Below are 72,089 nucleotides of genomic sequence, written 5' to 3'. Positions count from 1 at the left end.
TCAGACTGATTAGTATTATTCTCAACATTACTCAAATTTAGTTGCAAAGGGTTGGGGGTGTTAATGAAAACTATGTGAAATTATTTTTTTTTGTCAGAAATTGAACTTGTCTAGAGCGGGACCATTAGTCTTTGGACATTTACGTTTAGAACACCCTTGTGTTTGTTGTTTTTGTTATAGAGATACTGGAAACTGGACCATACGTTTTCAATTGCTGTGATATATTTCATTTTTCCAGAGCGGGACCATTCGTTTCGAGACATGTGAAATACATTTTTGTGTTTTTTCACTACGAGTGCTTGTAACGGGACCATATGGTTTTATTATACTTTCATGTAAAATACTCGAACCTGATTGGTCGAGAAGCATTTGAAAAAACATATTGTTACCCTCTGAGAACAAAAAACACGCGCCCCAGGGTGATAGTATCTAGCAACGGGTAACAGTACTTGACAACGGGTGATATTATAAAAAATTATCACATGCGTCAAATTTATGCGCGTACGGTTCGCCGTAGATTGCTAGACGACGTCGTTTGAGCGTTTGTAATAAACGCGAGTACCCGCATCGAAATACGAAATATCGCATGACAGTGATTGATCAAATGTCAACAGACGTAAGTTTTTCTGCTTTCCAGTTTACATAACATTTAGTATAATAAAACAAATATTGCATGTAGATGAGGGTAACATTGAAATTTTCACCCCTCGAGAAACCATTGTCAACCTCGGCTACGCCTCGGTTGACAATGGTTTTCTCGGGGTGAAAATTTTCAATGTTACCCTCAACTACATGCAATATTTATATATTGGCAGTGTGACATCTTTGTGTTGTCCTGAGCAGGACTTACCGTCTCTGGACGTTTATGTAGGACTCATGTATGGGGTTGTCCCTGTATGTTGCTTGAAACAAGTTGATTTATCTTCGGGCCACTGACATTATATTATTTGCTCGGTGCTACTTTAATTTGTTTATCGCATTGCATGGCTCTTAATGACACTCAATTGATATACCGTGTCCTATTTTGTTTGTCCAGAGCGGGACCATACGTATCTAGACATTCATATATGGCACCAGGCCTGGGGCCAATTACATAGCAATGCAATGCATTACATTTCCATTACTTAGAAAATTTGAAATTACTATAACCATTACTCCTATTTTGAAATGTTATGCATTACATTACACATTACCCGAGAGTTCATTACATTACACATTACATAACATTCTGATATTTAAAAAAAAAAAAATTAGATAAAAAGAATTTCTTTTTAATGATTGATGTATTTTTAGATATACAGACACTCTAGCACACAAAATATTCATCAATTTTAGGAAACGCATCTAAGTTTTTCATTGCACTTGATTGTCATCAATGTTTCAAAAGACAATATACATGAAGTTTATCTTTTTGTTCATAAGGTCTAAAAGTCAATCACTTTTATAATGAATTAATTAATCTAAACAGAAATGAAAGTAAAATGTATATATAAGAACGCACGTCATGGAATATGCTGATGTAAAGCATCGCAGTACATGCCCTCACATATTTTCGAAACTGAATGTTTCATAAAATAATCCTTGTATTCATACACATAATACATGTTTGAATAATTTCTTAATTTCTATTGACGATAGTACAGCAAACTCCCCGTCGAGGCCTCATTACGTCACCTACGTACATACCTCTCCTCAAACTCCCCGTCGAGGCCTCATTACGTCACCTACGAATAGACCTCTCCTATGTGACGCACCACAATATACAGATTTGTATATTGTGAGTCCGCGATTATCACGTAGACAAATTACACTAAAGAAGTAGTTCGCAGTTAAAAGTTTGAAGATATTAATATTAAGAGCATTAATATAAAAGTATGGATTTTATTTTAAACATAAAATGATCAAAAGATCATTAAAAAGTAGGGATACTGTTCAACTTATTGTGTAAAATAATGAACTTGATGTTTACGTTCTTGTTTTGAAAGTTGTTTACGTTTGACGTTATGTTTTTTCGTTATTCTACAGTGACGTCACAGTATACGCGGCCTAAGAAATCGCTATCCCATAATGCCTAAGTGGAAGAGTTTGGTTTGTGAGCAAACGAACTCTGGTGGAAGTTTGTACCTCTCCTATGTGACGCAGCACAATATACAGATTTGTATATTGTGAGTCCGCGATTATCACGCGGACAAATAACAATAAAGAAGTAGTTTGTAGTTAAAAGCTTGAAAATATTGACATTAAGAGCATTAATATAAAAGTATGGATTTTATTTTAAACATAAAATTATCAAAAGATCATTAAAAGGTATGGATACTCTGTTCAAATTATAGTGTTTAATGTTTACGTTCTTGTTTTGAACTGTTTACGTTTGACGTTATGGTTTTTTCGTCATTCTACAGTGACGTCACACAGTATACGCAGTATAAGAATTCGCTATCCCATAATGCCTAACTGGATGAGATTGGTTTGTGAGCAAACGAACTCTGGCTGAAGTTTGGATAGTACAGAAAACGTCTAGCCAATGAAAAGCAGTATTTGTGCTGTGGAATTCTTGCTCGGTCAACATCACGATAACATGGAATTGCAATATCATAAGGGTATTTATTCTGAAGTAAAGATTACAAACAATAATCACTATCATTGACTGTCCATGCGCATCATCAAATAATCAAATTGTTAGAAGATTATAATCTATAATTTTGTTCAAAAATAAAAAACATATTCCATGTATCAATGTGATTTAGAATTTTCTCTTTATTTCATTTTTGTGAACATGTTGACATTTATAACATGAAACCAGCAAATGAACTATATAATTTGTATATATAGGAGGTTGCAGACCAACTGTAAACCCAGGCTCTTTGTCCTGCTTCCATTCTTACAATGGGCATTTTAGTGCATAACATGACAAGTCCATGACTGTTATTATGACAATGATTTAAAGCATTCCGTTTGCCGTTCACCTTCAGAGCGGTGTATGCAGGTTTGCTTGCATGTGTCGCTATTGTCCACTCAAAGACATAGACCCCAGATTTCGGTGCAGTGAAGACCCCCTTTGCTGCGTTGTAGCCACCTCCTATGTTTAGATCTACACTGTTGAACATGGCCCTGGTCTCACCACTAATAGAGTGTGCAGAACTTGTTTTTGCATTGAATGCTACAATGGCGTTTCCTGGAAACAAATTCAATACCAATTGAACGTTCTTGAATTACATTTAATTCTTAGTAGGTGCATGTATATGTAAAACTTATACGGTACCAATTTTGATGCACCAGATGCGCATTTCGACAAATAATGTCTCTTCAGTGATGCTCAACCGAAATGTTTGAAATCCGAAATAACTATGAAGCTTTAGAGCTAAATATAGCCAAAAACAGCGTGCCAAAAAAGTGGAGCCAAATTCGTCCAAGGATAAGAGCTATGCATGAGGGAGATAATCCTTAATTTTGAAATGAGTACTTATCTACTGGGCTGTAGAGACCCTCGGGAACTAACAGTCCACCAGCAGAGGCCTCGACCCAGGGGTCATAATGTAAAACTTATACGGTACCAATTTTGATGCACCAGATGCGCATTTCGACAAATAATGTCTCTTCAGTGATGCTCAACCGAAATGTTTGAAATCCGAAATAATTATGAAGCTTTAGAGCTAAATATAGCCAAAAACAGCGTGCCAAACAAGTGGAGCCAAATTCGTCCAAGGATAAGAGCTATGCATGAGGGAGATGATCCTTAATTTTGAATATCTTAATGAAAGATCAGAATTATACCTTGAATTGCTTATAAAGATTTACCTCTGATGGCTTTACATCTATCTTTCACATAACCAACAGCCTCGCATGTTTTAACTACAGTGGCATAATCATCTCTGAATGTTTTCAGACTGGGTCGTGGTGACTTTTTATCAGCAGCAGTGATGCAGGAAATGGCACACACAATCACAAAATTAGTAGCGAAACGCATTTAAAGATAATTACATGTATCAGAATATTCATGCCTCACATTTACACTTATGTAGTATACATACTGTATCGATAAAACACACACACCTTCAAAAAAAAAAACATCCAAAAAATTTCTCAGTATTGGAGACATTTAATCCATTACCTGAATATCAGTAAATATAATTTTCCTAGCAGATTGAATAATGAAAAACGTCATTTTTCCTGAAATGCACTAATTAAATCTGTGTATAATTCTATTAGAATTTACCCTTCGTGTTAAAGTATGAAATAAAAAGACGTATCTTTATAGGGTTTAAAAGTGTAATTTTTTGTACAATTACACACACACACAACATGAAAATAAAATGTGATAATATATTTACATTTATACCATATTGGGGGCGAGCTGTCTCAAGAGAAAGGGTGACTTGTCCTGAGAGAGGGCGAGTTGTCCTGGGAGGGGGCGAGTTGTCTTGGGGGTGAGTTGTCCAGCACCATGTATCAAATATGGAGCTAGCTTAGTAAAGTTCTAGGGACTCAACGGTGCCTGTTTATTCTAAATCTTTCTCGGAAATCACCCAATCTATACAAGGGTAGTATTGCCTCAACATTTTCTTCTTTTGTCGCCGTTTTAATGAGTATTGGAAGAATTGAGCATGGGCATATTTACACTCTCATGCAAATGATGATACGTTGAAATATCTTCTTCTGACGGTAAGAATAAATCAAATAGATACGTAAGAGTTATGTCTGCTATTTTTGATTTTTTTAAAACCGAAACTTTTCATTTAGTACCAAACTATCAAACCGGTTTCGAACTTAATGTAAACTATTTTCAAACCATGAACCTAAACTCAAACTAGTTTTTGATCAAGAAATTCGCCCAGCGTTGTATTTCCTGTCAATATACAACATAGATCGTCAGGAGCTAAAGGTGAACGTCTAATTTTGTTCAGGTGTGAACTCCCCTCATACCTGAGAACAAAAGCACAGATAGAAAAAAGAAAACGTTCACTTTCTTCAGAAAATATAGATGTATTCTGAACAAATGTACTGGTTGAATTTCATGTCCCAGAAATTTCAACCCCGATGCAAACAATGCGAGAAATGAGCTAAAACTGTCAAGCAAAATTGGAATGCTGTGTTATGTATTTCCTCAAGATTTTTAAATATACTTCTATAATTTAAAAAAATGTAGTTAATTGCATCCGTCAGAGTAATTGAGAGCAATTAATTACATTGGTTAAAATCAACGTAATTGTATCTGCAAGTATATCACAAAATTATTAATGTAATTGATAGAATATATATTCAATGTAATTGATCCCATCACTTGTGGTGGGTTTTCAAAATACAATGTATATTTCAACCAAATTTACATTACTTGCAATAGTTCATGTTTATTCATATATGCATAGCAGTTCCATAAATTCAGATATCAGAGACACTGAAATGACATTATTTCTTTGGTGTCACCTTTGTTTCTGTGTCATTCAGTAGTTCGTAAACGGAACTCATATCAGTAATAATCTCCTACTTTGTTGTCCAGAACGGAACCCTACATTTCCTGACAATAAGATATGGCACATTTATGTGTTTTTACACTGCAAGTTGATTAAAACGGGACCATATGGTTTATAATGGTGATATTTTTGTTTGTCCAGAATGCCCCATTCTGGTCGATGTTGTATGACAGATTTTTGTCACTGTGATTTGGTTGTGATAGTACCATATATTTTTAAGGATATGGTGATATTTTTTGTATATCCAGAGTGGGACCTTACATCTTTGCACATTAACGTTTAGAGCGTCTTTGTGTTTGTTTGTTGTTTTGTCACTGAGTCTCTGGAAACTGGACGATATGTTTTCAAGTGATATGATATATTTCATTTCTGCAGAGCGGGGCCATTTGTCTGGGATATATTGATACATTTTTGTGTGTTCACTGCGAGTTGCTTGTAACGGGACCATACGTTTCTGGCACTGTGACATATTTGTGTTGTCCTGATCAGGACTTACCGTCTCTGGACGTTTATGTATGACTCATGTATGGGTTTCTCCCTGTGTATTGCTCGAATTAATGTTAATATATCTTCGAGCCACTGACATCATATTATTTGCTTGGCGCAACTTTTATTTATCTATCGCATTGAGTGGCTCGTAATGACACTCAATTGACATATCGAGTCCTAATTTGTTTTTCCAGAGCCGGACCATATGTATCTAGACATTTATGTATGACATATATATATATATATATATATATATATATATACTGTAAACGTACTTTTTTTCCACACGTTCATAAGTCCGCGGAATCACAATTTCTGTTTATTCCGAGGGTAGAAAATTGGGCGAATTTCTTAGATTGCCACTTAGTGTCTTTCATTTACTTAAAGTACGCTGGGATAAATTTCCGCGGAAAATTTGCGACCGCATACATAGCGTAAATTAATACCGCGCGGAATATATATATATATATATATATATATATATATATATATATATATATATATATGTGTGTGTGTGTGTGTGTGTGTGTGTGTGTGTGTGTGTGTGTGTGTGTGTGTTTTCTTTGTGACTTGTTTGTAACAGGATCATACGTTTTCAAGTATTGTAATATATTTTGTTTGTCCAGAGCGGGGTCGTTCCGTGGGGATCGGGGTTAGAATAGGTCCTCAGTATCCCTTACTTGTCGTAAGAGGCGACTAAATGTGGTGGTCATTCGGATAAGACCGCAAAAACCGAGGTCCTGTGTCAAAGCAGGTGTGGCATGATAAAGATCCCTCCCTGCTCAAAGACCATAAACACCGAGCATTGCCCTAAATTTTGCAGACCTTCACCGGCAACGGTGACGTCTCCATATGAGTGAATAATTCTCGAGCGGGACGTTAAACAATATGCAATGTACAATCAATCTATGTAACTGGGCCTTACGTTTTTGGCACTGTCTTATTTTATTGCCGTTGAAGAGGATCGTACTTCTTTGGAAATTTACAATTGGTACATACATAGGTTTTTGTGCCTGTAAGTTGTTTGAGACGGGATCATACATTTTCACCTTGCGCTTATTGAATTTTCTGTTTCATTATATACTTGTACAGGTTTTCTACGTTCACAAGTCCTCATTTACATGATATATTCAGGGGGGTTTGTCCTTCAACAAAGTTTCTTAGATACTGCATATCAGTACTTCATTAATGAAGATGTTTTTTCTGTAGCATTTAAAATCAGCAACACAGTTAATTTTAACGCTGCAAATATTAAGGGTTACACGTTCAGAATTGAGACAGCTACTTGTTCAGCCTTGTTTGGATATTCTGAAAACTAAACAGGTGAGTTTGAACTGAGTTGGTTCTCACTGGTACATTTGTATGCACTTCCAAACTGTAGTTACCCTCCCTGGTGTGGGAGTTAAGTAGTTCAACAGCTACCCATCGTGTTTATTAGGCATGCTAGAAGTTGTCTGCTGTTATTGGATTTATGGACAGTTCAGAAGTTGTCTGCTTCCCATCATGTTTAAATGTTCGACATTCTAGACAGGCCAGAAGTTATCTGCTGTCATTGGTTATTTCAACATTTTTTTTATCCTTAAGACATTGTTTCCTTCTCATCTTGCTCATTGCAATTGGTTATTGGTGACAGTTTGGAATCTGTATGCTGTCTCCATGTCTTTGTAGCTATGCTTTTATATCCAGGTAGACAGGTCTGAATGTGTCCACTGTCTTACCCTGTTGGCTCCAGATGACGTTTTGTTCATGTCTGACAGACTTAGTGTTTGTGGTGACTTTGCTGGTTCTTTTTATATATTGTGTCACAAAACCATATGTATAGGTATTCCCAGTTTATCCACTGGTTATTTGCATAAACGTCAAGCCGCCTTTGGGTGGGTTTTTGGATTGTGGCCTTTGGTTGGTTGTTACCCACTATTTTATTAGGACAGACAGCTATTTTTTGGCATTTAACATGTTTTGATTCCTAATATCAATAGTTTGTATCTTCCGGGAATAATGGGACAGCTTACATAATGCGATACCAAATTGATATATTCAAGGTGTGCTAGGCTACTGACACTTATGTTCAGTATTTTGTAGATATAACTGGATATTTTTATTGCGTCATTTAATAACAAATGGCAAGTTTGAATTCAGTTGGTGTTGGGTTCTGTCTACCTCAAATAAAACGAAAGCAAAGTCTCGTTAGCAATGTTTCTAACGTCGGAACATAAAGTAATTAAGAATCACTGCAGCCTCATTTCAAGTTTTATACTCCACACAACTATACGTTGCGGAGGGTATAATGTTTTTTACCCGTCCGTCAGTCCCTTTTTTGTCGGCGCAACTCCCCTGAGACTGCTCAACAGAAATGCGTGAAACTTTGTAGTTAATAAGGACACAGTGTAGATGTGCATATTCCCAGAAAATTCTTATTGAAGATTTTTTCTGGGAGTTATGCCCCTATTGAACTTAGAATTTTGAGTCTGTCTGTCCTGTTCTTGCAGTAATGCATAACATTCAAGTTACCATTCATTATGTAAGGCATTGTCAAGCAATGTTGAAGCGTGGGGTATGTGAGCTTGCTCACTTCTGTTTTTTTTTTCATATTCTAAGCTTGAAGGAAAAAACCGTTTAAATCCACAATCATGTTATCAAAATCTAAAAAGTAGTGCAGCCATTGGGGGGTTGTGTATGGACTGTATTCTACGTGAGGCGTTACCCCCTTATGGCAACCTTCAGAAATACATGTGCTTATTCTTTATATATATTTTGCCTATTGATACATAATATATGTGTTGTCAATTAAGACAACTTATATTCTAGATGAATATAATTACATGTATCGGGGGAAAAACAAAAAAGCTGATATTTTGATACAAGCTCATTTTATAGAAGGTTTCATACTCATCGCATGTATGTATTTTTGTTCAGAATCTGTTATGAAAACTATAATATGCATGATAATTCAATTTGTTTTAGACAGATAATATGTTGAGTATATACATGTACATCAATTCTTTCATATTATTGTTATATGCTAATAAAACAATATACTTTCAAACAAAAATATATAAAAACTAACATGCAACAATTGCTACAACTGAATTAAATATCCGCAATATTTGAATATACAACAGAGCATTCATAAACAAAGTATTTTAATTTCAGGTGTTAATGTAATCATAAAATAAAATCCACAAACAACTCAATAAAACGAAGAGCCTGTATATTAGTTTAATATGATTGCTAAACAATTAAAGCTATGTTTGATAAATGACTGGTGAAACGGAACAATAAAAATAGATAAAAATGCTATGATGACAACAATGGACCTCATGAGATGTAGCTTCCTTTAAAGATTTCAGTTCATCCTCCACGTCGAGGTCTGTGATTCTGATGTGTATGGTAGTGTCTCTAGATATCATCATCTGATGTGTATGGTAGTCTCTCTAGATATCATCATCTGATGTGTGTGGTAGTCTCTCTAGATATCATCATCTGATGTGTGTGGTAGTCTCTCTAGATATCATCATCTGATTTGTGTGGTAGCCTCTCTAGATATCATCATCTGATGTGTGTGGTAGTCTCTCTAGATATCATCATCTGATGTGTGTGGTAGTCTCTCTAGATATCATCATCTGATGTGTGTGGTAGTCTCTCTAGATATCATCTGATGTGTGTGGTAGTCTCTCTAGATATCATCATCTGATGTGTGTGGTAGTCTCTCTAGATATCATCATCTGATGTGTGTGGTAGCCTCTCTAGATATTATCATCTGATGTGTGTGGTAGTCTCTCTAGATATCATCATCTGATTTGTGTGGTAGCCTCTCTAGATATCATCATCTGATGTGTGTGGTAGTCTCTCTAGATATCATCATCTGATGTGTGTGGTAGCCTCTCTAGATATCATCATCTGATGTGTGTGGTAGCCTCTCTAGATATCATCATTTGATGTATGTGGTAGTCTCTCTAGGTATCATCATTTGATGTATGTGGTACTCTCTCTAGATATCATCTGATGTGTGTGGTAGTCTCTCTAGATATCATCTGATGTGTGTGGTAGTCTCTCTAGATATCATCATCTGATGTGTGTGGTAGCCTCTCTAGATATCATCAACAGCATACTTGTTATAAACGTTTGCCAGTGTGTTGGATTCATTTGACAAAATTTAAATAATATAAAAGAATGACTGATTTAACCAAATTGAATTTCAATCTGTATCGGGGAATAAACAAAATAATTAATGATTACTTCTTATGCAAATTAAAAAACAAATAGCGTCACATTTTCATTGTCATCCCATTCTAAACATTGGGGTTTTCTGAAAATTCCTAAGGCCTAAAAAGTCAAATACATTCAAGACAGGAACTAATAAAAAATGCATCTTCCATTCTTCAACTAGACTGTAGATAGATAGAATGCCAGATGACCACAGAAACTCCGACCAGAACTACTGATTGGTTATTTCTCCTTAAGCCAATACCAATGTCAGTTCCCTAAGTAATAATACCACACAAACGAAGACACTTGCTGAAGTTCAAGTTTTGAAATAATTTTGCTGGTACTTTTCAATAAGAAATTAGAGATCATTCAGTGCAAAACATTCACGCGACAAGGGAATTTACTGGCTTCAAGAGATCACAAAGCAAAAGACTCACGACCTCAAAACTGAGTTAAATTGTGGCTAACTTTGTTCCATAATGGATGGAATAGGCGCGCCACTTGGAGACACAATCAGTACAGGGAATCCAAGATGGCCGACTCAATATCTTGATAAGAAATGGTCAAATACTGTTTTAGGTCTTGCCCAGAATGTGCAAGGTATGTGCCGGAGCAGGGACTCCTTGTCTTTGAGGCTTTGAATGCTCAAAGCATAGTACGAGTTTAGACAATAAATTGAACTGATGCACAATAATTAATCCTTCTGAAATTTTCTAACGTCTACTAATGTTTATACACACACACACACACACACACACACACACACACACACACACATATTTATATCAATGATATGCGCATACAAAAGAAAAGTATGCACACACACACACACACACACACACACACACACACACACACACACACACACACACACACACACATATTTATATCAATGATATGCGCATACAAAAGAAAAGTATGAATAGGAATACTAAACCCAATCTCATTCAACCTATTCAGAAAGAAGAGTTATCGGACTTTGGATATGAAAACAACATGCAATATAACCGACTGTACGAAACAACCAGGTTTATCCGCAATGGGTAAATCTCATTATTATTTTCTTTGATTATTACTATATTACAGAATGTATTAGACAGGAGTAATATGCAGCGTTAGCGTTGCTCTTGTTCAGTCGTATAGATACTTCATCAGCTTCATGTGATCACAAAATTTGTCATATGCATATACATACCTAGCATTATGAATGGATACAATTATCAATGGGGTTCACATTGGCTGGCTATCTAACATGGCTACGTCATTAAACGAAATTATTTGGAGTTGTAACTTTATGGTTTGCATGGGGTGTAATGAATGTTGGAAGGCATGTTTGGACACAAGTGTGGTAGGAGGTTATGTTTGGTATTTTTTATATCAAAATTTTGAGATGGCGATGTTCTCTCCTAATCCCCCCCTTGACAACTGCAGTGTTGCAGCTATGTGAGCCTTGGACTGAAGTTGTATTTAATTTTTGGTGTGCTGTATAAAAAAAGTGAAGATATCGAACAGTCATCAATCTCACAAATCTTACAAAGAATACAAAATTAAGAGTATGGCAAATACGGACTCCTTGACACATTAAAGGATGTTAATACCTAGGAGGTGGAGATGAGCATCCACTCTTGACCGGTCACACCTTCCGTGAACCCTATATCTTTATGAAGTAAACGGAGCAATCCGTAGACAAAATGAGTATGTAAAGAACGGCCTAGCAATGGGTATGAAACACTTCAGAAAGCATTCGACCTAATGACAGCTCAGCTTATAAAGTAGCATTTTTCGTGCCCATTGGAATCCCAAGAGACTGTTAGCAGACCTGATCACCAAAGACTGCGAAAATATTGTCACTGACGAACTCCAGCACCTTTTAAACATAAATTTCAGAGTACTTTGTGTAGATTTAGAGTGATGTTTAACATAGTAATTGTTTGGATGAATGATCACAAGATACGAATATTTCCGTGCTCCATTTTTACCGAAGCAGCAGCTGTATAGCAGTTAATATATATGTGAAAAGGAGTTCGGTAGTACATTTCCTGGATCCAGCAATGTATCTTTGTCTGTAAAAATTTTGTTTTTATTTTGAAGTATAGGTATGGTAATTCATATAATTCTTTTGTCCCATTGACTAGGATATTAAATGTATAATGATGATATGGTAGAAGGGAACATATATGTTTTACAAACATATCTTATTACGCTAGCTGCAGAACAGTAACTCACGGGGGTATACCAATACCTATCCCTTTTAAAAACTTTGGTTTTACAGCGGACCTTTTCCTGCGCACAATCGAAGTCATACATATATTTTTGCATCGCCACCTCAAACGTTTGTGTTTTGGGTGGGGATGTATTAATTTCACTCCGTCCGTCGACAAGGAATTTTCTCGGAGGCCGATCAATTACTTTTCCCCAAATTTCGTAGAAATATTGTATGCTATGTAAACCTGTGCATCTGATATTTCCTGATTGATTCGTTCAAGTTTAGAAAGTTATGGTCATTTGTAGTTTTTTAAATGATAGTTTTGTACATTCGGACAGTATCCATCCCCACAAACAACGTTTTGGAAAGTTTTGTTCCTCTCTGTCTTGTCATCCGTCTATCTGTTACTGGAACAATTAATTGGTTTCATCTTTTGTCATATATAGATTCAGTGTGACACTCAGCTTTCAGTATATTTCCTCCTTTGCACATCATGAATATTGATAAAAATTGAAGCCAATGGAAATACGTGTAGCTTGTAACAAGCATTCAAGCAATAAGTATGCCGGTTAAACACGAATGTCTTTTGATCTTCAGTTATACCTGTACAACATTTCAAATATACCCTGTATGAGTCCCGCAGATGTATTCCATGTAGTCCTGTTAGGACTAGTTCTTCATTATTCCCCTTGAAGAGGGTGTGACTCATTAAAAAAAATGTCCTCGAATCAGTATAGGATTAAACATTCTTTTTGAAGAATTTATCGTTGTTGTAAACTCAGGACATTTTACTCACAAACTGAATACATGTATTTGAAGTTTGTAAGTAAAATGTCCATGAGTTTACACATCGATAAATTCTTTAAAAAAAAAAGTTTGATTCTTATAATTTCAATTCTTTCACTGCAGTAACAATTTCAAAAAAAGGGAATAATTTCCGTACATTAAGTTATTTGTTTTTAGGTGCGTATGAATACATCAAGTTTTCGGATTTATTGATGTGTAAATTTTCATTCAGCTTTATTTTTGTTCAATCAAAACATTTGTAATAAATAACATTGGAATTTTTGTGAAATAAACAATGTTCGCCAGTGGTTTCCACTGTCATTCCTCTCACATGGTCATTATAAGTTCCCGTTTTTTCTGAATAGATAGGTGGCAGCGGAAGTGCATTGTAAACGGCTAAGCACTGGGAGTAGATTTGAGGTTATATGAAAAGTTTGGCCACTCCCTGCGCGTGACACTTACTCTCCCTAGATATACCGTTACAATCTAAGCACTATGTGGAAGAGTAATGTCCATAATATTGGGTCATTCTCTGTAACCACTACCTGATATCTTAAACCAGTAACGCAAATTCAAATGTGAAATGATGACTGCGCAGTATGAAGACTTATTCCATCCTCAGACCATTAGGGATTTAACGTTGAATATTTGTTCAAGTTAACGATAGTGACATCTACACAATTTTGTATGCCACTGCCAAGCCAAATTTTAGTGCTTGGCCTCGTATCTACTGTTAGATCCGACACTTCAGATGTTGAGTGTTATTGAGTTTCAGTGCTCTCTCTCTCTCTCTCTCTCTCTCTCTCTCTCTCTCTCTCATCAGTACGATAGAATACTTACTTAGAAAAGAACACTAAATAGAAACGCAAACTAACACTAAAACTATTATTATACCTCAGTATGAGAATTCTATGCAATGCGTAATTTGATTGGTCTAGACGGTCACATGCCAGGGATGACAAAACTTCATATTTCCCTCTCAAACATCATATTTCCCTATCATATTTACCCCTTGGACAGTCTCGTGCATTTTCCATAAATTTAACGTCAAGGTAGACGAAGTGTATTGTGACGTCACAAGAAGTCCGAGTCATTCTACTTTCATAGTTCGTAAGGCACAACATATGCGTGTCTCTGATACACAGTTGAATGCATGGTTTTGGTTGATACAAAAACAAGCAAGTAAATCGGCATTCAAGGAGAATGGAAATACAAAAACTGGTTATCATGTAGTAGAGTGAATTAATATCAATAATTTATTTTATTTTTAGTGTAAATAAAATATATAAGTTGCAAAACATAAACTTTTATTGGATTCTATAATGGTCTTCCATATTTCTCTATTTAGATATGTAGTAATGTAATTATGACCTTAATGGCTTTCCTTATGATTAAACCATGCATGCAGTTGTTGTTCATGGTCTATTTAATTCATTTTGGTTGGCTAGGCTTAGTGTCAAAGGTTATATGTCATGGGTTTTGTGAGTTCTGTTGGATTTTTAGATAGTCAGTTGTATTCAGTAGCAGAGTGTTGAAGGGTGGTTTTCTTTGCATATCTTTTGACATCTTTTTTCTGACTTGAGGTAAGAAAATGAATCTTAACATATTAATTAGTGTGAATGTGTTAATGAATGAAAGAAATGAAATTATGTACTTTATTTCATATTTAACAAAGGAGTAAAATAGAATTAATATTTTATACAGGTTCCTTGAAAATCAGTTATCTTCCTATTTTTGATATTTTGGCTCTGGTACCATATATCTGGTAAGATCATTGTTTTGTATGTATTTCTGTGATGTCTAACTTGTATTTGTCATATAATTTCTTTTGTGTGTGTTCGATGTGTACTTTACCATTTAGTTTGCATAAATGTCATAAATGATAAGATTTATTATATTTAGATGCATTATGGGTAAAGAGCCTCATTTTGAGATTTAAATGTTATTTTATAATTTTTTCTTAAACTTTACACAAAATAATGGATGAGTAATTTTGTGTTCATTGTATTGAAATTATTTCCCTAGTATTTGTATATTTTATGTGGTGTGTGATTGTGTATGCTTATAATTGTTTGTTATGTTTCAGAGCTGCTATTTACATGTCAGAAATAGATTTATTTCTTCAATAAACTCATAACCTGTCACGGATGGTCTGTGTGGTCATTAGAACCGGTTTGCAACCCCATAACAATCATATCACTGCATGTCGTTGTTTGTACCTTCTACCGTAATACGTTGACGGCGCGGTGCTACCGTTAGGACGATCTCAGCTCTATAGATGAGCGGACTCCAATTTTAAAGTCTTGCTTTGTTTCGGTATAATAAACAATTTATTGCATGAATGTTCGGGAGATACGAAGATTTATTCACCCAAGAAAAATCATATTCCCCTCGGGCTTTGCCCTCGGGGAATATGATTTTTCTTGGGTGAATAAATCTTCATATCTCCCGAACATTCATGCAATAAATGTATAAACTACAAAAGCTGAAAACAAACAAAATGTCTACATATTAAAATTATCAATTGAATATAGAGCAATAGAAAAGTCTGTTCTGATCGATAGTCAAGACTGAAGTAAACTAATCAGTCTTACGCTGGATAAAATCAAAACCAAAGAACGAGTTAACTAATCAGTATAATTAAGCAGTATGTTAAATCGTTCTAATGACGGGTTATAATGAGTATTTCGTACCTGGAGGTGTAAAGCTAAAACATAGCGTTGAACTGTAATGAAAAATAAAATAATATGAAAAGATTAAATAGAATAATAAATCAATGCAATCTGGTATTAGAGTATAGTAATGACGTGGAAAAAATAATATTACGGGGACTAAGTAAGGATATTATGAATAATAATAAACCATTATATAAATATTGCATGTAGTTGAGGGTAACATTGAAAATTTTCACCCCGAGAAAACCATTGTCAACCGAGGCGTAGCCGAGGTTGACAATGGTTTCTCGAGGGGTGAAAATTTCGGCAGGGTCTATAAGCCCGTGAACTGATACAATCGGAAGTTCCGTGAACTCAAACACACACAAATTGCATACGTCATACAATTTACTTTCGTTTTTACTAAAGGCCTAGTATTAACTCGTACCCGAGATGCATATTAAAAATCTTTTGTAAGTGGAGGTACAGAATCAACACTAATAAGGATTTGATTGAGTTCACAGGGTTCTAATTAGGATGTGATTGAGTTCATGGGCTTCTAATTAGGATATGGTCCACTTCACGGGCCTGTCTCTAACACTAAATAGGATGTGATTGAGTTCACGGGCCTGACTCTAACACTAATTAGGATATGATCCAGTTCACGGGCCTGATTCTAACATTAATTAGGATGTGATTGAGTTCACGGGCCTGATTCTAACACTAATCAGGATATGATGCAGTTTACGGGCCTGATTCTAACACTAATTAAAATGTGATCCAGTTCACGGGCCTGAGTCTAACACTAATTAGCATGTGATTGAGTTCAGGGGCCTGATTCTAACACTAATTAGCATGTGATTGAGTTCACGGGCCTGATTCTAACACTAATCAGGATATGATGCAGTTTACGGGCCTGATTCTAACACTAATTAAAATGTGATCCAGTTCACGGGCCTGAGTCTAACACTAATTAGCATGTGATTGAGTTCAGGGGCCTGATTCTAACACTAATTAGCATGTGATTGAGTTCACGGGCCTGATTCTAATACTAATTAGCATGTGATTGAGTTCACGGACCTGCTTCTAACACTAATTAGGATATGATCCAGTTCACGGGCCTGATTCTAACATTAATTAAAATGTGATCCAGTTCACGGTCCCGATTCTAACACTAATTAGCATGTGATTGAGTTCACGGGCCTGATTCTAACACTAATTAGGATATGATCCAGTTCACGGGCCTGATTCTAACATTAATCAAAATGTGATCCAGTTCACGGGCCTGATTCTAACACTAACTAGCATGTGATTAAGTTCACGGGCCTGTCTCTAACACTAAATAGGATGTGATTGAGTTCACGGGCCTGACTCTAACACTAATTAGGATATGATCCAGTTCACGGGCCTGATTCTAACATTAATTAGGATGTGATTGAGTTCACGGGCCTGATTCTAACACTAATCAGGATATGATGCAGTTTACGGGCCTGATTCTAACACTAATTAAAATGTGATCCAGTTCACGGGCCTGAGTCTAACACTAATTAGCATGTGATTGAGTTCAGGGGCCTGATTCTAACACTAATTAGCATGTGATTGAGTTCACGGGCCTGATTCTAACACTAATCAGGATATGATGCAGTTTACGGGCCTGATTCTAACACTAATTAAAATGTGATCCAGTTCACGGGCCTGAGTCTAACACTAATTAGCATGTGATTGAGTTCAGGGGCCTGATTCTAACACTAATTAGCATGTGATTGAGTTCACGGGCCTGATTCTAATACTAATTAGCATGTGATTGAGTTCACGGACCTGCTTCTAACACTAATTAGGATATGATCCAGTTCACGGGCCTGATTCTAACATTAATTAAAATGTGATCCAGTTCACGGTCCCGATTCTAACACTAATTAGCATGTGATTGAGTTCACGGGCCTGATTCTAACACTAATTAGGATATGATCCAGTTCACGGGCCTGATTCTAACATTAATTAAAATGTGATCCAGTTCACGGTCCCGATTCTAACACTAATTAGCATGTGATTGAGTTCACGGGCCTGCTTCTAACACTAATTAGGATATGATCCAGTTCACGGGCCTGATTCTAACACTAACTAGCATGTGGTTGACTTCACGGGCCTGATTCTAACACTAATTAAATGTGATTGAGTTCACGGGCCTGATTCTAAAACTAATCAGGATATGATCCAGTTCACGGGCTTGATTCTAACACTAATTAAAATGTGATCCAGTTCACGGGCCTGATTCTAACACTAACTAGCATGTGATTGAGTTCACGGGCCTGATTCTAACACTAATTAGCATGTGATTGAGTTCACGGGCCTGATTCTAATACTAATTAGGATATGATCCAGTTCACGGGCCTGATTCTAATACTAATCAAAATGTGATCCAGTTCACGGGCCTGCTTCTAACACTAACTAGCATGTGATTGAGTTCACGGGCCTGATTCTAACACTAACTAGCATGTGATTGAGTTCACGGGCCTGATTCTAACACTAATTAGGATATGATCCAGTTCACGGGCCTGATTCTAACACTAATCAAAATGTGATCCAGTTCACGGGCCTGATTCTAACACTAACTAGCATGTGGTTGACTTCACGGGCCTGATTCTAACACTAATTAAATGTGATTGAGTTCACGGGCCTAATTCTAACATTAAGTAAAATGTGATTGAGTTCACGGGCCTGATTCTAAAACTAATCAGGATATGATCCATTTCACGGGCTTGATTCTAACACTAATTAAAATGTGATTGAGTTCACGGGCTTGATTCTAACACTAACTAGCATGTGATTGAGTTCACGGGCCTGATTCTAACACTAATTAGCATGTGATTGAGTTCACGGGCCTGATTCTAATACTAATTAGGATATGATCCAGTTCACGGGCCTGATTCTAACACCAATCAAAATGTGATCCAGTTCACGGGCCTGATTCTAACACTAACTAGCATGTGATTGAGTTCACGGGCTTGCTTCTAACACTAATTAGGATATGATCCAGTTCACGGGCCTGATTCTAACACTAATCAAAATGTGATCCAGTTCACGGGCCTGATTCTAACACTAACTAGCATGTGATTGAGTTCACGGGCCTGATTCTAACACTAATTAGGATATGATCCAGTTCACGGGCCTGATTCTAACACTAATCAAAATGTGATCCAGTTCACGGGCCTGATTCTAACACTAACTAGCATGTGATTAAGTTCACGGGCCTGATTCTAACACTAATTAGGATATGATCCAGTTCACGGGCCTGATTCTAACACTAATCAAAATGTGATCCAGTTCACGGGCCTGATTCTAACACTAATTAAAATGTGATTGAGTTCACGGGCCTGATTCTAACACTAATTAGCATGTGATCCAGTTCACGGGCCTGATTCAACACTAATCAAAATGTGATCCAGTTCACGGGCCTGATTCTAACACTAACTAGCATGTGATTGAGTTCACGGGCCTGATTCTAACACTAATTAACATGTGATTGAGTTCACGGGCCTGATTCTAATACTAATTAGGATATGATCCAGTTCACGGGCCTGATTCTAACACTAATCAAAATGTGATCCAGTTCACGGGCCTGATTCTAACACTAATTAAAATGTGATTGAGTTCACGGGCCTGATTCTAACACTAATTAGCATGTGATCCAGTTCACGGGCCTGATTCAACACTAAGCAAAATGTGATCCAGTTCACAGGCCTGATTCTAACACTAACTAGCATGTGATTGAGTTCACGGGCCTGCTTCTAATACTAATTAGGATATGATCCAGTTCACGGGCCTGATTCTAACACTAATCAAAATGTGATCCAGTTCACGGGCCTGATTCTAACACTAACTGGCATGTGGTTGACTTCACGGGCCTGATTCTAACACTAATTAAATTTGATTGAGTTCACGGGCCTAATTCTAACACTAAGTAAAATGTGATTGAGTTCACGGGCCTGCTTCTAACACTAATTAGGATATGATCCAGTTCACGGGCTTGATTCTAACACTAATCAGGATATGATCCAGTTCACGGGCCTGATTCTAACACTAACTAGCATGTGGTTGACTTCACGGGCTTGATTCTAACACTAATTAAATGTGATTGAGTTCACGGGCCTAATTCTAACACTAAGTAAAATGTGATTGAGTTCACGGGCCTGATTCTAAAACTAATCAGGATATGATCCAGTTCACGGGCTTGATTCTAACACTAATTAAAATGTGATCCAGTTCACGGGCCTGATTCTAACACTAATCAAAATGTGATTGAGTTCACGGGCCTGATTCTAACACTAACTAGCATGTGATTGACTTCACGGGCCTGATTCTAACACAAATTCGGATATGATCCAGTTCAGGGGCCTGATTCTAACACTAATTAGGATATGATCCAGTTCACGGGCCTGATTCTAACACTAATTGAAATGTGATTGAGTTCACGGGCCTGATTCTAACACTAGTTAGCATGTGATTGAGTTCACGGGCCTGATTCTAACACTAATTAGCATGTGATTGAGTTCACGGGCCTGATTCTAACACTAATTAGGATATGATCCAGTTCACGGGCCTGATTCTAACACTAATTAGGATATGCTCCAGTTCAGGGGGCTGACTCTAACACTAATTAGGATGTGTTTAAGATCACAGGCCTCTAATGAGAATTATAACATTATTATTTATTTCCACAAATCACATTTTCATACAACTCTTTATAGTGAAATGTTACACACATCTATTTTGATTTAAATCGTATCATTGATTATTCATCTATAACTTAGACTTTTGAAATATTTTATTATACCCCCCGCAACAAGTTGTGTGTGTGTGTGTGGGGGGGGGGGTATACTGGAATCGGGTTGTCCGTCTGTCTGTTCGTCCGTCTGTAGACGCAATGGTTTCCGGGCTCTAAAGCATTATCCTTTCCACCTACCGTCACCATATCATATATATGGACTACCCATGGGATGAAGATGTTCCCTATCGATTTTGGGGTCAAAAGGTCAAAGGTCACGCGCACTGGACATCAAAGTAGCAATATGGTTTCCATTTAAATTCTTTAACGGCTTTTTTCATCGCATGGAGATGCTGTGTTCCTAGATACCTTTTGGATCATAATATTGAAGTTTTACCTATTTCCAACACCCTTTAGGAGATTGGGGTAAGCGAGGGGTATTCTTAGTGAGCATTGCTCACAGTACCTCTTGTTTTAACAGGTTGTTTTTTTTTACAATAACTATCGGAAAAGACTAACAAAATTGATGTTCCTATCATGCATAAATCTAAATAAATCATTGATTTTGCAAAATCTGATGACATCATAGGAGGGTGGAATTACTTTAAGTTATGTTTAGTGCTGTGTGTATATAAACATGCACTCATATAATTATATCTTCCCTCTTCCAGGGGGAGACATATTGTATTTGTACTTTCTGTCCGTCCTTCCTTCTGTCACAAAATCTTGTGAACGCTTCTCCACCTATATGGCTTATCAGATAGACTTGAAACTTTGTACAATGCTTCATTGTCATTTGCAGATGTGAATATTGTTGGGACGGGAGGATCCAATTGTTTTCCTAAGAGTTATAGTGGATCTAAGAGGGGTGGAAGATGTAAAATAGCTTATGAACTCTTCTCCTCCCATATGGCTTATTGGATAGACTTGAAACTTTGTACAATGCTTAATTGTCATTTGTAGATGTGCATATTGTCGGAATGGGAGGATCCAAAGTTTTTCCTAAAAGATATAGTGGATCTAAAAGGGGTGGAGGATGTTAAAATACCTTGTGAACACTTCTCCTATATGGCTTATCTGATAGGCTTGAGAATTTGTACAATGCTTCAATGCCATTTGTAGATGTGCAAGTTGTAGGGACAGGAGGATCCAATTGCTATCCTTAAAGTTAAAGTGGATCTGAGGGGTGTAGGGTATAAAATAGTGTGTGAACGCTTCTCCTCCTATATGGCTTATCAGAGTTCATGTCTATCTTCCTGCCCATGCTTTCTCCTCCATACTATTCAATACATTAAGGGGGATGTTTCCTATATTTTACGAATTAATTGGTTGATTGACAACAAACTTGGTACAGTTGTACAGCATATATAAGGAGTAGATGACCCCTATTGATTCTTAGGTCACATGGTCAGTCCACTCTTGACATAGGAAGGTATTGTCTGCTCAATATTTTGAATTGGTGTAACTACTATCAATTAAATGAGGCACGGGTATAACCCTTTCAATTTTGCAACTTGGGGGGCATATGTGTTTTAGAAACATCTCTTGTGTTGAATTATATGAATTACAGTTTTTAGTGTGCTCAGTTTAGAGAATAGCATAAAAGTATTTGATAATTAAATATCTTGCAGATTGGCAGTTTACTCCATGCACCGACAGGAATGATAAACTGTGATATTCGTAAATGGTGAGCATTTATATTTTTAGCTCACCTGAGCCAAAGGCTCAAGTGAGCTTTTCTGATCAAAATTTGCCCGTTGTCTGTCGTCGTCGGCGTCATAAACGTTTTACATTTTCGACTTCTTCTCAAGAACCGCTGGACCAATTTCAACCAAACTTCCCACAAAGCATCCTTGAGTGAAGGGCTTTCAAGTTTGTTCAAAAGAAGGGCCATGTCCCTTTCAAAGGGGAGATAATCACAAAAATGCAAAAATAGGGTGGGGTCATTAAAAAATCTTCTAATCAAGAGCCACTCGGCCAGAAAAGCTGAAATTTACATGACAGCTTACTGGCATAGTACAAATTCACGTTGATTAAAATCATGGCCCCTGGGGGTTGGATGGGGCCACAATAGGGGATCAAAGTTTTACATACAAATATATAAGGAAAATGTTTAAAAATCTTCTCAAGAACCACTGATCCAGAAAAACTGATATTTACATGAAAGCTTTCTGACATAATGCAGATTCAAGTTTGTTCAAATCATGGCCCCCGGGTGTTGGATGGGGCCACAATAGGGGATCAAAGTTTTTACATACAAATATATAAGGAAAATGTTTAAAAATCTTTTTCTCAAGAACCACTGAGCCAGAAAAGCTGATATTGACATGAAAGCTTCCTGACATATTTCAGATTTCAGTTTGTGAAAATTATGGCTCCCAGGGGTAGGATGGGGTCACATGGGGGATCAAAGTTTTGCATACAAATATATAGGAAAAATCTTTAAATACATATGTATGAGCCAAAGTGACTCAGGTGAGCGATGTGGTCCTTGGGCCTCTTGTTTGTATGTGGCTGTGGTAGACAATTTTTAGTTCATCCTAGCTCCTAATTATTCAAATCCATTGGCCAGGGGTTGTGGGGAAAACATGATTTACATCTACATCCTTACTTCTGAAAACAATGTCCACTTCAAAACCATGTATTAACAAGACAACAGTATTTTTCCAGTGAGGAAGAAGACCATGAAAGACACCACCAGTTTATAAAACAAGGGGCCCATGGGCCACATCGCTCACCTGTGTCACCTTGGTCCACATCAGAAGATTTTCCATATCTATTTGCATGTAAAACCGTAGTCCCTATTATGGCCCCAAACCTACCCCTGGAGGCCATGGTTTTTGCAAACTTGAATCTACACTATGTCAGAAAGCTTTCATGTAAATGTGAACTTCTTTGGTCCAATGGTTCTTGAGAAGAAGATTTTTAAAGATTTTCCCTATATATTTGTATGTAAAACTTTGATCCCCTATTGTGGCCCCATTCTACCCCAGGGGGGCATGCTTTTAACAAACCTGAATCTGCACTATATCAGAAAGCTTTCATATAAATCTCAGCTTTTCTGCCTTAGTGGTTGTGGGAAGAAGATTTTTAAAGATTTTTCCTATAAATTTGTATGTAAAACTTTGATGCCCCCCTTGAGGCCCCATCCAATCCCCGGGGTCCATGATTTTAACAAACTTGAATCTGCACTATATCAACAAAACAAAAACAACAACAACAAAAAACCGAAAAAAACAACAACAAACAACAACAAAAAACTTTGACCCCCTATTGTGGCCCCATCCTACCCCAGGGGGCCATGATTTTAACAATTTAGAACCTGCATTATATAAGGAAGCTTTCATATAAATCTCAGCTTTTCTGGCTCAGTGGTTCTTGAGAAAAAGATTTTTAAAGATTTTCCCTATATAATTGTATGTAAAACTTTGATCCCCTATTGTGGCCCCATCCGACCCCCGGGGGCCATGATTTTAACAATTTACAATCTGCACTATATCAGAAAGCTTTCATATAAATTTCAGCTTTTCTGGCTCAGTGGTTCTTGAGAAGAAGATTTTTCCTATATATTTGTATGTAAAACTTTGATCCCCTATTGTGGCCCCATCCGACCCCCGGGGGCCATGATTTTAACAATTTAGAATCTGCATTATATAAGGAAGCTTTCATATAAATCTCAGCTTTTCTGGCTCAGTGGTTCTTGAGAAGAAGATTTTTAAATATTTTCCCTATATATTTGTATGTAAAACTTTGATCCCCTATTGTGGCCCCATCCGAGCCCCGGGGGCCATGATTTTAACCATTTAGAATCTGCACTACCTAATAAAGCTTATCTATAAATTTCATCTTTTCTGGCCCAGTGGTTCTTGAGAAGAAGATTTTTTAATGACCCTACCCTATTTTTACCTTTTCTTGATTATCTCCCCTTGGAAGGTGGCCTGGCCCTTTATTTTAACAATTTAGAATTCCCTTTACCTAAGGATGCTTTGTGCCAACTTTGGTTGAAATTGGCCCAGTGGTTGTTGAGAAGAAGTTGAAAATGTGAAAAGTTTACAGACGGACGGACAGACGGACGGAGGGACGCCGGAATACGGGTGATCAGAAAAGCTCACTTGAGCTTTCAGCTTAGGTGAACTAAAAATCCGTTCAATAAATATATTAAACTTTACTGCTTTGGGGAAAGTATATTGATATATTGGTAAGAAAGTAATTTTCTAAAGAATCAGCAGCTCACATTTTGATTACTTTGATATGATAGGAATTAGTCAATATATATTTTGGGTATGGATCCAAAATACACATCTTTATGAAGTTGAATGAACATGTTTGCTCAATTTTTACACAAGTAGTGCATCACATAACATATTAAAGCTTTCTAATCCGACTCTTTTATTTTTAGGAACTGGGACACGTTCTAAATATACTCAGGGACAGAATGATGTGCAGCAAGGCTCGTCATGGGTAGAGATACTCCCATTTAATATTGATACTTTTCATATCCAAGCATGTATATGGCTAGGTTGTATAATGTTTGTTATAATTATCTAAATTATGTCCTTCCTTCCATCTATTGTTCTGTGTGTTGATTTCTCACCACTCTGCAAGAAAGGGCATTCATGTCTATTTCATAGACGATCCTACATGTAGTTGCAATTGAATCATAAATTATTCCCAAAGAGTTCATGATTTTATCATGTTTTGAATATAATATTTTTTCAATATTTCAGATTTTACCAAATACAGAACACTGCAAGGCTTGCAAAATGAAGACCTCAGTAAAAAATTTTCTACATTATCCACTGTAAGGCTACTTACCAGTAATTCATATCTAGAACTTAAACATATCATCCTTGAAACAATAAAAACTAATTTAATATAGTATATTTATGTATGTTATGCTTTTTCAACCTTTAAATTTTTTAAAGACAGTATAGTTTATTATGATTGCACAATATTTAAAGTTTAAATTTTCATAGAATTTTGTTTGCTCTCCAGAATGGCAGCTCACTACCTGCCCCTTGTGATGTTAAAAGAGGCCGTTGTTCTCATTTGTTCCAAAACAGGAATGGCATATGAGGAGGCCAACAGAAGATGCACCTCCACTGACCTCCACGGAGTGTGCACTCACAAAACGAATAAATTATTATTTCTTTTGTTTGTAATTGTATATTGTCAACAAGGTCAAAGGCACTTGATCCGATGCCAAACTTTTGCATTTCTTTTGCTTTGTGGTAAATTTTCTTCAGCAACATTAACATTGTTTAAATTGTTTTCTTTGGAGAGTTTACATGTACACATGGATCATTTGTATATTAGAATTATAGCATTGTTTAATTCAACTCATTCTTATCATAGAGGTTATTATATACTGCAGGCAACGACTTGTAAAGGGTATACTGTTTTAACTTACATGCAAAGCAGTATTATGAAACTCTGTAGTTGATAAGGACATATATCACATATCGATATGCATATTTACAGGAAACTCTGATGTATTTTAAATCTGAACGTTAATTTAAAAGTGGGGAGAAATAGCATTGGATGAAAAAAGACACATATGAAGAAAATTATTCCATACGTAAATACTTTTTATCTCACCAGAGCTGAAAGCTCAAGTGAGCTTTTCTGATCGCCTGTTGTTCATTGTCTGTCCGTGATTAAACATTTTATATTTTCTCCAGAAGCACTGGGCCAATAATAACCAAACTTAGCCAAAAGTATCCTTGGGTAAAGGGCTTTCGAGTTTGTTCAAATGAAGGGCCATGCCCTCTTCAAAGGGGAGATGACCACAAAAATAGGGTGGGTCGTTTAATTTGTTTATCAAGAACCATTGGGCCAGAAGAGCTGAAATGTACATGAAAGCTTCCTGACATAGTACAGATCCAAGTTTATTGAAATCATGGCCTCCAGGGGTTGTATGGGGCCACAATAGAGAATCAAAGTTTTACATACAATTATTCAGGAAAACTTTCAATATGAGCCAAGGTGGCTCAGGTGAGCGATGTGGCCCATGGGCCTCTTGTTCAACATATAGAATAAATAGTTATGTTGTATTTCCCATGGAACATTGAAACGTTTAATGCGTTTACCAATTAATCACTGAAAGAAAGATAAAATTGTTGTTTCATATGTTTTATGAAAACTTAAAGATGTTTCATTTCTTTTCATGAAAGACCCCTTAATTACCCAGTAATAAATAATCAATTCTTAACAGATTATGTAAATTTGATTTATATTAAGGATGTTTGATCTGATTACCCATCATTATCAATCTGTCTAATATGGCCATCATGTGTTACTATTAATTGCTACGCAATCTTGGAGCATGAGGTAGAATGCGAGCCAGCTCTTTCATAAGTACATGTATCTGGAAAATATTTCAATGTCAAAGGTTACAACAATGTGATAATTTAATCATTGTATGTCTAAGGTGTTGATAATAAAACTGTTATCTGTTCAACTTTTTCTTCTTAATTAAAATCAAGACTAAGTACCAGAGGAAATTGTGGAAAAAAATGTCTGTCAAATACGTCAAGCTCTTACATGTAGTAGTTGCAGATTCAACTATTTATAGAGATACTGAGTTATGATGCACACAAAAATGGATCTGGCACAAAAATGTTGATTTAGCTCAAGATGACTGGAAAAGTCTATAACACAGAGAGACTGGGTATTTATTCAATTGTGATTGATTGATTGAATATTGTTAAACGTCCCTCTCGAGAATATTTCACTCACATTGAGACGTCACCACTGGCGGTGAAGGGCTGTAAAATTTAGGCCTATGCTCGGCGCTTATAGCCATTGAGCAGGGAGGAATCTTTATTGTCCCACACCTGCTGTGACACAGGACCTCTGTTTTTGCGGTCTCATCCGAAGGACCGCCCCATTTAATCGCCTCTTACGACAAACAAGGGGGTACTGAGGATCTATTCTAACCCGAATCCCCACGAGACTATTCAATTGTGCCTGATGATTAAACTAATAATAAACATGTATGGAAAATTTATTATCAGTGAAATACGATACTGTTGTACAGAGACAAAGTTGCATTTTATAGGATAAGACAGTGTAAGGCTCTACAGGGACTAGGTTAGGCTCTACAGGGACTGGGTTATACTCTACAGGGACTAGGTTATACTCTACAGGGACTAGGTTATGCTCTACAGGGACTAGGCTATGCTCTACAGGGACTAGGTTATACTCTACAGGGACTAGGTTATGCTCTACAGGGACTAGGTTATGCTCTACAGGGACTATGTTATACTCTACAGGGACTAGGTTATGCTCTACAGGGACTGGGTTATACTCTACAGGGACTAGGTTATACTCTACAGGGACTATGTTATGCTCTACAGGGACTAGGTTATGCTCTACAGGGACTAGGTTATACTCTACAGGGACGGGGTTATACTCTACAGGGACTAGGTTATACTCTACAGGGACTAGGTTATGCTCTACAGGGATTAGGTTATGCTCTACAGGGACTAGGTTATACTCTACAGGGACAGGGACTAGGTTATGCTCTACAGGGACGGGGTTATACTCTACAGGGACTGGGTTATACTCTACAGGGACTAGGTTATACTCTACAGGGACTAGGTTATGCTCTACAGGGACTAGGTTATGCTCTACAGGGACTAAGCTATGCTCTACAAGGACTGGGTTAGGGTTTACAAGGATTGGATTAGATGCATGTGAACTGGATCATATCCTAATTAGTATTAGAGTCAGGCCCGTGAACTCAATCACATTTTTGATTAGTGTTAGAATCAGGTCCATGAACTGAATCATATCCTAATTAGTGTTAGAATCAGGCCCGTGAACTCAATCACATCCTAATTAGTGTTAGAAATAGGCCCGTGAACTGGATCATATCCTAATTAGTGTTAGAATCAGGCCCGTGAACTCAATCACATCCTAATTAGTGTTATAGTCAGGCCCGTGAAATGGATCATATCCTATTTAGAGGCCCATGAACTGAATCACATCTTAATCAGTGTTAAAATTAGGCCCGTGAACTGGATCATATCCTAATTAGTGTTAGAATTAGGCCCGTGAACTGGATCATATCCTAATTAGTGTTAGAATCAGGCCCGTGAAATGGATCATATCCTAATTAGTGTTAGAGTCAGGCCCGTGAACGGGATCATCTCCTAATTAGAGGCCCGTGCACTGAATCACATCTTAATCAGTGTTAGAATTAGGCCCTTTAACTGGATCATATCCTAATTAGCGTTACAGTTAGGCCCATGAACTCAATCACATTTTATTTAGTGTTAGAATCAGGCCCGTGAACTGGATCACATCCTAATTAGTGTTAGAATCAGGCCCGTGAACTCAATCACATCCTAATTAGTGTTAGAATTAGGCCCGTGAACTCGATCATACCCTAATTAGTGTTAGAATCAGGACCGTGAAGTCAATCACATCCTAATTAGTGTTAAAGTCAGGCCCGTGAAATGGATCATATCCTATTTAGAGGCCCATGAACTGAATCACATCTTAATCAGTGTTAAAATTAGGCCCGTGAACATGATCATATCCTAATTATTGTTAGAATCAGGCCCGTGAACTCAATCACATCTTAATTAGTGTTAGAGTCAGGTCCGTGAACTGGATCATATCCTAATTAGAGACCTGTTAACTGAATCACATCTTAATTAGTGGTAGAATGAGGTCCGTGAACATGATCATATCCTAATTAGTGTTAGAATAAGGCCCGTGAACTCAATCACATCCTAATTAGTGTTAGAGTTGGGCCCGTGAACTGGATCACATCCTAATTAGTGGTAGAATCAGGCCCGTGAACTCAATCACATCCTAATTAGTGTTAGAGTCAGGCCCGTGAACTGGATCATATCCTAATTAGAGGCCCGTGAACTGAATCACATCTTAATCAGTGTTAGAATTAGGCCCGTGAACTGGATCATATCCTAATTAGTGTTAGAATCAGGCCCGTAAACTCTATCACATCCTAATTAGTGTTAGAGTCAGGCCCGTGAACTCAATCACATCTTAATTAGTGTTAGAATTAGGCCCGTGAACTGGATCATATCCTAATTAGTGTTAGAATCAGGCCCGTGAACTCAATCACATCCTAATTAGTGTTAGAGTCAGGCCCGTGAACTGGATCATATCCTAATTAGAGGCCCGTGAACTGAATCACATCTTAATCAGTGTTAGAATTAGGCCCGTGAACTGGATCATATCCTAATTAGTGTTAGAATCAGGCCCGTGAACTCAATCACATCCTAATTAGTGTTAGAATTAGGCCCGTGAACTGGATCATACCCTAATTAGTGTTAGAATCAGGATCGTGAACTCAATCACATCCTAATTAGTGTTAGAGTCAGGCCCGTGAACTGGATCATATCCTAATTAGTGTTAGAATCAGGCCCGTGAACTGGATCATATCCTAATTAGTGTTAGAATCAGGCCCGTAAACTCTATCACATCCTAATTAGTGTTAGAGTCAGGCCCGTGAACTCAATCACATCTTAATTAGTGTTAGAATTAGGCCCGTGAACTGGATCATATCCTAATTAGTGTTAGAATCAGGCCCGTGAACTCAATCACATCCTAATTAGTGTTAGAATTAGGCCCGTGAACTGGATCATACCCTAATTAGTGTTAGAATCAGGATCGTGAACTCAATCACATCCTAATTAGTGTTAGAGTCAGGCCCGTGAACTCAATCACATCTTAATTAGTGTTAGAATTAGGCCCGTGAACTGGATCATATCCTAATTAGTGTTAGAATCAGGCCCGTGAACTCAATCACATCCTAATTAGTGTTAAAGTCAGGCCCGTGAACTGGATCATATCCTAATTAGAGGCCCGTGAACTGAATCACATCTTAATCAGTGTTAAAATTAGGCCCGTGAACTGGATCATATCCTAATTAGTGTTAGAATTAGGCCCGTGAACTGGATCATATCCTAATTAGTGTTAGAATCAGGCCCGTGAAATGGATCATATCCTAATTAGTGTTAGAGTCAGGCCCGTGAACTGGATCATATCCTAATTAGAGACCTGTTAACTGAATCACATCTTAATTAGTGGTAGAATGAGGCCCGTGAACTGGATCATATCCTAATTAGTGTTAGAATCAGGCCCGTAAACTGAATCACATCCTAATTAGTGTTAGAGTCAGGCCCGTGAACTGAATCACATCTTAATTAGTGTTAGAATTAGGCCCGTAAATTGGATCATATCCTAATTAGTGTTAGAATCAGGCCCGTGAACTCAATCACATCCTAATTAGTGTTAGAGTCAGGCCCGTGAACTGGATCATATCCTAATTAGAGGCCCGTGAACTGAATCACATCTTAATTAGTGTTAGAATGAGGTCCGTGAACTCAATCACATCCTAATTAGTGTTAGAATCAGGCCCGTGAACTCAATCACATCCTAATTAGTGTTAGAGTCAGGCCCGTGTACTCAATCACATCCTAATTAGTGTTAGAAATGGGTCCGTGAACTGGGTCACATCCTAATTAGTGTTAGAGTCAGGCCCGTGAACTGGATCATATCCTAATTAGAGGCCCGTGAACTGAATCACATCTTAATTAGTGTTAGAATGAGGTCCGTGAACTCAATCACATCCTAATTAGTGTTAGAGTCAGGCCCGTGAACTGGGTCATATCCTAATTAGAGGCCAGTGCACTGAATCACATCCTAATTAGTGTTAGAATCAGACCCGTGAACTCAATCACATCCTAATTAGTGTTAGAATTAGGTTCGTGAACTCAATCATATCCTAATTAGAGGCCCGTGAACTGAATCACATCTTAATTAGTGTTAGAATCAGGCCCGTGAACTGGATCATATCCTAATTAGTGTTAGAATCAGGCCTGTGTACTCAATCACATCCTAATTAGTGTTAGATTGGGTCCGTGAACTGGGTCACATCCTAATTAGTGTTAGAGTCAGGCCCGTGAACTGGGTCATATCCTAATTAGAGGCCAGTGAACTGAATCACATCTTAATTAGTGTTAGAATCAGGTCTGTGAACTGGAGCATATCCTAATTAGTGTTAGAATCAGGCCCGTGTACTCAATCACATCCTAATTAGTGTTAGAATCGGGTCCGTGAACTGGATCACATCCTAATTAGTGTTAGAATCAGGCCCGTGTACTCAATCACATGCTAATTAGTGTTAGAATCAGGCCCGTGAACTCAATCACATCCTAATTAGTGTTAGAGTCAGGCCCGTGAACTAGATCACATCCTAATTAGAGGCCCGTGAACTGAATCACATCTTAATTGGTGTTAGAGTCAGGCCTGTGAACTGAATCACATCCTAATTAGTGTTAGAAGCAATCCCGTGAACTCAATCACATCCTAATTAGTGTTAGAGTCAGGCCCGTGAACTGGATCATATCCTAATTAGAGGCCCGTGAACTGAATCTTATCCTAATTAGTATTAAAGTCAGGCCCGGAAACTGGATCACATTTTAATTCGTGTTAGAATCAGGCCCGTGAACAGAGTACAGCATCATATATAGGAAAACGAAAGTAGAAAGTATGACGTATGCAATTTGTGTGTGTTTGAGTGCACAGAGTTTCCGGTCGGATCAGTTCACGGGCTTATAGCCTTTCCCGAAAATTTCAATGTTACCCTCAACTACATGCAATATTTGTTTTATTATACTGAATGTTATGTTAACTGGAAAGCAGAAAAACTTACGTCTGTTGACATTTGATCAATCACTGTCATGCGATATTTCGTATTTCTATGCGGGTACTCGCGTTTATTACAAACGCTCAAACGACGTCGTCTAGCAATCTACGGCGAACCGTACGCGCATAAATTTGACGCATGTGATAATTTTTTATAATATCATCCGTTGTCAAGTACTGTTACCCGTTGCTAGATACTATCACCCTGGGGTGCGTGTTTTTTGTTCTCAGAGGGTAACAATATGTTTTTTCAAATGCTTCTCGACCAATCAGGTTCTAGTATTTTACATGGAAGTATAATAAAATAAAAAATCAAATTGACTGCTAATGATGATGCTATGACAAGAAGTAGACGGCAAAACGAAAGTGTAAAACAAACTGGAGCTTTCATAATTGTAGAAATTCACAATGCGTTTGGTGCACCCCGTTGTCACCTCTGCTGTATTGACATACATGTAGCCAAATCAGAAGACAGAATCGGTTTGATCTGTTGCAGGTTGGGTATACGATAATAGCACGGCTACCGAGCACTGCTTTGAGACTGAATTAGATTTCAGCAGTTATAAATGACTGTCTGACCTTTTGGACCTATATGTACAGTGTACAGCTGTAACTAGCGCTACTCCAGAAAAGAAATGGTTATTTCTTCTTTTTTACTAGAAAGTATGAGGGTTTCTGGATGATGTATTCAAATATTATTACTGAAGGTGTATGCCACATATGCATATCAAAATATACAGTTGTGACCAAAACAGCACTATTCTTTTCTAATTACCTCCCCATACGTCAAAAATTGTTTTATTGCAAGTCTAACATATTTTACATGTGAGCGCTAAATCATAAAGTTCACCAATTTTACATACGAGTCAGTCTGCTGTATATCAGATACACGGTATTTTGTGTTGAGCAAAGAATAAAGATGGTGGACAGGTACACTGCGCAGAGAAATTCCCCACGAGAAGAGGTTCAACAGTCGATCCATTAAATATCGACTTTGATTCGACCAAGAGAAACCCCTCTCGCCTGTTTCGTGCTTGTTTTATTCATAGAGAGTATGCACATATGTAAATCATAATCCAAGTAGATTGAATATATATAACAATCCCTCCAAGTTACCTCAGGTTGGTGATCTAACTTGTTCAACTAGCTGATCATTTTAAAGCATACCATCTTTGTAAAAGCGCCAAGAGACACAAACGGTAGTTCTAGGGCGACCAGGGCCGTAAATTACATGGAGGCGGAGGAGGCAGCTGCCTCCTCCAACTTTTGAGCCAAAAAAAATTAAAATTTAAAGTTCATTAGAATTTATGTTGTTTCCAATAACTAAGAACATGATACCTCCCTTAAAAAGCATTCCAAATCTTTCTTTTAGAATGAGTTAGTCAAGTAACATCTTAGAAGGCCCTAGAATCAAGGATTTTGCACGAAACGTGTTCAGTGTGCACAAAATGTGCTCAGTGTCTGAGGGCCTGGGTGGCCCCCAGACCCCCGCCTAATTTCCTGCCTCCTCCAAATTGAAGGTTAATTTACGGCCCTGGCGACTTCGGTTCATAATCGAGTTGCAATCGAGCGGAGACTTTCAACTCTTACAGTATACATGTATGACGTATTGACATTTGAACTCTATCCAAGTAACCCTACCTTTCATGACGTTTAGTGTGGTAGCAACATGTCGGTCTTGCAAGAATACTGCGCATGTGTAAGTTATCAAACCATGGATGTGATTGGTCGGAGTATTAAACAGAGCATTGGAATATTTACCCTACTAATTCGGGTATGAACCGAAGTCGCACTTAGTGAAAATCGAAGTGATTTTAATCCGAGTGTTTCCGTCAATCTGGGTCGTGTCGATTGACAGCTGGCCCGAGAGGACCTGGATGGATAAATTAAAGCAGATTATATGTACATACCTGTACAGATACATGTATATGCAGATCCTGGTGAATAACACAAAACGGTCAAGAAGAGGGTGGAAGTATTTACGAGTGTCCTATCTTGTGTTAAAGAATATAGCGATGTACAAATATTTTAATTACAAAAAGAAATTTTATAGAGAGTATCAATATGCATCATTAAGGCAAAACAATAAATAAAATAAAATAAGATAAAAATATAAAACAATAAAAAAAAAAAACAACAACAAAAAACCCCACAAACTATTCAATAAATAAACTCTGGAAATAATTTTATTATACATTTAACTTCAAATAAAACATGCTTTCCTGTAAAATGTTTCAGTGATACTTCTATTGAACAATATCACAGATAGAGTTGGATGATCATATTAAATGAGAGAGAGGGAGAGAGAGATGCAATTTGTCATTCAACGAAAACAAACTTTAAAAAGATTTAGAACCAAACAATGTCAAGATAAGTTTTTTGGGGGGTCAATTTTCAAAACAGCTTTATATCATTTGAAGTGTCACGAAACACGCATGATTATCCTTCATTTTAGTCTGTTTATCATGATGTTTAAGAAAGCTTTCCTCCAAACAATGGTAAAAGACAAACCACTAGTTATAAAATGCGTAAAAGTTCAGACATTTCTGTCCTATGAGTTTTGAGATGTATATGGTGTTATAAATAATGCACCGATATGCGATAAATAAATATTGGAAATCTCAGTGAAAAGTCCAGTCAATACACGTATGAACAATCATAGATATTTTTCATCAGTCTACATTTGCTAGTGGTAGTGCCGGCATGATGTATTGAGAATGGCGAACACCTATTTGATATCTGGGACTGGTTTCTAAATGAGCTTTGACGTTTTCTGGGCTATACTGCCCGGGCCCTGGCACTTTGTTTATATCTCTTGGCGTTTTGGCCCGGGCGCCTAAACTGTACGATGGCGCTCTTCGTTTGGTCTGAGAGGGCGGAAGCGCGCCGTATTTAGCTGGTCCAGGGGTTTTAGCGAGATCAGCTGAAAAATCCAAATAATTTGTTCTCCCGTGTATAGACGTCTGGGCCCCTCCTTTTCTGTCGGGGACCCTGGGGCCTATCGTTGAAGGTAGGGCGTACATGTTAGGGGAAGGGGTGAAATCGATCCGGCGAGGGGATGTTCGGGGGCTCATGGAATACTGTGGGGCGTTCTTTTCTTTGGTCGGCCGTCTGTCGGTGTCATACGCTCCAGGTCCTGGACTCACGTCTCTCTCTGTAAAATAATCAATTACCAAAATAAGAATGTTCAAGCAAAATCGTTATATATAAGTATAATTTGGAATTAACAAAGGGATTGATCATTTCTTTGATCAATTAATGCTATAAATAACCAATTACATGTATGACATTAATGAAATCACAAAAAAAATCACTTGGAGTTCTGGCGCGTCCCAATATTGTAAACGCGGGTTTCGTCTCCCTTCCTTTAGAGGTAAAAGAACTGTCAATGCTGTACGCCGGCCCGGGTCCATCTTTCCTAAATTCTGTAAATTAAAAAAAAAAAAATCAGTTAAAAAGCTTGAATGGATTTATTTGTGAACCCTAAAAATCTCGCGTATAGTTGTGTACTGTAATACAATGTAAAATGTGGGAGAGATAGATACTTTACAAATATTATTTACTATTGTTATTTGGCATGAAGATGGGAATTGATTAAAACTCTTACTTACACAAAGGTTTATCAATCTTTTTATTCAATATTTGAAGTACAAAAATGTACGTGTTCAATTACTGTCTTTCTTAATTAAATGTCCCCTGCTGCTATAAGAATAAAATCTGTCAATTTCTTTTTATTTGACAACAGTAAACAATGAGAAGATCTAAAATGAAAAGCACATAAGTCTAGCATTAAATTTACCGACACTGTTTCAATTCAACTAGCATTAAATTGCTGCATTTAGTTCGGTGCATTTAAGTTTATTTAATAGCTAATGCACAGACACAAATCCGATTTATGTATTTAATCACAACCAAGGAAAATATTTATATGAATTCATCAATTAGATTCCTTCAGTAAGAATATCCCTGGGAATGAATTATTTGATTTAATTTACCGATGCGCCCTGTGTACACTAAGCACGATTGTATAGATACAGGTACTATAGTATCCAATTAAATGATAAATTTTCGTGAAGATTTTATTTGGTAACATTAAGATTTGTTTCAAAGGACACGATGTAAACCCTTTCGTTGATTTGAAAAAAAAACCCACTGCACTGACTAGCACTGCTTAGGTAAATCGATACAAAATATTTTCAAGACAAATGCTTAGCATTAGCAAGAAGCCCGTATCTGGTATCGCTTTTATGCGTGTGTGTGTGTGTACATGTACCATATATGTATATTGTTGGACAACTGACTTTTGGTTCAGGGTATGATGAAATTGTTACCTCACTCAAGCTTACAGACATTATGATTTCTTACCGTGACATCACACAAAGCTTAGGTAAATGAGTGGAAAAAGTACATTGCGTCTAGTGCGTACGCTTACATTCTACGATTCACGGTGTAACATTTCCCTTTAACTTCACGAGTAAATAAATAGAATAAAGTAAGAAATCATAAAATAAAAAGATAAAAGCTACAAATGCATACACATTTTTACTTATATCTACGAAGGAGAACAATAACATTCCTGCAGACTGTGATGATAATTTGAACAAATTTGTGCATATCGAGGACTGCATTTAATTTGTGCATATCGAGGACTGCATTTAATTTGTGCATATCGAGGACTGCATTAAAATAATGGAAAAAAGTCTCTGAGAAAATTATCTATTTTCAAACTCATCATTGTTTACAATTTAAAATCCCTGCAGGCTTTCGTGGAAATGATGAACCAATGCTACGAACAAATTCTTGCTGTATCGTACGTATCGGAAATGATAGACAGAGACTGAATGTTTGATCATTTTAGCTAAAATTAAAGACTTTAGATAGCAAACTGGTGTCTAAGTTGGATGTCGATAATAGAAAGATCTATTTAGCTGTATTGTGTCTTTTTGTTATGTTTTCCATTAACTCTGATCGAAAACTCGATAATTATGAAAATCATAATTCTTATGTACATCAGGAGAAAGTTGATGATCTATATATGGAACCCGAGGTTAATCTGAACTGAAAGACAATCATAGATAAATGTACACGTGGTATGGAGGCCTATTTATGCCATCAATTGTCACAATCATTTGGACCAATCAGATATCAATGTCAACTTGTCAGTTAATTGTGTTATTATATTGACTTGTCATAAAAATATGTTTGTTCACATTTTGTCATCATCTTTTAATTCTGATATGCTTTGCTGATATATACTTTCTGTCTCGATATCTGGCAAGTCAACATCACGATCTGATATGTCGACATAATTATCTGAAATCTGACAAGTCGACAAAAAGATCACTATGTAGACTTGTCAGATTCTTTTGTTGTCAAGTGGCACATTTTGATCGTGAAATCGTAATAATGTTACTTTTTATTATTTGACTAGTGGATGAAATCATTGGATTCATCGTGTCCTTTGAAACAAATCTTAATGTTACCAAACAAAATATTCACGAAAATTTATCAGTCGTCACAATTAACTAACAAGTCGACGTAATTATCTGACAAGTCAATAAATTTATCCGACAGATTATGACAGAAATATGCCACCATAACGAAGTCAGACTTGAACAGTATCACATGAGGATAGAATATCCAAGATGGAGTATCGAATAATAGATAGATACATTTGTAGTATTGTCTAATGAACTAAGAATAGTTTCACCACCACCACGTCAACAACTAGCAAGAACTACTTGTACAATATACGTCATACCTTTCTTGGCTACATGCGTGGGAAAATGAAATAAAATCATAAAAGGCACATTGGGTTAAAGCAGGGAAACTAACATTAATACAATGAAAACTTTGAAAAAAAAGAAGAGCTCTGGTAAATGCACTACACATAAGAATATGGGCTAATAAGGACACCCTGCATGAGTCTTATCAAAGTACTAGTATGTCGTTATCAATGTGTCCTGCAGATAATAGGTATCAGAATTTCCCTTTAATGACCTTGACCTTTCTTCTAAAGCAACATTTCTGCATGTTCATGAATATCAGATATAACTTGATTTTTAAAAAAGAAATATCTTTACACATGGTCGAGAACATTGAATATTTATTCCCGTACGCAATGTGACCTTATTTTAAAACTTATACTGTACCAATTTTGATGCACCAGATGTGCATTTCGACAAATAATGTCTCTTCAGTGATACTCAAGCCAAAATTTTGGAAAATCGAAATAACAATAAACTTGTAGGAGCTAGTGCCAAAACTGGAGCCAAATTCGTCCAAGGATAAGAGCTATTTAGATATCGGAATTTCCCTTTAATGACTTTGACCTTTCTTCTAAAGCAACATTTCTGCATGTTCATGAACATCAGATATAACTTGATTTTAGTCTATATATAACCATGAAACCGATGTATAATTGTGAACAAAAGCAACCCTGTAAGATAAGAAATGTGATGTAAATCTTACTCACTTGGAGCGTGGACGCTATCTAAATGACTTACCCCAGTGTCTGGAACCGAAGGAAAAGGATGGCGACGATCGTTTCGTTTTGTCATTTGAATTTTGTCCGACTGTGGTGGGAAGGTGATACTGGGCAGGACCAGGACCTGTGAATCAAAATTGTAAATATGAATCAAATATTAGGAATGAAATGACTTTTCCCTACATCCTATTGGGTTAGATGTTCTCAAATATAAATAAATCAATGCACTTGTACATGTATTTGTGCATTGTTCATATGGTATTTCTAACCACCCGTCCCACTATTTTGTGCGTCTTAACCTTGTACTGCAAACATAAAGGTTGATTAGGTCAGATGGTGTGCCATAACCTTGAACTAAGGTCAAGGATGAAAAAGGTTTGCAATTGTTATGCGGACAACTTCGCAATGGATAGACCTAAGAAGCTGAAGCTTACAATTTGAATATAGAAAAATACTATTGCTTAAAAAGAGATTGTATGGCTTGACCCTGAACACGGGCACTTTATGTTTCTTGACCCCCAGAGTCACAGAAATGTCAACAGTCTACTTGTTCATACATATTGTAGAGAAAATGAGTCCCCTAGCATGCTTTAATATAAGAATACGACAACGACAATTCAATTTAAAGCAAGCATCAGGAATGAATGTATATTAACACAGACGTGATTGTTACCTAGGCTTGTTTGTAGAAAGAAATCTGCCAAGAATATTAAGATTTCAACATATTACTATTTAACATCCAAAAACGGTTTTGTTTATTAGTTAAACTGGTATTTGTTAAAGCTTGGAAGATAAAATTTCAATTAAACTTCTGATTATGAACAATTGAGATTAACTAATGTCTCAGGACGGAGTTATGTGGCTCATCTGTTAAAATAAAATCACCCATTTAAATTGTTTTTACCTGAAATTCTAAATTTAAAATGTATAGCATAGAAAAAATGTAGTAAATCACAGACATTATAGTCTTAGAGAGTAAATGTAGATATCAAACCTTGTCATTACAGGGATTGTAAATGTAGATATCAAAACTTGTCATTACAGGGGTTGTAAATGTAGATATCAAAACTTGTCATTACAGGGGTTGTAAATGTAGATATCAAAACTTGTCATTACAGGGGTTCTAAATGTAGATATCAAAACTTGTCATTACAGGGGTTGTAAATGTAGATATCAAAACTTGTCATGTAGATATCAAAACTTGTCATTACAGGGGTTGTAAATGTAGATATCAAAACTTGTCATTACAGGGGTTCTAAATGTATATATCAAAACTTGTCATTACATGGGTTGTAAATGTAGATATCAAAACTTGTCATTACAGGGGTTAGGATTGAAAGGAAATGGGGGATCATCGATCACGTTTTCAAAATCAAACTTTGAAAATGTCATGATACATATCATTGAAGATTAGGGTTTGAGAATGGTAACCTCGGGGAGGAAGAAATTTTGTGAAACGTGCAAACGTTTGAAAATCTTTACTCCTGGACATTTATAGGAGATACAGTGTATGTTTAGTTATACACTCTAATAAGTAAGAAGGAACCAACCAAAATTGTGAAATCAATGCTCCCATGGACAGGCGTTTGGTAATACTAAGGTGGGGTTTATGGCTCAAATACTGAAAATGCATAGATTTTTTTAAAAATCTTATTTACGCCTGTGAAACGTGTTTTGTATATGCCTGGTTAGGAAGAGCAAGGAGCCCCTCTATTTGTGACCCCGGACCACGAGTTCAGGTTCTAGGGCGGGGTCCACCTCATATTTGAATATGTTACTCTGCCACTGTGTATTGTGAAGAAAAAAAAAGAGTTATAACAACATATGTACATGTCAACCAAAATACATGTACAGTGTACATGCATTTCATTATAAATGAAATAAAAATGTCAATTCGAAATTCGATGTATCAAAAATACTGCCTAATAGTAATTGTAATACACATGGCATTCCATGCTAATGTTCCATATTCCCCGTATTGAGATCATGACTGCTGATGAAATGCATGGCCCTGATTCAGGGTTCAGGCTCTAGGGTAGAGTTAGATAAGTAAATGAATGATAGTACTTTTATATTTTCAGTTTCGTGCATTATGACAAAATACCATTGTATGGTTACATATACAATGTATGATTAATTGTATCTCGTTTAACGTCTCTCTCGATAATTTTTCACTCATATGGAAACGTCACCAAGATTGGTGAAGGGCTTCAAATTTAGACCTTTACTCGGCGCTTACGGCCATTGAGCAGTGAAGGTTCTTTAGCATGCCACACCTACTGGGACATGGGACATCCGGATCACCGACATCCGTTTTTAAGGTCATCCCCGAGGACCCGTGACATTCTAATCTGATGCCGAGTGTTTTGCAATGGAACTGTCGCTACCTGTTTTAACGACTTAGGTCTGTCGCGGCCGGGATTCGAATCCCGGAATTGTACCCAAATTGAGGAAACCATGAACCCTGTAATAGATATACTTAAAATTCAAGAAGAGGAAATCACATAGTAAAAGCAATAGTACATAGGTTTTTATTCATAATGCTCTTTCACTCTTGGATATTGAGAAAAGACTGATTCTTGAAAGTTCGGGACAATTTTCATTTTATAAACATGATGTACATCTTCTTTATTGAACTGTCAGTTGGGGGCTCAGCTGACCGTTAAGGCGCATGGATCTTTTTCTATTGCAAGATTTTGCGATTTACATGTACATTTTAGCCACAGAGCTTCGTCAATGTATACCAGTTTGAACTTGAACTCAAGATAAATGTTTTATGTCGTTGAATAGGGTCGTATGTACTTAAGTACAAGAACAATTAATTAACTAGATTAATCAATACCTCCTTTTGATTGTCAAAAGGGGTTCATTGATGAAAAGATTTTTTGCCATTATGGTGGAGGAATTCAAGATCATTGATGATAAAAATTCAATAGATACGATATTATTCAGCATATTTTTTATACTCCGTTGGTGAATCTAAACGCAAACAAGAAAGGTATAATTATTATATTGATTTTGAATTTCATATTAATTATACCTTCAAACACCTTAATTCTAACTTCAGAGTGGGGCGTTTTATATTGAGTTCGCATTCCACTCCAAGATCAAATACACGTGTAATGATGATGTCGACCACTGACACTACACGTGTAACGATGATGTCGACCACTGACACTACACGTGTAACGATGGCGACCACTGACACTACACGTGTAACGATGGCGACCACTGACACTACACGTGTAACGATGATGTCGACCACTGACACTACACGTGTAACGATGGCGACCACTGACACTACACGTGTAACGATGGCGACCACTGACACTACACGTGTAACGATGGCGACCACTGACACTACACGTGTAACGATGATGTCGACCACTGACACTACACGTGTAGCGGTGATGTCCGCCACTGACACTACACGTGTCACGATGTCGACCACTGACACCACACGTGTAACGATGGCGACCACTGACACTACACGTGTAACGATGGTGTCCGACACTGACACTACACGTGTAGTGGTGATGTCGGACACTTACATTACACGTGTAACAAAGCTATTGGTCACTAGTCCTATAAATACCATAATGCTCTTTGACGTCACAATTTTCATGTATTTCCTTCGAAGGACAATTGTATTTAAACCTATAGTTATCCTAATATTTTGATAGTTTCAAGCAACTAGCATGCATGATCGCTATGAAAAATCAAGTGAGGTGGAGGGCAGAGTGACCCCGGGTCCGTTCCCGGCTGGAGAGTTAAAGCCCAAATTCTTTCTACAGTGAGCGAACAATCATCTTACTACCCCTTACAATTAAATATTGTTCTTGTTCGCATTCCTATTTATGATTCGTTTAAATCGGAGTTTATTTCATGAAGATACAGTTTACGATTTATTTACAGCTATGTTAAACGTATTAGGATCATTCATATACACCATGAATGCTAATAGTGCAGACGAGGCCGCTGTATATATGTTGGAGTTTTCTATTTTGTTTTACCACAAGTACCCCGAACCCCTATCAAGCACTTCGACTCCCTGTCAGGATTGTTATTAAATCTTTAAGCTGGGTACTCCATCTGTCTAATGTTCGATACAATGATCAATGTTATCCTACAAGAATACTTCATTCCATGTCTAGAGAGTTCTAGACACTTCAATCGTTTCATTAAATATTTAAACTGCACATTCAATCCTTGTCTTATACTTATCCATTGAACTTGAACCGTTAGCAACAAATGTACAACAAAAATTTTTCTCATCCGCCTGAAAATTCATTGAAAGTCCTATCAAAATTATGCAATGGATATTACATCTTTGTTCATATCAGAATATTGTTGCCCTATTCTTCATGCAAAACAGTTAAGGGAACACAACATCAGGAAGTCCGAACTCCCATCTTGTAGATGAGCAAACATATCCCCTGATCTATACGACAAATATTGACCCTGGATATCAAACATATCCCCTGATCTATACGACAAATATTGACCCTGGATATCAAACATATCCCCTGATCTATACGACAAATATTGACCCTGGATATCAAAGGACATGAATATAATAAAGTTGGCCTTCATTTACAGTAGTTAACGATGAATGTGTATTATAAGCAAATATTTACAAAAACATCAGTTCAAGTCCCTAATTTGGGGGTTTAAAGAATTAAACTGACCAAAATCACTATTTCAAAGTACAAAGAATTGGAGTGTCTTTGTTGTTCGTCAATACATGTCGTCTGCATCTATGTTTCTACATTATACAAAGATGTACTTTTCCATTCTATTGTTAACTCGATAATATTTTTGTACTTTCTAAAATTTGACCTTAAACTGTATAAACTCTCTCTACATACAGTCACTACCGGTGTAAAACTTAACTTTATTTATGTATTGATTCACAGTCACAAACCAATGGCATGTTTTAAATGTATAAAAGTAATTCTTACTACATCCATAAAACGGTGGTTTTCTGTCTAAAAGTGCTTTTTGTCTTTCTATGCACGATTTAATTAAAACGTTTTGGACCATTCTACACACGATTTCATTAGTTTCATTCTCTTATAATGTACGGTTAACTCCAGTAACATTGAGGGGTCTAAAGGTACAAAACATCTCAACATGCTACAACATTAAAAAACCCATGCGTTCCATTTACTTACAGAGTTTCCAAACACACATGATGGACATTTTGCAGACCTTATAGTTGTGCAACTGGTTCGCGTATGACACATTCTTAATTAAATGGTTTCATCATCTACATCACGATTTTTTTTCCAGCGAAGAGGACCGGGGGCGTTGACAACAGAAAACATCATAGTTTAAGAACCGGTAACCTTCCCAACATGATGGCATTTGATATTTTGCAACATACCCTGAACAAAAGTCTTTGATTCAAGCAGGATCACTCGTTTGCTTTTACAAATACTTTCGTGAAAAGACAGTAGCTTTGTAATGATACACATCTGTATCTTTGTGTAAATCTGATTGATCTTGCATCAAAGAGACCATTAATTTTGTTGACATGGGAAAGATAAATAAAACTATTGCTTTAGATTGATTGAGAGAGAGAGAGAGAGAGAGAGAGAGAGAGAGAGAGAGAGAGCGAGAGAGAGAGCGAGAGAGAGAGAGAGAGAGAGAGAGAGAGAGAGAAAAGATATATATATATATATATAAATAGATAGATAGATATAGATAGATATATACACATGTATTATCTAATCAAATTTAAACGAATATAGTGTCTCTAATGAATTGATTTTCAAAAGGGAAGATTTGTTACTTTAATGTTTCAATATACATAATTATGCCTCCTTTCTTTCTATGTAGTCGGTCTTAATCACATGATGTATCAGTATGTATAAATAGTGATTATTTCCATTATCTCCCACTGTGTTTCCAACACATAAAACCCCCATGCACCGGGTTATTATGTAATTGTTAAAGAACCCCTGAAATTATTTTACTTTCCCTATGCAAACGGTCTGAAGATATGTACATGTGTATTTGATTTAATCCATTTACTCGTGGATTTAAAGGTTGATAAATGTTCTACAAATAAAAGTATTTGAACGAAATGTCTGACGAGGGTTCACTTAAAGAAGTATTCGAAAGTTCTCATACGCAAGTACCACCTTCTTATCATGGATTAAGAAAGTGGCATGCATAGCGTTCATATTTTATTCCGAAATACACCCTTTCTCACCTCTTTATGCGATACTCGTGTTTGAATGAAGAATTCCACTTTGTACAGCCGTCAGAGAGATGCACAGAATATGCGTTCGTGGTCGAATAAAGCACACATTCCAAATGTTGTAGATTTATCAAACAGGTAAAAAACGTGATTTTTGCAGAAAATATCTAGATTTCATTTCTTTGCAGTAAGCTTTTTTGGTCATAGTATTTACATGCACTCGTTCCCTTTACCTTGGGAAATTGAACGTCAGTGAAAATCCACGAAGTCTGGAAAGGGAATAGAGCAATCTAATTAAAGTTAGATCCTATGATCCGCTCATCTACTATCGCTACATAGGTAACGATAGTAGATGAGTGGATCATAGGATCTACTATGTAGCGATAGTAGATGAGCAGATCATAGGATCTAATTTTTAATTAGATTGGGGAACAGAGTGCTTTATGATACTAATATTTTTTTTTTGAAATTTTCCATGCTACTGTCAGTATACCGGGCAAAATTGCTAGAGAATTTAGATTATACAGCATTGGCCACGTCAACTAAAGTCACAGTTTTTCATGTTCCGTTTTGCTCGCATTGAGCATGTCTTTTCATATATCAAACACAAGCAAATTGGTTTTGTTTCCCTGCATATTTTACCTGACAAGTTATTTCAAAGGTTTAAACATACTACTAGCCTAATTTCTACATCCTTGTAATGTTAAGTTAAAGCTATATATTCTTTTGTCTCAAAATAACTTTAAAACTGATAAAGGTACACATTTCTCTCTGGAAATAACAACGATTTGATTGCAACGAACCTCACCCTGAAAAATTGCAATACTGTAATCGATTTTTTCATGAATTAATTAATAGATTGATCAGGTTTAACATAATTTGACCCGTGTGAGACAATATAGGTCATTTAGCACTAAAATAAATCTTGATACCCACGATTCTTTTTTATAAAGGTGTCATGCGCACGTCCGCGACTTTCACATCTACATGTGAAATACCGAGCGCTTGACGAGAGGACAGTCCTACCACTTGTGATGACGTCAGCCTCTCGCGGCCTAGGATTCCGAAGCTGCCGCTTATAAAGTGAAAGTTCAACGGACGTTCGGATTGGAAGGGTCAATGATGATTAAAATTTACATTTCAGTCATACTTGGGATAAAGCTTAAACTGCATTTTTAGATACATGTACAGTATATGTAGCGATGTTTCCAAAGTAGTCCTGAGCAACTCGCTTGCTGACTTAGTATTATGTATCATATTACCGATGCAACTAACAAAGTTTTAAATTTTCTTGTAAGAATCATTTTACTCCCCTTGTCACATTACGGAGAAGATACATGTCAAAGTTACATTACCTTTCAAAGGTTTAGCTACCAAGGGCTCCCTTTTAAAGAATCTTGGCATTTTGACGGTTCGACGTTTACTCTGTATATTTCATGTTAATAGTTCCATTAGACACGATAGACAGAATCCAACATATGAAGAATAGAAATCAAACTGCTCTTAGAACTCCGTAGTCATTCATTCTTTCAGAAACATCATGTGCTGCTCTGGACTTGTTGTTAGGGAGTAGCTAAGGACAGGCATATGTTCGTACACAAATTAAAAAGAAGTTATACTAACTAAACAAACTAAGTATTGAACAACACTTTCATCAATAAAAATTGCCACAAATTCGATTGAACATATATATCCCCAGACTCTAATTGTTGCCGTGTACTTATTTGGACAATTGAGGCTACGTAACAAGAGGGGGACCCTTTTGCGATAACGCAAGCTAGAAACAGTGCTTGGGATTTTGGTAAACTTCCATACTTCTATTTAACTGAATAGATATACATTTGATTACAAATCAGCGAACCTATTACGCTCTATGAAAAAGCGTCGACAATTTTCAAAGGTGTAAATTTGACTTCTGACGTTTTCGAGATAATCAGTCAGATAACGCGAGACTTGATATTGTGTTAGCGGATTGGTCAGTGATGTGATGATAAACATGGCGATATGATTTTTTAACTGAGACGGCATTTAAAAGCTCGTTGGGTACATTGTCTATAGAAATACAAGACTTTAAGATAAAGGGTCTCATACCCCTCATGAAGCCGTGATCGACATATCGTTCATCACCGATTTAATTATGTCCTTTAATTATACATTTGTAATTAAAATTCATTCTCTTACCATAAAGGGTAGGGAGATTTGTCCTTATTCTGGGTTTCTGTAGCTTAGCGGATGGGAGTCATGGGACTAAAGTTCATCGCATGTCATCCCAAGTGTCCCTTCACAGCAGGGGGACTGTTAGTCAGGGTCTTGAGCACATAATAAAATCTTTAACTCAATAATACTATACAAGGTCTGCATAAAGTCATAAAACATGGGTATCATTTATGGACACCTAGGGACTATCATATTTGCCTAGGGTTTCTGATACACATTTTCAAATCAGAAGCCTTTTACTAGAGAAGATGGGGGCCTACCTCATAAAACAAGGTCAATAAGGGGATCCTAATATATACACCTTAAAACAAACCAATACTAAATCAAATAATCGTCCTCTAATAGATCTCGCATTTCATATCATTTGCAGCATCCGTGACCCCCAACAGCTAAGACTATGGTTGTAATGGTATTGAATACATTACTCTTACAGTTAACATACATTCCTATTAATATCATTCCGGAGCTGCGGTCCCTGTACCCCTTGTATCCTGGAGGTTTTGCTGGGAAGGGTCAAAACTGAGGTTGATATACATTTATCCGACAGGCAAAGCAAAATATACATGCAGGTAAGGGGAGACATCGACAGCCATGTGCAGATTTTAGTTCCTACTTGTTATGGGTGATTAACATTTTGACGATTTTGCAAGAGCGTTGGTCAATAAAGTATACGGGCATATGTGATACAGGTATAATATTACATGCTTTACTTTAAATGATGAAACTCTAGAATATATGCATAGCCTTCAGAAGAAAATATTTTTTACGGCTTCTTCATTGAAAACCAAATTACACGAAAGGGTCCTGACTCCACGCTGGATCCGTTCCTGGTAGAACAGCCCGGGGGATTGTGCCCCCTGGATTCCCACCAGATATGGCTTTTACATTATGACGCTCTTCCACCTAACCTTCCACCTTTCCATCCCAAGATTAAACTTAACGAGACCCCGGGGACAACGCCGCTATAAGGCGACGCTTAAAAAAACATACTAAATGAAATTCCTATCTCTAAAGATGTCCCAGTCCATTTTTAAACCACAAGCTCGATCAGGGTGATGATGTGGCGTCTTCCCTCTTTTGAGCATCAAATAGAGTTCCCCTATCAAAATCCGTTGTATCCTTGCATGTAAAATGTTTGTTTGAATAGAATATCGTATTATTAAAAGTTTCGATGTAGTAATTTCACTTACTTCATTAATCATCTTATTTCGTCCTCAAGCACCCAACAGACATTACATAAATAAGGCAATCTTCTGCCATACATATTTGAAAATAATGTCAAGGAATCAAGGTTATCCATGGCGGCTGAAATCACAACTATGAAAATTAGATGGTATGGACATTCTGTCCTAATTTGATCTGAAGGTTTCTCACTCAGGCTAGCATAAAGCGACAACACAAGATATATAATGAATTTGCAATAATACCCATACCTTATTGCACATATAACGCAAGACTTATGTATATTGCAGGCACGTCTTCCTATCAGATGCTTTACGAGAGGACATCCATAATGAATACAGAAGCATGGAACAAACTATATATTACTCAAAATTTGATAAGGATCACTAGGTTATATATGTGTGTAATTTACCACTAACATAACAAAAGACATAAATTTGACTCAGAAACGTGTTTACTCAGGTTATGAATGAAAATTCATGAACGGCATGAACTTTTATCAGTACGGAATGCTTGAAATCTGATAACAACACCAAAAGGCATTTCATTACAAAAAGTTAACAGCAAACCAGAGAAAGAATTACACAGTTTTTGGGGATGGTCCATCATTACACTTAGTCGATGAAGGGCGTTATCATCCATCAGGATGAACTCAGGGCCAACAGCACCAGCGTAGGGTCTGACGTAAACATCGAGGATCTCATCCCGGTACCACAAAATGGTCTTGGCGTTGGGTTGTCGACCTCTGACGACCACCCCCATGTCGGTGTGCTGCTGTACCAAAAGTTTGCTGTCGGTTCCAGACCCTGTTTACAACGCTCTGGCTGACGTTTAGTGCATTTGCAACGTCACGTTGTGAATAGCCAGCGTCAAGCATTCCAATACATCTGCCCAGTTGTTCTGTCGTCAGGCGACGCCTTACACGTTGAGGGGGCATTGTGTTGATAAACGTAGTGTAAACATTGATAAACGTAGTGTAAACATTCAAGTGAGTTTGAATTTTTAGAAAGAATCAGACACCGATGCCTGAGTGAAAATCGTGCAATGGTAGCAAAAGCATAAACTGTGATGAGAAACGCATTTCCCATGGCATGAAATGCACGTGCAAGTTTGTTGAAGACGTTTTTGATTTCACTTGGACACAATATTGCCAGTTATGCAGTTATTAATTTTTTAAACAGAAAAATATTTATGATCCTTATCAAATTTTGAGTAGTATATATATAATCTACATGTATATACACAATGCAGTTAACGGTAAGATGCGATCGAGCAAATTACAGCCCAAAAAAAAAACAACTTTGCGATTTGGTTAAAAAAAATGTATTGATATAATAGCTGATGAACCAGGCAACAAACGACTCTGAAATATTTCCATAAATGCAAGAGTGAAATTTCGTGAATTTACAGTATCTTCATAGATACAAAGATAATATGTTTATTGTAAGTATTATGGCCTATTTTCTAAAAATTGGGAAATTTGAACGAACCTTGAGATCTATTTAAATTTGTTCATTTGCCGTATACACATTGTGGATTCTGTCAGTATAATTATATGGATTAATTATATCTTGTTTAACATCTCTCTCGAGAATTTTTCACTCATGGAGACTTCACCAAGACCGGTGAAGGGTTTCAAATTAAGGCCTTTGCTCAACGCTTTCGGCCATTATGCCGTGCCACACCTACTGTGACACGGGGCATCCATTTTTAAGGTCATCTCCGAGGAGCCATGATATTCACAGTGTTTGGCGATGGAACTGTAACTACCTGGTTGCGGCTGGGATTCGAACCCCAATCTTCCGCATGCGGGGCGAACGCTCTAACCTCTAAGCCATCGCGAGGGTCATAATGATATGGAAATGCTAAATAAATTGTATTAATTGCAGTTAAATTAGATTGTCCTTCACGGGGAAAAATGTCATATTACAGTGTATACAGTATTTCGCCATGCACAGTGTAGTTTAAAATCATTGATCCAAACCAATGCTGTCGTAAAGGTTATGTACATACACAGTGGTGTGCGGGTTCATAGACAGACGTCGAATGTAACAAATTATGTGATAAAGCGTTCTCTTCTTAAACCAACGCAACCCCCAGGTCAGTTTCAAATATATTTAATAATTAATCATCCTGAGTTTCAATCTTCATAAAAAATCGTTGAGAGTAATTAAAGGGATAACCGTTGCACTTTGGATCATACAACTTAAGCTAGTCAATTTCCTTATCAGCAGAAGGAAATTTATTGTGCAACTAAAATGTTTAAAAACATGCGTCCAAAATTTCTACTTTCCGACATACAATTTTGAAATACAAGAAAGCCCATTGAGCTCATTTTGGTTAATGAAAAAAATGTCGCGTTATGAAGCGAAAATTTTGCGAATAAACGCGAAACATTCGCATTACATTCTATATGAATTAGTTACATACTAGTAAAACAGGTACCCGTGATTAGTACAATGAACGAAGACTGGTGTTTAAGTATATATAAGTAACCTTAAAGAACTATATACACACGTTAGCACCTCTACTTTTTACACACGCGGTACGCATATTTCAGAATGCTTGGCAAATATGCTATTGAAGTTTTCTTAAATGCAAAGTAGTGTTCATAGATGCAATTGATTAATACCAGTGTTACGTAATTAGCAACAGCTTTTAATAAGGGGTATAAAATTTCTTCCATTGAAATCAAGCCTTCAAATTTTACAGAATTTTAATTCAATTTAATTTATTCGCTCAAACCATGTTAAACGGTACATGAGATACAAGAAATATAATACATGCATGAAAAATCGTCAGAGGCTCATATATGGAACAATGCAACTTTCTTAGATACCAGAGGGGAACATAATATACACTGATGTATAAATAAACATATTAATAATACGTTTAAGAGGTAGCAGAAGAAAAATTACGAAGAACAACAGACAATCTCTAAATATGAGACATAAAAACACAGAGATTTCTTATACAGATATTTTCATATCTTGAGTTGACAAAAGATTAGAAAACTTCAGAATATTTGGTCTTTCATAAAAGAAATGTCTATGCATTTTTTCCTTAATTGGGAAAAAGTTGGACACTGTAAAATAAAATGGAATTCATCTCCTATTTGTCCTTTATTACGAAATGTACATAGTCTTTCATTCTGGGGAATACCATACCATCTTACTGTCTCTAAAGATCTATTGGATATAGATTACCAACCACTATAAATCTGTATTTACGTTAAATTATTGAGTTAACAATGCTTAATGTACATTTTCTTTTGATTCATTTGAGAATCTGGAAAATCAGTCAGAATGCCTCTTAAAAGCACTTGGTGGCCGTCAGTAATTTTCTTCAGGAAATAGACGAATCCACACTTTTTGAAAGTTACATGTATGTCCCTTGAGACTGCCATCAATGGGGAAACCCAAAGAACTTTGTAACTTATTGTTTTATAACTGCCAACGTTTCTCGTTTATAAGTAAAATTTACGCGTTTTAACGTAAAAGTTTCGTGTTATAACGATAAAGCTATGGGTTTATTCGCGAGTTTCGCGTCATAACGCGAACGTTGCACGTGACGTTTGCTCGTGCAGATACCCCAACTGAAACACCTCGGGCCTTTCCGACAAGTGGAAAGACAATCTCAAATGTATTATGATAACCCCCTGTTATTGATCAAATCAAAGTATAGCATAGAAAAATATTTCTTGTCTTTTTACAATAAATATTTGCCAGAAACGATTAGACCTACCCATAGCAAGTTCAAAAACATATTAATGATTACTAATTAGTGAATTACACAGTGGTTGGAAACATCAATCTTGTACAAACTTCATACATTCAATATGTAATTTCCGAGCTTGTCGTAATGACGAGAATTTGTGTCTGGCAATTTTTCCAGCTTACGACCAAGATACGACTGGAAATCGCAGATAAATCTACGATTAAGCGCAAAGGTGGATAATCGTACAAGCGGAATCAATCGCAGCAATGTCTTTGAATATGTTCAAAATTTTTAGCCCGTCTTCGGCGATCTGTGGTGGTCGCAGACAAGTCAAACTATATGTAACAGACATGCACGATGGCACTACCAATTGTGCATGGATTTTGGACCCTATATATAGTCGTAATCAGATCGCACCACTACCCACAATGTTTAGTTTTTTTAACCACCGGCAAGAGAAGTATTTCTCTTACTGATATGTACCAGCAAAAAAATGAAGACTCAAGACTCATAACTATGACTAGATTAGTAAGCAAACTTGGTGACACAACACAGATTGTGAATAAATGACCAATATTGATTAAATCAACCATCAAGGACAGGTGCTACACATAATGTATATTATCTATCAGTCTGATTAATTTCCGCTGTCATATGCATTTACATGCTAACCTGATCAATATACAGTCCGGCAAGAAAATGTTATTAACCCTGCACTACAGTCTGTAACATGCAGATGAACTTTCTAACTTTCGTACAAATCTGGATTTGCTCTCTGGTTGGCAATAAACTGAGCAATAATTGCGAGAAAAACGACACAAAATGCTGTCTCATTGATTTTACTACAACAGTTTTGGTTCATCTTGTATTGAAATAAATGGAAGTTGAAATCGATCGGGATCGACATTACACACTCTCGTACTTTCTTGACTTCAATTTACGTTGAAGTTTACCTTAATAACTTTATAATTCTCAATAATTGTGTTCAATGTTGCTTTCAGCAGTCAAGATTAAGAAACCAGCGCCTAAGAATAGTATGGACTGTGTTAAGAAAACTTGTCCGTTTTCAAAGAATGAATAGCATTTACACAAGGACTTAAATAGGCAATAAGTAACTTTCTCCTACTCTATAGTCGGAACAATTGTAAACCAGTTCGTAGTTGTAGCTGGTATGTGGGTCAATCCATTTTACGATTTACCACTTGAAAATCTTGCGGCATTCCTTTCTTTTTTACTTAAAGATTATCAAAGGGATAAAAGGATTGACTCAATATTATTGCAACAGTTTGTTCCAAAAAGCAGTATTTAAATCTATAATAGGCATGTATTTGACATACAGATCATCGAGGTTAACCACTTAATCACGGGGCTCTATTACCTTAAGTCTAGAAGTCCGCGTGGTGACTGAGGTGAATTTTAATTCTTTGGAGGTAAATTGACCGGGGACAGGAGCTGGCTAGGGTGACGGTCCACTGAATCAGTAAAACACACCGTACACCGTTTAAAATAGTAAAATAATTATCCTTTACAACGATATTTCGTTATCTTTTCGCGCCGATTGACTCAAAGTGTCTCTACATCCATTCAATGCATTTGCGTGTTTAATTACGCAACCGTTGCTATGACATAACGTGAAAGTTTGATTTAATTTTTGATCACCCCTATTCTCTCGCTATCTTTGTATGCTTTAGGATTCATGAAAAATTGTTGAGTTTTATTTTTCCTATCCACCTATTCTTTCGTCAACCTATACATACTCTTTATGCTAAATGAAAAGGTTGAGCTGTGTCGTGCATAATACATATTCGATTTTTCTGTTACGATCTCATTCAATACAGTCTATCGAAGCTAGATGATTTGATATGGAGACTTTAACTTCATATATGGATTATCATTTTTGCGTAAAAGCAAATTCTTTATACAAGTCATAAAAGTTCCTCGTATTTCATTGCTGCCTTGTACCAGATATTGCCTCATTACTCTAATAAAAATAACTGTACACCATAAAATTCAAAGGGCTTACACAAATTCACATGACCGAGTTGAAAAATAATTTGATTTTTTTTATCACTGCCCTACACATATTAGGATTTCTTTGAGATTTCATGAGGGACTGTATGATAATTTTAAACAAAGGAAAGGTCTCCCACATATTTAAATGACTCTGATATATACTCCATATATTATAATAAACCAGAAGAATGGGACAATAACTTTATTATACACAGATCTAGATATAATGCCTGCACTTTTCTTTCTTTTTAAATCAAAATGTTCGCACTGAAAACAGGGCTTTAATAATTTCCCATGATAATGGGAAAACCTCCATCATGACGTATCAAAGTGTGATTCTTTTCAAAGGACGAGGGACCTGTTAGCCCATTGAAAAAGAAAACCTCTCAATACCTGAGGTACATTTGGTATTTTTCTTGTAAGGAGGGAAGAATTCTAATGTGTGTGTATATATTGAATACCTTACATATCGCTATCTCTCTTTCTCTTACTGTGATTACGGCTGTCTGTTTTCGGCAACATGAATTATATATTCATACTTGTCTTATCACATTATGATGTGTTGTAAACATCAAGACAAAAATCAGTGATACTCGAAAGAAAACAAAAACTTTGAATGTGGATTTTAAAAAATGGATATAGTCCCCAAGGCGAAGAGCAAGGATATCTTGAGTTACACATTTTTTCTGTTTTATCGATGAACTGATTACGGATGTTTGATTCAAATTTTAGTTTAAAAGTATTTTTATATATATTTATTTCATATATATATATATATATATATATATATATATATATATATATATATATATATGTATGTATGTATTTTATTTGGGGAATTGCCATACATTGTAAGGTAGTAAGAAACACAAAGAAACAAAAACGAATTCCGTCACTCCTTCTAATTCGTTTAAATCATGTACAAATAGAATCTGAATTGTAACGCATTCACAGGGACAGAAGTCACTTCGCAAACTTAGATAAACATTTTGGCGCGGATTATGCTCTGTAGATTAATTACAGCCCTCTAAGTCATTACAATTTAAACCAAACCAACCCTGATTACAACTCTCGCTTTTGCCAAAGTTTTAAAGTTTGTCATTCAATATATATATATATATATATATATATATATATATATAGAGAGAGAGAGAGAGAGAGAGAGAGAGAGAGAGAGAGAGAGAGAGAGAGAAGTATACTCACTTGTATATTCAGCACCAATCATAACTCTCTTCTTTTTCCCTCTTTCTTGAATATCTGGAGCCATTTTTAAAAACTATTTTCCACTAAGAAATTCTCCAAAAGTGTACCACTGACAATATCACTCACAACACCAAATTAAGGAAGCTAAAGAGTTTTTCCGTCAACGGGAAATTTTTGCATATGATACACCACTAATACTATATCCCTCAGCGACGAAATGATGTCTATGTGTATTAATTATTCATCACATGTTCATTTTGCTATATTGCGCGAAGAACCACCCAGAATGATAACGTTATAAGTATCCCGGTAACTAAGGACGCCAGTGAAGACACTATTAACACTCACGATCCATGTCAACTTTCTAATCATGAATTAGCAAAATATATTTCCCTCGAAAACAAACACTACTTTACAGAATAGTATAAGTTTCAGTATTGATGTGCCTATTACGGATTGTAAATTGCTCGGGCGATATAAAAGGTGAATTTCACTCTCGTGTATTTGTTATTGGCGTTTCGTTATGTATTTAAATCCGATGTATCGATCAACAGGGCCAATGCCGATCTTGACACGACTAAAAATCTTTTTAAACACCACAAGAAAAACACTATATGGAGCAAATTTTGCCATCCACGGAACGAGTAACTTATTTGCGAATACTGCACATGTGCGTAACTCATACAAAACCTTACTTTAAAAAAAACTTTTTCGTATGTTTTACGTGTTTGCCAAGATCTGTATATTTTTCCATAGAGTAGACCTGAACTATCTAAATTATTGGTTCAGGAATATTTCAAACATTCACTATGAATTTCAAATGGAAATTCCAAATTATTGATAAAAGACTGCATCAAGATGAATTCTAGCAAGGCGTACATGCGTTAGAAAGTTCATCGCTTATTGAAATGATGCATGTGATAATATCAATAGATAAATAAATAAAACAAAACAAAAAACAAAAACAAAATCACGGAATGAAAGCAGTCAGCTTATACTTATGTATTTCCATTAGAGCTCAATTACGTAAAACCTCTTACATACATGCACGATGTGCGGAATACAATGCACTATTACATGTAGACAGAGATAAATACTTGGCATAGACCGAAGCTCCTTTCACACATTCTCGATCTAGGACCCGGTCGATGCCGGATGCAAAATTCTAGATCTCTAGGATGATCCGGTGTCTCTGGGTTCTGTGACGACGTAATGCTGGTTTCAACACGGTCTTATCACGATGCAGACACGTAAAACGCCGGTTTCTCCCTATGTTCATATATAATGATCGGTGATATGACATTTTTAAAAACGGTTTCTATGCGAGATTTGTGTATTCCATTGAAATATATAAACTATGAAGTTACATATTTGATCAAAAATACGTCCGGAATACCCAAGGAATTGAACAATTAAAAATACAAGAAGGGGGTACCGGAAGTCCTGTCCACAAGCACCTGTGTCTCAACTACAAAAGACGTATCCGTCCTCAAGAGGGACGTTAAACAATATACAACCAGTCATTCAATCTTATATCATTTTCAAATAAAATAAATTGTGTAAGACATTTTTGCTATTATGTCCATATATCTGCCCTGTCACTGGCCCATTGACGATTGATGGCAACTTACGACCGGCTGACTCAGGATGATTCAAAACTTGAACATTTTGATAGAAAATGTATATATTTAGTAATGTTTCCATCAATCAATCAACTACAAAAGCTGCTGATATATCAATACGAGCAGAAACTTATCGAATTCGAAAATAACGAACAAAATCGGGATTATTCACACTAAAGTATATCAATGTTAATAATTACAAAAGTGATCGTTTTTTCGTATGCAGTTCCAAACTTCATTGACGAAAGTTGGTGTTATAATTAGGCGGATCAATCTCTGGCATTAATTTAATAATGAATACAAAATTAGAGTAGAGTAAATTTTTATACGGACCCAAGAAATACCGGGTTTGAGGAGGGATTAGGTGCCTAGGAGTAGTTAGCATCCCCAGTTGAGCGGTCACACTCGCTATTATCTCTATAGCGGCTCGGCTTCGCGGATAAATATTTTACGAAGGGGGCTGTCCATGCCGAATGCAGGCGCACTGATGGTTAAAGAGAGTAACCCTTAGTCAATTCAGTATGCAAAGAATGCTAGTCTAACAATTGGTATAAAACACGTCAGACAGCAATCGACCTAAATCGGGGGGGGGGGGGGGGGGGTTAATTGCGAATTAGATCATGATTGTAACGGATTATAGAATTCGAAAATGCTGACTTGACACGAGAATGACAAGTAATCAAGCTCATAACTCCTTTAAGGACTACAAAATAAAGGGTTCGGCAAACTCGGACCCCTAGACATACCACATTTTTATGATTATAAACACCTCCACTGTCAAGCTACTTTCGGAAGGTCGGTGGTCTTGTCCCAGGTACATTGTATCTGGGTTCTCTCTTCCACCAATAAAAACTGGGCGTCACCAGATAACTGAAAGATTGTTGAGTGTGGCGGAAAACATCAATCAATCAACCAATCCACTGTCAAGCTTGTCCAACTATTATCAAATGGAAATATTACGGAATTATGTAAACTTGGTAAATACCTATATAAATGTTCATCTATTAGATCTCAGTTATTAAAAGATTATCCTCAGTACGTATCCTGTCCATCAGTATGATATATATTATGTTCTGTTACTATTTCATTGTATAATTTGATGTTGTATATAATTTATACCTATGAACTGTATGGTTCTTGGTCAATAAACAGTACAATGCCGCAGGTGGGGTCAGGTACCTTGGAGAAGTAAGTATTGTCACACCCGCCGTGAGCCCTATGTCTTGAACATGCATTTAACTGGAGTAATCGGTAGAGAAAACTAGTGTACCAAGAACGACCTAACAATCGGTATGAAACAATGTTGATTGAATGGTTTTATATTTATTAACGTCCCTCTCGATAAAATGCAAAATTTAGGCCTACGTTTCGGCGCTTTGAGTAGAAAGGAATCTTTATCGTGCCACACTTGCTGCGACACGGTACCTCGGTTTTTGCAGTCTCATCCGATAGACCGCCCCCTTTAGTCGCCTCTTACGACAAGCAAGGGATACTGAGGGCCTATTCTAACCCGGAACTCTACGGGAAAACAATATTGATAAATAAGGGAAGTTGACGGAGAAGTTTAGACATCCCGTTTGTCATACGCTTTGAGTTGCCAGTATGCCGTTCCGTTGATTGATTGTATCTTAGTACATGTTCCACGCCTCGAACAAAAGATTTTTGCGTTTACCAAATAACTTGGTACACCTCAAGTCCAAGCTTCATGGTTAGGTAACCGTGCCACTGTATTTCTAATTATTAGACCAATAATTACCAATGATTGGAAACAATCAAAGAAGGGCGTCAATGCTTTCTGAATACGGTGTATCAGTTTCCAGACTTGGATGGCTTCAGCAACCCACAGAAACAAGAGATCAGATATGCTCTATTTAAGATATATTTACTCTCTTTCTCTGAGTTATCTGTTGTGCCACATCACTAACACTTTATGACAAGAGGCCCATGGGCCTAGAATCGCTCTTCTGATACATTGTAGAACAGGCAAACATTCTCACTAACCAAGATTCATCAATCAACAAAGTTTGATGATGTTAAGTCAAATAGTACCTGAAAATTTAAATGTAACTGTCCAAAAGTAGGTCACGGTGACCTACTTTTGGTCGACACACTGACGACTCAAGATGCATCAACTGACAAGTCAAATAGTATTAAAATGCAATTATAATAGATTGTTTTTCTATTTTAGGTGCTTCACAATACTTCTATGCAGTTCAACAAAATGCAGTGACTAATTTACAGAGACTTGTATTTAAACAATTTCCAAGATATTGAGGAAGATTTTACATGTGTGGCAACATCTATTTTGCAACAGCATGATCTGCCTTTGCCTGACACCTTGAGAGACTGGACCTCTGCTCGTCATATCTGCATATATCGGAGGGAGTGCATGATGCATTTGATGATTCTTTAACATCATGAGATGTTGTAGAATATACCTTTGTTTCCATGACTTTGTATACTTGCTTTTATTGTCAGTTCATTTCTGTTCAATAGTTTTATGTATTTAACTAATCAGATACATTTACACGTATTCACATTTTCTGGGGATGTTTTCATCATTGAAATATTTTAGATGTGGAGCTTTACAGAATTTCATTTGGTATGAATGCTAAAGGCTATTCATGAACAGAATAGTTGTTTGAACACTCCCATCCCCCTCCACCACCTCCCACAAAAACACCCGTGCCGATTAAAAATAACCCTTTAAAAGATCAAATGTATTAAAAGTTCATAGTTGCGACAAGTAGATATGTAAAGTCAGTTCCTATGGTTGTTTGTTTGATTTGTTTTTGAGACGTCATCAGCTGTAGATGACTATCACAAATTTAGGACTCTGCCGTAGCATTGAGGGTTAATTCACGTGGCAACGCCTTTCGAGACACGATACCTCCGTTCTAAATGCCGAGCGTTTAGCTAAGGATCAATCATGACCTATTTTCAGCTTCTCCATTATCAAGTTACCATATTAATGTTGCAGTATTCCACTGCCACTTGCATATGATGTTTTTGTATACGCAAGAGATTGTTTAGCGTATGCTCCATTTCTTAATCAAAGCAGACTTCTGACAAATACGTTGATGTTACAAGGGCCTCAACGGTCAGAATTATGCAAATCCTGTCGACCGGTCATATCTGCCTTGAGCCCTATCTTTTGATGGTGTAAATGGAGCAATTCATAGTCAAATCAGTATGTAAAGAACGGCCTAACAATTAGTATGAAATACATCAGACAGCATTTAACCCACTGACATGTATTTGTAAATTAGGTCGTTTAATGACCATGAAAATTGCAATATGCTGACTTTAAACCAGGCTTTTGAAACCCCTGTACCATTAACTTGTTTGTCAGTAGTCTGTCTGGATTTGAAAATTGACCATACGCAGAACAAGCTCTTGTATATCTATTGAGTTGAAAGACGTAATTACAATGTGTATGTGGTAATGAAAAATTGCTACAAGAATATGAGAAGCTGACGTTTGAATGCATATCCTTAACGATCACGAAAGCTACATATATATAGAAGAACTTTAACTTCAGGTCCTAGGCAAGATCCTTATTTCATATAGATGATGCAAACCTTACCATCACGAAAATAAGTTGTTATGGAGCATTTGTTGCAACTAAATGATATGAATACAGAACCTGTCAATATGTATATAATTATATATGACGTTTTAATTGCATATGTGTATTCCAATTATAACACAATGATTCCAGTAGATCATTGGCTAGACCACTATACCCTCTTGTGTCATGGTCGCATCTAAATTAAGACGGAAAAATAGATTGTGGTTGATTATTAGTTAAGCTCTTGCTATTTTAAATTGTGCATCGCTGGTCTTTCGAATGTGACCTTAAAACAGGTGTCATGTGTCGCGACAGTCTTAGACACGTTACAGAACCCTCACTCCGAGGGTCCTGAGCGTCATACATAAGTAAGAATTTGTGTCACTTCGTGTAGAGCTGTTGACGTCTCAATGTTAGTGAAAAATGTTTAAAGAGCACCATAATTGGACGAGTAATAGTCGAAACATTGCGAACAGTTTTTATTTTTATTGATATTCCAACCTCAATAAACACATATTGTAAACCTTGCGCACTTCCACGAATACTGATACAGAAGCATGGTGGTATAATAGCATGTATACAAGAATGATACATGGAGACAAAAATATCCCATTATAACATTTAAGCAGTGTTTCGGAAAAGGCATCTCCACACATTGCAAACTGTTTGTTGTGTTCGTTTTCTCTGCAAGTATTGTTATAAAATTGTTTGTTTTACAGGGCAAAAACAAATCGCAAATTGTTTTGTTCGAATTACATACAGAATTCTTTGAGCATATTCGATTTTGCCGGACAAAGTGTATACTGTGCTTGTCATCAAGTTTATCTAAGTTCAAGAGCATTTTACATTCTGGCTGTTGATATGTCAAAGGATTGGGATGAAGAAGTCAGTCATCATCTTTCAAACGATAAAGCGTCATTATTTGATGGCTGGACACACTGTAGTAAGTATATTTTACTGATTTACAGAAACCCACTTGTTAGTACAAAATCTAAATCTCACATGCATGTGCAAGATGTGATTTAATGTTTATGTAAATAGAACTCCAGTACTAAAACCCGAAAGAACTAACATCTACAATATGTTCTTCAAGCTCGAAATTTAAAACATTCTACAACAATAGCACTGCTAAGAGGAGCATCCCATAGCAATATAATATTTATATTTATAAATTAATAAATTTTACTAATGAACTCTCAAACGCTTGCTACAGAGTTAGTACTTGAATCTTTAATATCGTTTCATTTAAAAGGTGTAATCCGTCTGCTTTTATAGAATTTTATTTGATTAGAAAATGTGAAACTAACTTAAAATCGACTTTCGTTTTCGATAAGTACCATGACATAGCAAATACAAGAGTTAAGTGGTAGGCACACGTTGGTGGATCTAGACCTGTTCGATTAAAGTGGCAGCTTCAGATGGAACGACATCGACGACGTTTTATCTAATAGTATTCAATAATGATTTTCATTCATATGTCGATTCAATATATCCCTGTTAATTCGAAATAAAATACATCACCTAGTCGTATATTTCTGCTTTATGCTTTGGTGTTTCATTGAAAATTTATATTAAAGCAAACTAACAACACGACTTTATGACAACCGGAATTATTTCAGCTTCTCCGTCTTCAACTTCCCATATTTATGTAGTAATATTCCATTTTACCTGCATACGGTGTTTATATCTCTCAACTAATTTGATACACAATTAGAGCTTGTTCTGTGTATGATCAGTTTTTAAATCGAGGCAGCCTACTGACAAGCAAGTTGATGGTGCAGGGGTTTCAAGAGTTCTGTTTAAAGTAAGCATTTTCCAAATTCTTTGGTCCTTATAACAATCTAGTTTACCAATACAACCTATTATTGGGTGAAATGCTGTATTTCGTGATACATACCGATTATTAGGCCGTTCTTGGCACACTGATTTTGACTACGGATAAATCTTTTTACCTGATCAAGATATAGAGCTCATGGCGGGTGTGACCAGTCGACAGTGGATGCTTACTCCTCCTAAGCACCCGATCCCACATCTGATATATTCAGGGGCCCATGTTTATTTTGCATTGCTGATAGGAGTTATGAGATTGACCAATGTTTGTTATCTTAACTTTTCGTAGTAAATTAAATGCGTTGTTTATCGATGCGTACAGAATAAATAAGTTTTAACGATTGTTGAATAAATGAAATTCGCCTGCTTGTTTCTTCAATCCGCGATTTTAGTGCTGAATTATCCTGATTGAAATGTCCGGAATGGAATGTGGCAAGATCGACAACCAATCGCACATTTTCGGGGGATTTTCGGCAATATGAAAAAGAAACCGAGAAGCTGTGATTAGTTTAAAACATAAAATTGTGTAGTGGTTCAGTATTGATTACACTTATAATAGTTTTCGCTAGGCCATACTTATAATTTCATGAAGATTTATAATTATGTGATTTATATACATCTCATTCAACAAAGGATCCCCGTGAGACCAACAATTTTACAGATTGCATTTTAATACGGTATTTGTGATGCTCTTAATTTCTGAAATGATTATGGAAGTTACTGTTGCGAATTTTTGTAATGATAAATGAATAGTTACAGACAAGAACGTAAAACAATATATCAGATGTCGAGTGGTTTGGAACTGTTCTTGGAATTGTGTGCCTTATACACTTTAACTTGAAGGTTGAAACGTTTTCCGAAATTAGGTTGTGCAATACCTGGTAATGCCCAACAAATCAGGCAATTGTTTACGATATAACAGTTTTTTCTCTCCATTATTCAAATATTGTTTATTGCATTATGTTTTTCATTATTGCGATTGACGAAATTAAACAACAACATATGTACTCATAATTTTATCCTTAAATTCTTTCACTGAAAATACATTTACAATAATGAGTTTCAAATTTTCAAATCGTGAACAACCGTTCATTTTGACTTTGGTCAGCTAATGGGCATGGGGGATTACGATTGCAATTGTAAAATCATTATCTAATTTCCAATACGGAGAGAGATGATTGGTGTTACACAAGGAATATTTAATTCGGAGTTCCAAGTGATTTCCTAATAATCAAGTTTTATTCTTTTATTTATTGTATATAATGTCAATAAATATAACACATAATAATTAAAAGATTGTTCTTAAATTCATTTGAATTAAAGATGTAGTTAAAGGTGCAGAAAACGAATAGTGTGATCAATCTCACAATTCCAGTAAGGAATAAAAAATAGAGACTTGGGCAAGCACAGGCCCCTGGATATACCAGAGGTGAAGTCAGGTGCCTAGAAGGAGTAAGCATCCCCTGTCGACCGTTTACACTTGCCGTGCTTCTTGATCTCATAACGCTTATAAGTAAATTATGAGATTGATCACCGTTCGTTATCTGTTCATTATCTTCGCCTTTCATGTACCACACACAAGTCACTGAACTTTTCTTGTTCCCTCTTGATTATATCTAACATATTTGACGACATATTCGTATAACATTATCTGCTATTTTTTCAATTATAAATTGCCGTCACAAGTAAATTAAAATCGTGTATATTGTTAGTGAAATATTTTACATATCAAACCTTACAAAGAAGATGATATGGAGGCAAACACTTCAATTTTGTATGCAAATAGTAGACATATGGAAATGCTTTGTATATTCAAGAAAATAGTGGTATTCATGACCTATAATCAGCGTTTTACAATCTATCAAACATATTTCTCAATTCAATTTATTGACAACTGAGTATGTGGTTTCAGAATACTTCACCTTTTGGTTGCAAACAATAAGTACTTACTGCGACGAAAACACCCCGGTTATTCTGGTGGCTACACATCTTGATCAGTGCACGGAGGAGATAATGCTAGCTTCTCATCTATACTCTTCTTCCTTAAAACTTATTTCGTCTTCCAATGTACTCTCGCACGATTTCTATATTTTTTATAATTCCAAAATAAAATGGCGTTTTAATTCACATCACATGTTGGCTTATTTGAGTTCTAGGAAGTTTTTTTCTGATCAGAATATATTCGTCGTCAGTGGTTGTAAATGTCAAAATGTCAAAAACCACACAAACGTATTTGGTATAGATATATAAATGTATTCCATTTTTTCTTTTGATCATCTGAGCTAAGTTCAAAGTTAGATGAACTTTTCTGATAATATTTCGTCTGTCTATCCGTCTGCATGTGAAAATGCTAAGATAATGAACAGTTATCGATCTTATGATTCCTATAAGGAATACAAAATCTTTATAGAGTTTATGAGATTAATCAATGCTTGCTTACGTGCATGCACATGAGCGTTTACATTTTGTAGTACACAGGTCCATAGGGATTGGTATTATACATCAGTTTACGTCCTTGCTTTATATCATAGTTATTGACATGTTGGTATTGTCCAATCAAAAGGAGGCATATATGGTTGCTCGTGCAGGTTGGTGATTTTTACCATGCCATACAATTGCGAGTCTCAATATAAACCTAACCATAAAAAGTTAGACTGATTCCAAAGTTAGTGTATTGCACTTGCATACATATGTACATATCCATGCAAGTTTATATATAGCGGGGTTTGTTCTGCACATCTACACATGCTATACTATCGCTCTTGACACACTGAATTGACTACGGATTGTTACTTTTACCTAGACACTAAATCACACCTCTGGTATATCCAGTGTCCGTGCTTGTCCAACTCTCTATTTTCTATTCTTTATAAGAGTTGTGAGATTGAGCACTGTTCGTCATCTTCCTCTTTCATCATCCTAAACGATTCCATATCAATGTCTTGTCTAGCTTCCTAAGATACTTTCAGATATACAAATTAGAACTGAAGCTGATCTAGTTGTGGGCAACGAGTATTTATACCGTCTAGTATGTCCTTTAGCTCCTCTATTACGTTGTTAAACAATCATGATTAGTAATTGGAAATGTCAAAAGAAGCAACTTGAGAAACACTTGAATCTTACTTGACCATCATTTCGGTGATTCGCCCCTAAACCTCGATATATCCAAATGAGTTTATCATTTAAGATGTGTTTTTCAACGTTTAAAAAATAGTTTTCAGTTTCGGGATAATTAGGATATTCTGTTTTACTCGCCTACCCCTAATTCTTTCAGACAATGGAAGAAAACAATCGTATAGAGTAACATTTTGCTCTTTGATGCTCTACAACATAACATTTTTTTAAAAGATAGAAAGCATCAAAGTTCAATGCTTTTCCCCTAGAAAACTCATTCTTAGGTAATAATCTATCCTTTCAATTATATCAGTAGTTGAAGAATCTTAAAACAAATGAATTCTATTTAACAATATTTGATAAATTCATTATAGTTTTTGAAATATTAAGGATATACTTTAGTCTCATCCTTGCCCGTTATCTAAGGGTCTGGCCCCTAAAACTTAATAGCCTCACATAGGATCGGACAAAACCTACACCTTTTATTCTACAACCCTTACATGTAACAAAATGTTTTTCAGATGTGAGATGATTGACCCAGGAAATCCTCTTAACTTCTTGTTAAATTCATTCTTTCCTCTCATTTGCATTGGGATATAATTTGTATTCCCGTTTATCTATGGCATAAAAGGTGAAGACAACGAACAGTGATCAATCTAATAACTCCTATAAGGAATATAGGTGTTTGTGGGCAAACACGGACTCCTGCACATACAAGGGATGGGGTCATGTGTCTAGGAGGAGTAAGCCTCCCTTTCAAAATATATCAAGCTTGATGACATTTGGACCCATTATTTCAATATCTTAAAACTGTTTAGTTTTAACAGACGATGCGGGATGAGTAGCTAGTTTTTTTTAAAACCTGAAATTAGTATGGCAATTCATTGAAACTACTGAGGCAGGGGTTTTTGTTTACTTGAAATTAAATCCTATGGTGAACAATGTATATATTTTCTATGTAGATTGTAACTAATGAGCGGTGCATATGTCAAATGTTCTTGATGTGGTGAAAGACGCTTTTCGGTTTTTTTTTAAGATCATGTACAGGTTATCACTAAAATCAGCATTACATAGTAATAATAAGAACAATTGCATTTCAAGTGTCTCAGCTGAATTGTTTTCGATGTTCATTCTTGACAGATTTTAACCCAACACCCATGTAAGCAGATGAACCAAATAGGGAGATTGACGTTACATTTAACGACAATTTTCTCTTCCTTTTGTAAATATATGTACTAAATTGATGATATGAATTGGAAACCTTGTAAACGAATTTTGCTGCTGTATTTCTTTCCTGTATTTTTGTTTCGGTAGTTTTATTAGTCGACCAGACTTTAAGAAGGTATCTTTATTGCAAAAGTAAATTTAGAAGGCTTGGGTAAGTTATAGTTGGTTTCATATCCAGTTAACTGAACCTTTTTATATGATATATTCTTTCTTTGTATTTTTACAGAATATACACGACTTCGAAAACAAGTTGCCGTCCAGCGACCATCTATCATCTGAAAGATTATTCAAAATTTGTCAACATCCACAGAGCAAAGATGTGATAAAGAAAATAAAAAGAAGCATTTGCGCATGAATTTTCTTATTTCCCTCAAAATTCACATCTTAGGCAGACATTTACCATTGTGTATATGTGAAATGGTAATGTGGTCGCCCGATTAACTGCATTAATATAAGTTGTAGAACATGTTTGTAATCGCCGTAAAATAAAATAAATTTTAAATATCATTCTTATTTTTGCTACGGTTCCTAGATCTTTATCAATGATTTATAACTGCATTTGACATTTGTAATGCGTTTCGTAAATTCAATAATGCAATTAAAACAAATAAATGTATTACTTATTTTATAGATGTTGTATATTATGCTTGAAATCAATGATCTGAAACACAGGTGACAACTTTTAGAGATACGTGTATGCAAAAGGGAGTTGATGAAAGTGGTAAAGAAATCATCTTTATTACTTGTAATAAGTTTTTCTAAAATAGGAAGGTGGTGAGAGAGAACAGACAGCATAAGCAAAAGAGACACCAAAAGATAAGTATGACATTTTATCATATTTTGGGTTGATGAAAGTTGGAAATGACTTTTTCATTTTCAAGTTCTTGACAGACCATTCATTCAGTTCTTTTTTCTGCTAGTTCTTGGTGGAGTCCATTTTCATCAATTCCTGAAATGACTATTTATATCAGCAGATCATGAGAAATACTGTCATATTTTGAGACACATATATCAGCTGTTCTGTCCATACTTGATCTTCAACTTAAATTGTAAGAATGATTTCAAATTGCCAGAACTTTTTCAACATTCTTGCATGATGATTCTTATGAGAGTTTTGAGATTGATACACTGTTCGTTGTCTTTGCCTTTTCACAAGGATGATGTTGTTGAGTACTATTATCTGTGCTTCTTGTAGAACGACAAGCAGACTTTTGATCAGTCATGTTGTTGATTGAGCAAAACAGTACCTCCTCTGTGTTCCTTTTCTCTTGGAAAATCCTGTATGACCTGAAACATGGAAAACAATGCTTCAAAAGTTAATGATTTATCATATCCAAAACCTTACAACACTAGTGCAATCACAGTAAGGCCACGATAAAATGTGTGTTTCCGGTTTCCCTTTTTGCTGCTGACCCTAAATATTTTATAGATGATATACATGTATGAAAAATAAAATAAAAATCCTGACTAAAACTACTTACTTTCTGTTTGCACGTTACTACCACAGTAATGTCAACATCTGGGAACCTATCTGCACTAAACATGCTAAAGTGTATTTAAAAATATTTTTAAAGATTTCTTTTGATTTTAAAACAAACTGCTTTCTTTCATAAATTCAAAAAAAGAAATCTTGATGCAAAATAATGCATGCGGTTGTATGTATATACACCATGATAATAGATATCCTGATAAGTCATTTTTACAGAAATATATCTTTACAAGTTTATACACTAACATTTTAATTATGTTGATGATTTTTAATATAATATTAATAATTTGTGATTATTGTTTTGGTTATAACTAAACAAGAGTGTGGGTGTATAACACTCTATCATGTCATCAGGTAATTCCAATTTCAAGAGTAGATACTAGTGTAATGTCCTAATGAACTTTTTTGATTGTTGACATATCTAGGTTTTTCTATGTTTTGTCTTCTTGATAGAAACAAATATATGTTTTTTAAAAAACTTTTTGATATCAGAGGGGGTGGGGGCGGAGTGGTTAAGTTGAAAGAGACTGATACACATGCACTGCCCAGGTTCACCTTTATCATGTTTACTGTTTATTGAGTCAATGAGTCAATATGTGAAGTTTGTTCATTCAAGATTAGAATTCACTCCCTAGATCTATATCCATACAGACACAGAAAAGTGGGTTATGTGTATGCATGTGTCACTGTGTATACATACACAAGTGAAATACAAACATATGTAAAAATCATAAATAGATACACATACATATATATGATATTTATTTTCTTTAATTTGTTTAAGAATTAGGTCCTACCTGATCCAACCATAGGTACATTGTCCGTCACGATCTCAACCAGTGTTGACAAAGTGTAGGGGTTGTCCCTCATTGTGATTTATCTTTCTGTGTTGTGGTCTGAATGACAGCACCTAGCTTTATTTCTCCTCCATTGTTACCCAAAATTCGATCGATGCTTTTGACATTCTTAGTCTTAATATGCCATTGTCCACGGAAATATTACAATTCTAAACATCGGAAGGATTGCCCCCAGCACGTCCAAATATTTACTATACTGTCCAGGAAGTTGTTCAGAGCATTGTAACCGTCGCAAGTGAGAAGACACATCCGTCCTACATTCATATATTTGAAATATATGGCATTCACTAAACGCAGTGTTCGAAAAACCGCTGAAATGACACATCTAATGCAATATATGATGCATGTCGCGTCTGCTCGCCATGTTTTCCCGTACTTGAATAAAGAGCGGCATTACGGGATATAACTCTTCCAAACATTCTCATAATCTTGTAATATTTTTTTTTCATTTAAGGTATGTCAGTAGTTTTATGTTTTTCATTTTTTCATTGACTTTATAATATTCATTTACAGTAAAATTTATTTATTACCAATAAAATAAAACCTTATAAATTATGTTTAGATAAAAATATCAAGTAAACAAGATATTGGTTAAACTCACTATGGTCATAATTTCAACTACTTACTTAATATATTAGATATGAAATGTCATCAGTGAATTTTATATATATGTTAAAACTTAAATTGATCTTTATAATTCATATCATTACATAAAATTTTGATCTCCATTTAAGTTGTAATGCTGCACCAAACTGCATATTTTATCTGTAATTCCCAAGTTCAGCCTAAATAGGGCTTTGTCCTTGTTATAAATAGATGCAATCAGAGCAAAACATTAATATTCTTTAAATTTAATGTATGTTTTGATGATATAGCTAAAAAAAAATATTTTTTAAGTATTGCAATTATTTTATAAGGCATCAAACTTCCATAACTACTGCTATGCATCATTGCGAATTATTGCTATATATCAAAACCAGTTGTTTCTAAATATAGAAACACGTGAGGAAATTCCAAAGTACATTTTTCGATACCAGTCTGATTGTACAACAGGTTCTATTTTGTTTTTCATTCATTTCGATTCTTTAAGCCACTGACAAGTGGTTATTAGATGAAAGGTATTCACTTGCATGACCAGAACGTTTGCAGGATTGGGATTTGGAAGAACTTGGATTTTTAACATCGAGTAAAATACTTTTGAATATGACACTTATACCTTTATCCGGTGTACACTTGCTTCAAGAATGAACTATAGTATGTATTCAATAGGAGGTGGGATCAGGTGCCTAGGAGGAGTAAGCCTCCCCTGTCGACCGGTCAAACCCGCCGTGAGCTCTATATTTTGATCAGGTAAACGGAGTTATTCGTAGTCAAAATCAGTGTGCCGAGAACATAACTCATGTGCCATAAGTCTTTTAAGGAATGCAACATTAAAAGTTTGGCAAACACGGATCTCTGGGCATACCAGAGGTGAATAAGCAGAAGAGATTATTAGTGATCAGCCGAGAAATATATTTCAATACCCCCACTTTCCAGAGGCTAAATAACCTAAAAGCCCTTGTAAACTCTGTAATCATTAATCAAAATCAGAGAGACAAGCAAAGTTTCAGTTCATAGTGTTTAATATAATGATAGTTGATCTTGAGCCTATGATCATAGTACAGGGAAGAGTATTGATTCCCAGAAATCTCCAATACAATAATTTACTTACCTAATCTATATATATATATAAAAAAAGACCAACCAACTGGTTTCTTACCTTTGAATCAATAGTTAAAACTGATGTTTGCAAATCTTGGGGGGGGGGGGGGTTCTAGTTTGAACAAATTCTGATATTTTGGCAATTCTCAGTCTAAATATACCTGATCGTATTTGTATACTATATAATGGAAAAGAATGTTAGGCAAGGTTCAAATTTTGAGTCAAATACTCTTGAATTGGTAACTAATGGGCAAAAATAGAAGTATGTATAGAATGTGTAATGTGAATTATATTCCTTCACTGATTAATCGTTCACTCTTTCAAAGTAACATGCATTCCCAAATCATTGTTATACTTCATTAAACAAAGAAAACACATTGGTGGATAATCCCTATGAAGACGTTTACTGATAAAATGTTGAAGATAACTCATAAAGGGGATACAAAATAGAGGGTTGGGCAAACACTGACACTGGGCATATCAAAGGTGAGATCAGGTGCCTCGGGGGAATATACATTACCTGTCTATCGGTCACACCCGCCGTGACCTCTCTGCTTTATTTAATCATCCTTAAAATAAGTAAAAAAATGATCTGTATAACTTTGAATAATTCGATTATTCTATTAGAAATATACATACGTCGAAAAAAGTTTTTGTGAGTATAACTATAGTTCTTGGCATACTGATTCTGACTACATATTATTCCGTTCATCTGATGAAGATAGAAAATCACTGTAAAATGTGAAACACACTTTCTGTAACCATTTGATACTGAAAGCGGGGGATTCTGTAATTTCGATAAACGTTTGATGTATTACCGTTATTTTCTCAAGCGATGTCAATGTTTAAACCCTGAATTAGTGTTATACTTTTTCCATTTTCTTTCAATGTACCTTCATTATAGTTTAGAACACCCATGTAATGCCTTCATACAGAAGCACAAATTTGTCAAGATAGAAACGGTTCGAATCTACGTTTGTGTAGGACATATTGTACATGTAAAGCCTTTATAATTTACGTCATAGAGTTATGGAGCTTAATCTACCATAGCATATTCTTTTTCTATGTAAAAAAAAATAATTCGAACGGCAAGATTACAAGAAAGGATTGTAAGATATATCAGTTTTCATATGCCTGTGATGATTTTTTACCGTAAAGCGGTTTTAGTTATTTTGATAACATGGATGTACTTTAAAAATGGGAGCCTATTGAAATAAAGAGCAATGGATTGACCTCGATTTAATAACGTAGTGACAGGTATATAAACAGTATACACGACCAAGTACAAGAGCGTACATTAGCATTGTGAAAGGTGAAGATAACGAACAGTGATCAATATCATAACTCCTATAAGCAATACAAATTAGCGAGTTGTGTAAACACGGACCC

The 72,089-nt window shown here is 36.1% G+C and overlaps 1 protein-coding gene and 3 long non-coding RNA genes across 5 annotated transcripts; 2 read left to right on the top strand and 2 right to left on the bottom strand.

The window, feature by feature from the left end:
- Nucleotides 1-14,471: 14,471 nt before the first annotated feature.
- Nucleotides 14,472-15,305, top strand: LOC130052647 (uncharacterized). Its single transcript, XR_008801010.1, has 2 exons — nt 14,472-14,744; nt 14,866-15,305. It is a non-coding gene; the product is annotated as an uncharacterized LOC130052647 (long non-coding RNA).
- A 6,368-nt stretch (nt 15,306-21,673) lies between these two features.
- LOC125677029 (uncharacterized) lies at nt 21,674-27,040 on the top strand. Its single transcript, XR_008801009.1, has 4 exons — nt 21,674-22,267; nt 24,980-25,041; nt 25,308-25,355; nt 25,576-27,040. It is a non-coding gene; the product is annotated as an uncharacterized LOC125677029 (long non-coding RNA).
- A 7,235-nt stretch (nt 27,041-34,275) lies between these two features.
- On the bottom strand, nt 34,276-56,410 carry LOC125673443 (outer dense fiber protein 3-like). 2 transcript variants are annotated; one of them, XM_048910012.2, is made up of 4 exons: nt 55,290-56,410; nt 38,772-38,876; nt 35,580-35,690; nt 34,276-35,419 (listed from the first exon to the last, which is right to left on the bottom strand). In XM_048910012.2, the coding sequence occupies exons 1-4, from the start codon at nt 55,351-55,353 to the stop codon at nt 34,938-34,940; spliced, it is 762 nt and encodes a 253-aa protein (XP_048765969.2). In that variant the 5' UTR covers nt 55,354-56,410; the 3' UTR covers nt 34,276-34,937. The 2 variants fall into 2 exon arrangements, with proteins under 2 accessions (XP_048765969.2, XP_048765970.2); XM_048910013.2 differs by lacking the exon at nt 55,290-56,410 and adding an exon at nt 46,313-46,652.
- Nucleotides 56,411-67,267: 10,857 nt separating this feature from the next.
- On the bottom strand, nt 67,268-70,661 carry LOC130052648 (uncharacterized). Its single transcript, XR_008801011.1, has 2 exons — nt 68,940-70,661; nt 67,268-67,940 (listed from the first exon to the last, which is right to left on the bottom strand). It is a non-coding gene; the product is annotated as an uncharacterized LOC130052648 (long non-coding RNA).
- Between the last annotated feature and the right edge of the window lie 1,428 nt (nt 70,662-72,089).

The sequence above is a fragment of the Ostrea edulis genome, chromosome 3 (assembly GCF_947568905.1).
Source record: "Ostrea edulis chromosome 3, xbOstEdul1.1, whole genome shotgun sequence".
Taxonomy (NCBI): Eukaryota; Metazoa; Mollusca; class Bivalvia; order Ostreida; family Ostreidae; genus Ostrea; species Ostrea edulis.
Note: the sequence above shows the minus strand (reverse complement) of the source record. Positions and strands in the feature narration are given on the sequence as shown.

What these genes read in the sequence shown, in the direction of transcription:
- LOC125673443 (XM_048910012.2), bottom strand. Translation starts at nt 55,353, where the DNA reads ATGGCTCCAGATATTCAAGAAAGAGGGAAAAAGAAGAGAGTTATGATT. An exon ending in GATTGGTGCTGAATATACAA is followed by an intron (nt 38,877 to 55,289) that starts GTGAGTATACTT and finishes TTTGATTCACAG; the next exon opens with GTCCTGGTCCTGCCCAGTAT. An exon ending in CTTCGGTTCCAGACACTGGG is followed by an intron (nt 35,691 to 38,771) that starts GTAAGTCATTTA and finishes TTTAATTTACAG; the next exon opens with AATTTAGGAAAGATGGACCC.